Source organism: Vitis vinifera, chromosome 13 (assembly GCF_030704535.1).
Source record: "Vitis vinifera cultivar Pinot Noir 40024 chromosome 13, ASM3070453v1".
Taxonomy (NCBI): domain Eukaryota; kingdom Viridiplantae; phylum Streptophyta; class Magnoliopsida; order Vitales; family Vitaceae; genus Vitis; species Vitis vinifera.
In genome coordinates, this window is record NC_081817.1 from 24,774,429 (window position 1) to 24,846,517 (window position 72,089).

Here is a 72,089-nt window from a genome sequence, read left to right on the forward strand (position 1 = left end):
CAATCTGAAATATTGTTCTCGCACAAGGACCTCCAAAAGCACTACAACCTTAGCCTCAACAGTAGAACCATGTCTAAGAAGTTGCATTTAACTATTCCTTCATTTGGTTGTCAAGGTCAATTTAAATTATGGTGTGTTCCTGTATAGATGTTAGACATCGATCCTTGTCTAACGCCATCTTTTTAGGGTATTGGTGTCACATTTGCATTTTCACAAGTTATTTCCTCAACATAATGATTTTTAAGTGATATTTAATGATTTTAAAAAGTTTTGCTTATGATTGTGTATAGAAGACAAGTATCAATTTTGCAACATATGACCTTTTAAATTGAAAATCATGGGGAAATTATCACGTGTGCAGTCTACACCGGTTATATAATTTCTCAAATTCTCAATTTTTATCCAAAAATGAGAATAGATGACATTGTCGAATTCGGTTTATCTTCAAGTATGTAATCAATTGATACAAAAGTGATACGATAATTTTTTAAAGTATTATTGGGGAACTTTTTTACGTTATTTATGTAATGTAGATGATGCAATCGGTGAAGGAGAAAACAATCAAGCGGGAGTTTGAAGTGAATGAGGAGGACGTCTGATTCGTGCCCAATTGGTGTCTCAGCTGATTCGTGTCCAGCTGGTGCTCCTTGATTGAGGGAGTAATCAACAAAATTTATAACCTATAACACCATATACTAGGGTAGCAAAGACAAAGCTACTATAGTATAGCGGCTCTAGGATCGTTCACTGGGAAGGATTAACAAGCTATCAATGATATCAATTCAAAGTGAATTGGTTTTGTTTCATTTCAAGGTTAGCTTAAGAAATAAAACACAAACTTTGATTGGTGAAGATTTAGACTTAAACTAACTAACACAATAAGTAATGGGAATAACTTAGGAAGAAAAACATTCCTTGGAGAGTTAGGTTCACTGGGGTGGTTCCTCATGCAAAAGACACGGCTCCGGTCAGATGGTTCATTTCCTCGCGTTAGAGATTCAACATATAGTCAATTCTCTAATCGGTGTTGTACAGATACATCCTTCAATTAGATTTCACTTTAATTCTCTCACTGATGCAACTTGCAATGGTTTAAGCCTCTCACTAAGCTTTAACCGTTCAAGGTGATCTTTAACCTTGGATTACCCGTCTCAAGCTCGCAAGAGATAACTAATGGATGTCTCCTTGGAGTCCAAAAGCTTACCAAGTGTTGGTTATTCTAGAAAATCGTACCCTAAAGTCACCTTCCAGAGGCTCGCAAGGGGTAAACTAGTGCATTTCCATGGTTGGAAATCACTTGCCTTACCAAGTGTTGGCCCAGGTGACTCTAAGGTGTTTTAAGTTAACTAAAAACATAGAAATCACTAAAGGATTTCACTTCCTCTTCATTACTAGCTAAAACCACAAAGCTTTGCATTCTTGCACTTGGAACCTTCCCCAGCAACCTTAGCTCCAAGGAACTAGAGGTTTAGTTACTCATTCTCTGGGGAAAACTCCTCAGAGAGTTCATAACTTAGTAATAAATAAAAAATACGAAGTGAGAAGGTAAGGCAGTAGAAAGAACTGAACTTTACTTGCTTACCCAAAACTTTACAAAAGGATCTCCTCCCTGAGAACAGGCTCCCGAGAGGTATATATATGAACATAATATAAAACTAATTATTACATTGATATTTTCTCTTTTTTACTAACTTAAAAGCTAAGGAATCTTGTAATTGGTGGCTTACAAGGAGTATCTTGGGATTTAGACAACAAAAATTTGATGTAAAATATCTCCCAATGTCGGTAGCAAATATCGGGATGCTTCAGGAACCATTTCGCAAGAGAAAATGGTGTTTGCGAGATTTCGCAGACACTCAAGAGGGCTGCGAAATCATTTCGCAACAACATGCTATCTTCGCAGGGCTGCGAAGTTGGCTTCCACCTTGAGGTTCCCAGCTTCCCTCTTGCGGTATATGTCGGGCAACTTCAGAAGGAAATACACCCTACTGTACAAAAAGGCTGCGGAATCACTTCGCAACAAAAGAGTGATTTCGCAGCACTTTACAAAATGCTTCCTTCAGCTCGGAGTAATTGGCTTGCAATGGCTGTAACTTCTTCGTTTCAACTCCGAATTGCGCACCGTTTGAAGCAGTGGATTTTTGACTTCCTGAGCTTTCAAATGGTATATAACATACATCAATTGGACCTCAGAAAGTGCTCCAGAATTGGCTGCTACGACTGTCATCAAAAATATGCTTCATGGCAGATTCTCTTTACTTTTTCTCCTTGTAATCCGGATTTACTCTTGGCAAATGACTTCTAAGCTTTGCCCAAGATTCCTCATAACTCTCCTCAGTCTTGAATTGCTTTGGTGATCAAATTACTAACAAAAACACCAAAACTTACACAAAGTGATTAAAATTGCTTTCAAGGGTCCTTAACATGCCAATTGAGTTAAAAGGCCAAAACTACTACTCAAAAGTGTTTAAAAGGATTAATTATAAGCTATCAAATAGCACTTTTTGAGTAGTAATCACTCCCCCCAACCGACATATTGCTAGTCCCTTAGCAATATAGGAGAGAAAAATGAAAATAAATAGCAAACTAATCTAAAATTTACAACATCATGCTGACAAAAACAATTCTCAAGTGGCATGATGATCTAATTCTCTCATGAAGCATTAAAGAAATACAAATCCAAATTTCAACAAGAGTTATAACAAACTATGCTAAACACTGTCAATCAAGGGAATGCATTATGCAAACTGAAGTTTTAAAATCATTTCAACTTCCAAAGAACCAAACTTTAATCTTTCTCAAAAATCTATGTGTATTGGTTCCTTAGCTTCCGAGAATAATATGCTAAACTAATCTCTCCCCCCAACCTATCTCTTTTCAACACTTAGCAAACTGACCAAAATCAATAAGAAAAGAACACACTTTTTTTTTTTTTTTTTTTTAAGGAGGCTTTATGGGGTACTCTTTCTGAATTGTCCATGTAATGGGGGTCCATCGATGACTCCCAACCAATTAAGGTTTAGGGCATCAAGTTTTAAGGATCTTTCAACCACTAACTCCTCGGATTTTTCCCCGGACTTTTGAGAATGAATTTTAATACCCAAGCACCTACCATATGCTAACTCCACCTATCCACCCTTATAACGAGCATTGAGGTCGGTGACTCCCAACCAATTAAGGTTTAGGGCACCAGGCTTTAAAGATTTTCACCATATACCCTTCAGACCTTCCTCGGGTTTCAAGGCAAGCAAACAACTTTCTTTATTTCAAAGGCTTATTGGCCTTTTGCAAGGTGTTTCCATTTTTATCAAATGAGGTCAAATATACCAAGTCCCAAAATTATCCTAAGTCAAGAGGGAAATAGCTTTTCATCTTATAATCAGAATCTAATGTGCACAATGTGTGAATAGCTTAAAGTGGAAGTACTAAATTCAATTTCAATATAAGCTTCAACAATTGAACCACTTTAGTGAGCATAATCCATACTCTAAGTCAAGTGAAAAACAACAGTTCAATTTCTCCTGGTTCAATTTGAAAATTTTTTCTCAAAATTCATGGAGAATAGAGTAAAAAGAGTAAAAAGCAAAGACTACAACTAATTTACCAAAATAATTGCATTACCAAAAAGACTTAGCATACTTCCTTCCTCATTCCCCCCCAACCGAATTGAGCATTGTCCTCAATGTGATATGAGTGACTGTAATTAAAGGGAGGAAGTGGTACCTCCTGAGTGATATCAAATTCGAATATTGATTGGAGAAACCACATGTTTCAAAAAGAATAGAATATGTGAGAAAAGGAAATAAGAATAACTTAATGCTAACTGTTAACAAAAAATATTAAACTTCTATTACTTTAAATTCAGTTGAGTACAATGCAAAAGAAAAGTAATACAAGCAATCCCAAATATAGTACCAAAATAATGGGATTTCTTTTCAACTAAAAAAAAAACATAAAATAAAAATAGTAGATATATAATAGTTTGATGAGTGGGTGGTGCTGGGGCTAGGCAGATGGGTCTGCCTCTTCAGTAGGTGCTTCAGCTGGGGCTTGAGGCTCTAGAGGATGAGACTCTGAGGGATGAGAGTGTGGCACTGCTGGAGTAAAAGTGGAGGGCTCTACAGTTGGTGGCAGGTCGAAATGAAGCTGAAGCTGCCTTAAGATGGCAGCTTGTTGAGCCTGAGTGGCCAACATCTGCTCTTGGCATGCTCTAATGGCTGCCATCTCTTGAGCAAGGCTGCTCTGAGAAGCTGTGAGAGTGTCCAATGAATGACACAACTCTCTATATTCAGATATAGGAATGGCCATCCTCGGTTCAACTGAAGTGGATGGCTGAGATGAAGCTGGTGCAGCTGGTGGAGCTCTAGGAATGGCAGGAGCAGCAACTGTTATACCCTCAGGTATGTGTCGTGGGGATGCTCTCCTTGCAACAGGCTGAGGCTGCTCAGGCTGATCAACTTTGTAAGCTGTCATGTTGTTCCATTTGTCGAGAGTAAAAAGCTCAAGGCAAATGCGCTTTCTCTCCAGCTGAGGCTCAGAAGGATATCCCAAGTGCTCTAGAATTTGGCATAGCAGCCTTGGAAAGAGGAGAGGAATGCAATCAGCTCTCTGAAGCTTCTTTTTGTGTACCTTCTCTTCGAAATAGAGAAGGGCTGCCAAAATCAGATGATGAGGCCCAAAGAAAAATCCCTTTGAGATCTTGTACAGGGCTTCTAAGAGGACTCCCCTTCTTTGAGTCCAATGCTGCAATGGGTAGAGATTATGAAGCAAAAATGCATCAATCAAAAACATAATTGGAGGAAGCTCCCCCCTCAACAGATGTGATCGATTGGCATCTCCTTTGGAAAGGGTGCGCACCATTTCCAGCTCAGTAGGATTGGTCCAAGCTCTAAAATTATCGAATTGGGTTGGCTCATAGGGAATTTGCAAGGCTTCAGCTATATGGCGTGCTCCCAATATGCCATGCCTCCCATCAATAGTGAAATGAATTAAAGTTGGATCCCTGACCTGTTTGGTTGTCATGGATTGATAGAAATCCATGGCTATCCTGGGGTAGAAAAAGTCTCTCGGAGTCAACAGGTGCTCCATGTGGTATCTCCTCAGCAGGTTGAATGTCTGTGCAAGCTCCGGCTGCACTCTGAATGCGGCTATGTCAAAGCATAGCTCGGAATGGAATGGCCGAGCTCTACAATCCAAATTTCCCTCAATTGGGGGCTGAGTTAGCATTGGCCTCCTAATTATTTCTTCCGGAGCTATTTCGGATGGAATTTGGGGCTCAGGAAGTGGCGGCTGAGGCTCCTGTGCTTTTGATTGCGACGCCGGATATGGTACCGGCGACGGAAGTGGCATGGGAATCGGAGAGGGAACTGGAGTTGGAACCGGTGATGGAATTGGTGAAGGCTCTGGAGATTGCTTCGTCAAGTCGATGGGTTCTGAGCTTTCAACCCTGGGTCTCTTTTGTAGTGGCCGACCTCCTGACCTGGTTAGGTATCGTTTTGCCGGTGGTTTTGGCGGCGCGGGCTTCACCGGAGGAGGAATTGCTTTCGGCTGCGAAGGCTCAGAAACGTGATCCGGAACTGACTCCTTTCGCAGGCTTCTCTTGTGGTTTGAAGAGGAGGAAGACTTGGCCCCTCTGGTTCGCGCCATTTCAGGTTGCCGAAATTTGGCCAGAACGGATGGTCGGAGAAGATGACCGGAGGCTTGCGTGGTGAGGCTTGAGGAAGGAGATGGACGGTCTGCGAGAATGGTGCGCTCTGATTTTGAAACCCTTTTCGCAACTCAAATGACTGGTATAAATAGGAATAACGGAAGACTAAGGGTTAGTTTGAGTTTCGCAACAAAACGCCAATTTCGCAGCAAAATGCCAATTTCGCAGCCACTTCGCAATGCGTTTCGCAGCTGCGAAATTAATGTTACTGTGCTGCGAAGTGGCACACGTGTGCCAAAATCGTTTTCGCAATTGCGAAATACCCTGCGGAATAGGATTTTTGTTGCGAAATCAGGCTTTACCACTTCGCAATGCGTTTCGTAGTTGCCAAATGAGGGCTCCTATGTTGCGAAGTGGCACTCGTGTGCCAAACTCGCCTTCGCAGCTGCGAAAATTCTCGCAGAGAATCCCAAAGTGTTGCGGAATGGTTTGGCAACAAAATGCTCATTTTGCATAAGTTTTCTTCAGCCTGCGAAATCTCGCAGAGCTCAATTTTTCCTCTGTTTTCACTCTGTTTTTTGTTCCAATTTCAATCCGATTTTTTTTCTTTCAATTTCCTTGAAATTTCTTCCACCTGGGATCATTCTAAAAGATTAAAACACACCTAAAAACATGATTTAAGATCAAGAACTAAGATCAAATGTATGAAAAAAACTTGAAAATTTACAAAAATTTTGGACTGTGGTAAACCACGTCCAGCAAACCCTTCTTTGCTTAGGCTTTTTGAGGCTCAAGGAGGTTGATCTCCTCTTTTTCTGGTTTGAATGGCTCCATGAATGGCTTGAGACGATATCCATTGACTTTGAAGGTGTCCTTGCCATTGGAATTCAATAATTCCACCACTCCATTGGGATATACTCGGTGAATAATGAACGGGTCTATCCACCTTGACTTGAGCTTCCCAGGAAAGATATGGAGTCTTGTGTCATACAGTAAAACTCTTAGCCCTTCCTGAAATTCCTTGTTGGAGATGAGTTGATCATGCCACTTCTTCATCCTCTGTTTTGCAACTTTGGAATTGATATAAGCATTATTTCTTAATTCCTCCATCTCATTAAGGTCTAGATATCTCTTTTCTCCTGCCTTGATCAAGTCCATGTTCAGCTTCTTTATTGCCCACCAAGCTTTGTATTCAACTTCCACAGGAAGATGGCATGCTTTGCCATAGACAAGACGATAGGGAGACATGCCAAGAATAGTCTTATAAGCTGTTCTATATGCCCACAACGAATCATGATGCCTAATAGACCAATCCTTTCTGTTGGAATTTACCACTTTCATCAATATGTTCTTTATTTCCCTGTTAGCTAGCTCCACATGTCCGGAAGTCTGAGGATGATAAGGTGTAGCCACCTTATGCTTCACTCCATACTTGGATAACAGAGCTTCAAAAGGTTTGTTGCAAAAATGAGCACCTCCATCACTGATTATGGCTTTGGGCACCCCAAATCTTAAGAAAATGTTCTCTTTAAGAAACTTGAGAACCACCCTGTGATCATTTTGTTCACAGGGGATTGCCTCAACCCATTTAGAAACATAATCCACCCCCACCAAGATGTAAGAATTACCAAAAGACATTGGGAAAGGTCCCATGAAGTCAATGCCCCATACATCAAATAGCTCAACTATTAGAGTGGGGTTCATAGGCATTTGATTTCTTTTTGTTAGCTTTCCAAGCCTTTGGCATCTGTCACAACTTCTACACATGATGTGGGCATCTTTGAAAAGAGATGGCCAAGTAAACCCTGATTACAATACCTTCATGGCTGTTTTCTGAGAGGCAAAGTGGCCTCCACATGCATTCTCATGACAATGAGATAGAATCCCTTGCTGCTCATCTTCAGGGACACATTTCCTAATGATCTGATATGCACAATACTTAAAAAGAAAGGGCTCTTCCCAATAATAAGCATGAATTTTGGCAAAGGAGTGCTTCCTGTCCTGTGCATTCCACTCACTTAGAATTTCACCAGTTACTAAATAATTAGCAATATGAGCATACCAAGGAGTTTTCACTAGGAACATGAGTGATTCTTCAGGAAAATCATCATTGATAGGCAAGGGATGGGAATTATGTGCTATAACTAACCTTGAAAGGTGGTCAGCTACCACATTCTCCACTCCTTTCTTATCTTTGATTTGGAGATCGAATTCTAATTACTACTCAAAAAGTGCTATTTTGTAGCTTGTAATTAATCCTTTTAAACACTTTTGAGTAGTAGTTATTGCCTTTTAACCCAATTAACATGTTAAGGACCCTTGCAATCAATTCTAATCAAATTGTGTTAAGTTTTGGTGTTTTGATAGCTTTTTGATCACCAAAGCAATCCAAGAATGAGGAGAGTTATTTGGAATTCATGGCAAAGATTTTGGAAGCTCAAATTCATGAATAAAAAAGCTTTGGAGCTCCATAACCCTTTGCCAAAGTCGTTCAAAGTATGCAAGGAGAGAAGCAAGGAGAAGAGGAAAACAGAGTGAAGAAAACAGAGGACAGCAGCTGCAGTATTCTTTCGTACTTTTGGAGCACTTCCCGAAGTCCATTTTCTACATTCTATATACCATTTCAAAGCTCAGGAAGTCAAAAATCCAATGCTTCAAACGGTCCGCGATTCGGAGTTGAAACGAAGGAGTTACAGCCATTGCAAGCAGATCACTCCAAAGTGTTGCGAAATCAGCCTTTTGTTGCGAGAATTTCGCAACCTTTTTGTACAGTGCTATGGAATTCCTCCTGAAGCTACCCGATACATGCCGCAAGCTGGAACGCTGAGAACCTCAAGGTGGAAGCCAATTTCGCAGCCCTGCGAGTTTAACTTGTTGTTGCGAAAATATTTCGCAGCCCTCTTGAGTGTCTGCGAAATCTCGCAGACACCATTTTCACCTGCGAAATGTCCTTAGTGCTTCCTGATATTTGTGCACCGACTCTTTTAGATCTTTTCTTCAGATATTTTTGTATAAATTTCCATTCTTCTCCTTGTAAGCCACCAACCATAAGATTTCTTAGCTAGGAAGGTTGGAAAAACTCCTCTATATATATTCCCTTGCATCCAATGTAAAAAAAAATGTAATCCATCGATCAATATATAGAATATACAGAGCCTTGCTCTGTTTTTCCTTCTCTTTCATTTTTCATTTCTTTTTATTTCTAGCCAACCAAACTCTGAGGATTTTTCCTCAGGGGATGAGAGGCTAAGCTTTTTGTCTCTTGGAGTGAGGAAAGCCGGGTAAGTTTCCACATGCATAATTTGGAAGTTTTGTTGTTTTAGTTTTTAATGAAGAGAAAGTGTAACCCGTTAGTGATTTCTATGTTTTTAGTTAACTTAAAACACCTTAGAGTCACCTGGGTCAACACTTGGTAAGGCAAGTGATTTCCAACCATGGAAATGCACTAGTTTACCCCTTGCGAGCCTTTGGGAGGTGACTTGAAGGTAGGATTTTCTAGAATAGCCAACAATTGGTAAGCTTTTGGACTCCAAGGAGACATCCATTAGTTATCTCTTGCGAGCTTTTGACGGGTAATCCAAGGTTAAAGATCACCTTGAATGGCAAGTGCTAGGTGAGAGGTATGAGCCATTGCAAGGTGCATCAGTGAGAGGGATTTAGTGTTTGAACCCATTAATGGGAAGCATCTGTACAACACCGGTTGGAGAAGGAACTATATGTTAATTCTCTAATGCGAGAAAAATAAACAAGTGACCGGAACTCTCCTTTTTGTATGAGGAGCCTGAGCCTAGTGATCTGAACTCCAAGAAACATCTTTTCTTTGTAGTTAAAATCAGTTACTATTTTTGGTTAGCTTAAATCCAAACCTTTTTCATTCAAACATCTTTATGTTTTCTTTTAAAGCTAACCTTGAAATGAAAAGGCACCAATTCAGCTTTGAATTAATATCATTTGCAAAGTGAAAACCCATCCCAGTGAACGATCCTAGAGCCACTATGCTATAGTAGCTTTGTCTTTGCTACCCTAGTATATGGTGTAATAGGTTATAAATTTTGTTGATTAATCCCTCAATCAAGGAGCACAAGCTGTACACGAATCAGCTGAGACACCAATTGGGCACGAATCAAATGGCACCGTTGCCGGGGAACGAACCTCGAATCAAATGGTGCCATTGCCACTACCGCTGCTAGGGACGAATCAAATGGCGCCTTTGCCGGGGATCGAACCCGGGTCACCCGCGTGACAGGCGGGAATAGTGGCAATGACACCATTTGATTCGAGGTTCGTTCCCCGGCAACGGCGCCATTTGATTCGTGCCCAATTGGTGTCTCAGCTGATTCGTGTACAACTGGTGCTCCGTGATTGAGGGATTAATCAACAAAATTTATAACCTATTACACCATATACTAGGGTAGCAAAGACAAAGCTACTATAGCATAGTGGCTCTAGGATCGTTCACTGGGATGGGTTTTCACTTTGCAAATGATATTAATTCAAAGCTGAATTGGTGTCTTTTCATTTCAAGGTTAGCTTTAAAAGAAAACATAAAGATGTTTGAATGAAAAAGGTTTGGATTTAAGCTAACCAAAAATAGTAACTGATTTTAACTACAAAGAAAAGATGTTTCTTGGAGTTCAGATCACTAGGCTCAGGTTCCTCATACAAAAAGGAGAGTTCCGGTCACTTGTTTATTTTTCTCGCATTAGAGAATTAACATATAGTTCCTTCTCCAACCGGTGTTGTACAGATGCTTCCCATTAATGGGTTCAAACACTAAATCCCTCTCACTGATGCACCTTGCAATGGCTCATACCTCTCACCTAGCACTTGCCATTCAAGGTGATCTTTAACCTTGGATTACCTGTCAAAAGCTCGCAAGAGATAACTAATGGATGTCTCCTTGGAGTCCAAAAGCTTACCAATTGTTGGCTATTCTAGAAAATCCTACCTTCAAGTCACCTCCCAAAGGCTCGCAAGGGGTAAACTAGTGCATTTCCATGATTGGAAATCACTTGCCTTACCAAGTGTTGACCCAGGTGACTCTAAGGTGTTTTAAGTTAACTAAAAACATAGAAATCAAATTCTTGTAACAAAAGAATCCATCTAATCAACCTTGCTTTTGCATCTTGCTTTGTCAATAAATACTTCAAGGCTGAATGGTCAGTAAAGACAATGATGAAAGACCCCACTAAATAAGCACGAAATTTGTCCAAAGCAAATACCACAGCTAACAATTCTTTCTCTGTAGTTCTGTAGTTCCTTTGAGCTTCATTCAGTGTTTTACTTGCATAGTAAATCACATAGGGCTTCCCATCTTCCCTTTGGCCAAGAACAACTCCTATAGCAAAGTCACTGGCATCACACATCAGTTCAAAAGGTAATTGCCAGTTAGGGGCTCTCACTATTGGAGTTGTTGTTAAAAATTTCTTCAGTTGATCAAAGCTACTTTGACACCTTTCATCCCATATAAACTTAGCATCCTTAGCTAACAGCTCACAAAGAGGTTTTGAAAGACTTGAAAAACCTTTTATAAACCTCCTATAGAACCCTGCATGGCCAAGGAACTGTCTTACTCCTTTCACAATTGTTGGGGATGGTAATTTGACAATGAGCTCCACCTTTGCTTTATCAACTTCAATGCCTTTTTCAGAGATGATATGGCCAAGGACAATTCCTTGTCGTACCATAAAATGGCATTTCTCCCAGTTGAGCACTAGGTCTTTTTCAATGCATCTGTGAAGAACTGCTTCCAAATTAACTAAGCATTCCTCAAATGTACCTCCATATACGGTGATGTCATCCATGAAAACCTCCATAATTCGCTCCACCATATCACTGAAAATACTCAACATACATCTTTGAAATGTAGCAGGTGCATTGCATAACCCAAAAGGCATTCTCCTGTAAGCATATGTTCCAAATGGACATGTAAAAGTGGTTTTTTCCTGATCTGCCAAATCAATTTCAATCTGAAAATACCCTGAATACCCATCCAAGAAACAATAGAATGGATGTCCAGAGACTCTCTCCAGCACTTGGTCAATAAATGGCAATGGAAAATGATCTTTCCTGGTTATAGCATTCAGCTTTCTATAATCAATACACACCCTCCAACCTGAAGTGAGGCGTGTAGTAATTTCTTCCCCTTTTTCATTCTGAACCATTGTGATCCCTGACTTCTTTGGTACCACTTGAGTAGGACTCACCCAAGGGCTATCAGATATAGGGTAAATGATTCCTGCTTGAAGTAGCTTCAGCACCTCAGCTCGCACCACCTCTTGTAGATGAGGATTCAATCTTCTTTGAAATTGACGAATTGGCTTTGCTTCCTCCTCCATATATATATGATGAGTACAAAGTAAAGGACTAATGCCTTTCAAGTCAAATATTTGCCATCCTATTGCCTTCTTACACCTCTTGAGAACTTCCATTAAACAATTCTCTTGATGACTGGTCAGAGATGAAGATATCACAACAGGACATTGATTATTTTCTTCAAGATATGTATATTTCAGCTCCACAGGTAAAGGCTTCAAATTGAGTTTTGGAATTTCTTTTTCAGCAGCTGCCTCTTCTTCTTTATTGAACAAAGGTAGAATTTCTTCTATCTTTCTCCAACTTTGTAGAGTAGCAAGCCCAATAGGAGATTCAGACAAACCTTCCTCAAAATCCACAAGACTATCATTCAACTTGTCTTACATATTTTGATTACAGTGCTCCTCCACCAAAGTATCAATAATGCACAACTCTTCTGGACCCTCTTCTTCTTCCAGAGTGATTTGCTTTTTAGACATATAGAAAATATTGAGATCAAGTGTCATGTTGCCAAAAGTGAGTTGCATCAACCCATTCCTGCAGTTGATGATTGCATTTGAGGTAGCAAGAAATGGCCTTCCAAGGATGATAGGAACTAAATTAGCTTCCTTTACAGTAGGATCTGTATCAAGAACAATAAAATCTACTGGATAGTAGAAATTATCCACTTAAACCAATACATCCTCAATTACCCCTCTTGGAATTTTCACTGATCTATCTGCTAGAGATAGAGTGATTGCTGTTGGCTTCAACTCCCCAAGTCCCAATTGCTTGTAGACGGAATATGGAAGCAAATTCACACTTGCTCCTAAATCTAACAAGGCTTTCTCCACTACCTTTCCTCCAATCATGACTGAAATGGTAGGACTTCCCGGGTCTTTGTACTTCAAAGGAGACTTACATTGTAAGATTGCACTTACTTGCTCAGTCAAGAAGGCTTTCTTATTTACAGTCAACCCTCTTTTGATAGTACATAAGTCCTTTAGGAATTTTGCATACGTTGGAACTTGTTTAATCATATCCAGCAGTGGAATATTGACTTTCACTTGTCTCAATACTTCAAGGATTTCAGCTGCATTTCTAATCCCTTTTTTCCCATGTAATGTTTGAGGAAAAGGAGGAGAAGTTGATTTCTTCAGCATTTCTTCCTTCATAAGTTCCTTCTTTGGAATTGCATTGATTGTTGAATCATAGTCCTTCTTTTCTTCACTGATCTCACTCTCCTTATCTTCCATTTCCTTCCCTTTCTTTATCTCTTCTTCTTTATCAACATATGGCTTGGGTGTTGGCTGCTCAATTTTTTTACCACTCCTTAGAGTGATCAAGGCTTTGACCTCTTTCGTCTGCGATGATTCTCCCTCCTGGCTTTCCACTTCATGGACACCTTTGGGGTTTTGGTGGGGTTGAGAAGGAAATCTTCCATTTTCTTGCAGTGTATTCAAATTTGTAAGCCTTGAAATTGAATATTGGATGTTATCAAACTTTTGGTTCATATCATTTTGCATTCCATCCATCCTTTTATTCAACATACTCTCCACTCTGTCAATTCTTTGATTGATTTGAGCATTGGTGGCTTCTTGCTTTCCAACAAAATCTCCCACTACCTTGCTGAGATTAGCCATTGCTTGTTCAAGACTTGAATATTGTTGAGATGGTGGATCCGGCTGCTGGTACTGAGTTGCTCTGGCTTTCCATGAGAAATTTGGATGATTCCTCCAACTTGAGTTGTAGGTATTTCCATAAGGCTCATTGTTATTGGGCTTGAATTGTCCAACAACATTTGCTTGATCTCTAAACATTTCCCTTTCAGCTGAAATTGCAGGGCATTCCTCTACCAAATGTTCATATGATTGACAATTAGGACACAACTTCACTTGCACTGGTGGTTCAGCAACAGCTTGCACTTCATGTATTCTTTTCAGCTCTAGCTCCTCCAATCTTCTTGTCATAGCTGCCAACTTTGCTTTCATATCATCATCTTCTTTCAAGGTATACATCCCAGCCTTTGCATTGTAAGCATTCAACTGAGACTTCATCTTTCCCACTTCTCCTTTAGTTGGTTCATCCCATCCCCTTGAAACTTCAGCCACATAGCTCAAGAAATCCATAGCTTCCTCTGGATTTTTGCTCATGAAATCTCCTCCACACATTGTCTCGAGGAGTTGCTTCATTAAGGAGGACATACCATCATAAAAATAGCTCACCAATAGCCAAGTATCAAAGCCATGGTGAGGACAAGCATTTATAGCTTCCATGTATCTTTCCCAACACTCATAGAATTTCTCATTCTCTTTAGCTGAGAAGTTTGAAATTTGCCTTTTCAAGCCATTTGTTCTATGAGTGGGAAAAAATTTCTTGAGGAATTCAGCTTGTAAGTCAGTCCAAGAACGGATACTACTTGGCCTTAAAGAATTAAGCCAAATTTTGGCCTTATCCTTTAAAGTAAAAGAAAATAACTTAAGCCTCATCAAATCAATTGAAGCTCCTCCCTCTTGGGATGTATTACAAACATCTTCAAATTCCTTGATGTGTGCATACGGATTCTCACTCTCCATCCCATGGAAAGTTGGTAGAAGTGGAACAAGATACGGTATGATCACTAGCTGCTCTGTAGGGGGCACTATACATGATGGTGCACTCATACGAGGTGGATGCATACGGTCCCTCATTGATCTGAATTCATTGAGATTATCTTGACGACCTTGGTGACTATGCTGATCTTCAGATGTAGCTTCCATGATATTCAAGCTCAATTCAAATTCTTTTCTCTGAGGTGTATCACACTTAACAAGCCTTCCTCCACTGTCTCGTATCCACTTTGGCATACATAACTAGTATCTATCTGCAACTTAAATGAAAATAAAGGACAACAAGAGAAACAGGGCTACAACAACAAAATTAAACTAGGCTAAATTCTAAAAGATAAACTTAGATTATGAATAAATAAAGGAAAGAATGAGAATTAGTAAAGTGAAAGAAACGTTACCAACTTCTGATGAAAATCACAAGTGCTCAAAAATGGTATCAATATAAACTTGACATCTTCCCCGGCAACGGCGCCATTTGATTCGTGCCCAATTGGTGTCTCAGCTGATTCGTGTCTAGCTGGTGCTCCTTGATTGAGGGAGTAATCAACAAAATTTATAACCTATAACACCATATACTAGGGTAGCAAAGACAAAGCTACTATAGTATAGCGGCTCTAGAATCGTTCACTAGGAAGGATTAACAAGCTATCAATGATATCAATTCAAAGTGAATTGGTTTTGTTTCATTTCAAGGTTAGCTTAAGAAATAAAACACAAACTTTGATTGGTGAAGATTTAGACTTAAACTAACTAACACAATAAGTAATGGGAATAACTTAGGAAGAAAAACATTCCTTGGAGAGTTAGGTTCACTGGGGTGGTTCCTCATGCAAAAGACACGGCTCCGGTCAGATGGTTCATTTCCTCGCGTTAGAGATTCAACATATAGTCAATTCTCTAACCGGTGTTGTACAGATACATCCTTTAATTAGATTTCACTTTAATTCTCTCACTGATGCAACTTGCAATGGTTTAAGCCTCTCACTAAACTTTAACCGTTCAAGGTGATCTTTAACCTTGGATTACCCGTCTCAAGCTCGCAAGAGATAACTAATGGATGTCTCCTTGGAGTCCAAAAGCTTACTAAGTGTTGGCTATTCTAGAAAATCGTACCCTAAAGTCACCTTCCAGAGGCTCGCAAGGGGTAAACTAGTGCATTTCCATGGTTGGAAATCACTTGCCTTACCAAGTGTTGGCCCAGGTGACTCTAAGGTGTTTTAAGTTAACTAAAAACATAGAAATCACTAAAGGATTTCACTTTCTCTTCATTACTAGCTAAAACCACAAAGCTTTGCATTCTTGCACTTGGAACCTTCCCCGGCAACCTTAGCTCCAAGGAACTAGAGGTTTAGTTACTCATTCTCTGGGGAAAACTCCTCAGAGAGTTCATAACTTAGTAATAAATAAAAAATACGAAGTGAGAAGGTAAGGCAGTAGAAAGAACTGAACTTTACTTGCTTACCCAAAACTTTACAAAAGGATCTCCTCCCTGAGAACAGGCTCCCGAGAGGTATATATATGAACATAATATAAAACTAATTATTACATTGATATTTTCTCTTTTTTACTAACTTAAAAGCTAAGGAATCTTGTAATTGGTGGCTTACAAGGAGTATCTTGGGATTTAGACAACAAAAATCTGATGTAAAATATCTCCCAATGTCGGTAGCAAATATCGGGATGCTTCAGGAACCATTTCGCAAGAGAAAATGGTGTTTGCGAGATTTCGCAGACACTCAAGAGGGCTGCGAAATCATTTCGCAACAACATGCTTTCTTCGCAGGGCTGCGAAGTTGGCTTCCACCTTGAGGTTCCCAGCTTCCCTCTCACGGTATATGTCAGGCAACTTCAGAAGGAAATACACCCTACTGTACAAAAAGGCTGTGGAATCACTTCGCAACAAAAGGGTGATTTCGCAGCACTTTACAAAATGCTTCCTTTAGCTCGGAGTGATTGGCTTGCAATGGCTGCAACTTCTTCGTTTCAACTCCGAATTGCATACCGTTTGAAGCAGTGGATTGTTGACTTCCTGAGCTTTCAAATGGTATATAGCATGCATCAATTGGACCTCAGAAAGTGCTCCAGAATTGGCTACTACGACTGTCATCAAGAATATGCTTCATGGCAGATTCTCTTTACTTTTTCTCCTTGCAATCCGGATTTACTCTTGGCAAATGACTTCTAAGCTTTGCCCAAGATTCCTCATAACTCTCCTCAGTCTTGAATTGCTTTGGTGATCAAATTACTAACAAAAACACCAAAACTTACACAAAGTGATTAAAATTGCTTTCAAGGGTCCTTAACATGCCAATTGAGTTAAAAGGCCAAAACTACTACTCAAAAGTGTTTAAAAGGATTAATTATAAGCTATCAAATAGCACTTTTTGAGTAGTAATCAACGTCTTCAATGACGATGCATATATCGGTGGCACTTACCACCTGGGTGGAAACGGTTTGAAAGAGAAGGCGTTGAAGGGTATTTCAAATGAAGAAGTCTACAAATTGCAATTTGATTGCATAGATGAGGCTGAAACATTTTACAACATGTTAGCAAAAGTAGCCAAATTTAGTATTCGAAAAGATGATTTGAAGTGAGACAAGAATGGAGATATAATATCTCGAAAGTGGGTATGTTCTAGAGAAGGACAACGAGCGACAAAGTTTATTGAAAATGACAAGCGACAGCGTGAGCCACGATCATTGAGTAGAGTTGGATGTGAAGCTACATTTCATGTAGGCTTGAACAGGAAAGATGGAAAGTGGATTGTAAAGGAATTTATAGGAGATCATAATCATAATTTGGTCGATGCTATCAACACACAATTCTTTCGGTCTCATTGAACAATAAGTAATCCAGATAAGGCATAAGTTGATGTTTTGCGTAACGTAGGTGTTAAAACCACACAAATTATGGACTATATGGTCAAACAATCAGGGGGACATGAGCACGTCGGTTTCACGCAAAAAGATATATACAATCACGTTGATGCAATGCGTAGAAGTGAAATTAAAGACGGTGATGCAGAAGCGGCATTGGCTTATTTGTGTGGAAAGGCAGAAATGGATTCTTCATTTTTTTATAAATTCAACATTGATGAAGAAAGTCGACTAGTAAATTTGTTTTGGGCTGATTCAACTGCTCGAATGGATTATGCGTGTTTTGGAGATGTCCTAGCATTTGACACAACCTATAGGACAAATGCCTATAAAAAGCCTCTAGTAGTGTTGGTCGGTGTTAATCATCACCACCAAACTGTTGTATTTCGTTGTGCGTTATTGATAGATGAAAGTGTTGGGACATATGAATGGGTGTTGGAGACATTTCTTGATGCAATGATGAATAAGAAACCCATATCTGTTGTAACCGATGGGGATAAAGCTATGTGTAAGGCAATTAAAAAAGTATTACCCGATACGTGTCATCGATTGTGTTCATGGCATTTGCAACGAAATGCATTCACGAATGGGCATATTAAGGACTTCTCAAGCATATTTGCAAGGTGCATGTTCATGCGTGGGAATGAAGAAGAATTTGAAAAGGTTTGGCATGAAATGGTTGCAAATTTGGGACTTAATGAGAATCGTTGGGTGACCGAGATATATGGGAAACGTAAAAGATGGGCAGAGGCGTATTTACGTGGAAATTTCTTTGGAGGGATGAGAACCACACAAAGGTGTGAGAGTATGAATGCATGTCTAAATAGATTCTTAAAAATTCGCTTGTGACTGTATGAGTTTGTACAACAATTTGATAGAGCCATTGATTCATACCCAATTGGTGTCTCAGCTGATTCGTGTCCAGCTGGTGCTCCTTGGATGAGGGAGTGATCAACAAAATTTATACCTATAACACCATACACTAGGGTAGCAAATAAAAAGCTACTATAGTATAGTGGCTCTAGGATCGTTCACTGGGAATGATTAACAAGTAATCAAGGATACCAATTCCAAGTGAATTGGCCTTGTTTCATTTCATGGTTAGCTTAAGAAGTAAAACACAAATTTTGATTGGTAAAGGTTTAGACTTAAACTAACTAACTTAACAGAAGTTTGGAATAATTTAGGAAGAAAAGCATTCCTTGGAGATTTAGGTTCACTGGGGTAGTTTCTCATGCAAAAGACATAGCTCCGGTCAGATGGTTCATTTCCTCGCATTAGAGATTCAACTTAGAGTCAATTCTCTAACCGGTGATGTACAGAGACTCCTTCAATTAGATTTCACTTTAATTATCTCACTGATGCAACTTGCAATGGTTTAAGCCTCTCACTAAGCCTTAACCATTCAAGGTGGTCTTTAACCTTGGATTACCCGTCAAAAGCTCGCAAGAGATAACTAATGGATGTCTCCTAGGAGTCCAAAAGCTTATCAAGTGTTGGCTATTCTAGAAAATCCTACCCTGAAGTCACCTCCCAGAGGCTCGCAAGGGGTAAACTAGTGCATTTCCATGGTTGGAAATCACTTGCCTTACCAAGTGTTGGCCCAGGTGACTCCAAGGTGTTTTAAGTTAACTAAAAACATTGAAATCACTAAAGGATTTCACTTCCTCTTCATTACTAGCTAAAACCATAGAGCTTTGCATTCTTGCACTTGGAACCTTCCCCGACAACCTTAGCTCCAAGGAATTAGAAGTTTAGTTACTCATTCTCTGGGGAAAATTCCTCAGAGAATTCATAACTTAGAAATAAAATGAAAATACAAAGTGAGAAGGTAAGACAGTAGAAAGAAAAGACCTTTACTTGCTTACCCAAAACGTTTACAGAAGGAACTCCTCTCCGAGAACAGGCTCCCGAGAGGTATATATATCAAACTAATTGTTACAAAGATATTTAGTCTTTTTACTAACTTAAAAACTAAGGAATCATGTAATTGGTGGTTTACAAGGAGTATTTTGGGATTTAGACAACAAAAATCTAATGGAAAATATCTCCCAATGTCGGTAGCAAGCTTCGGAAGGCTTCAGGAACCATTTCGCAGGAGAAAAATGGTGTCTGCGAAATTTCGCAGACACCCAAGAGGGCTGCGAAATTATTTCGCAACACCGAGCTATCTTCACAGGGCTGCGAAGTTGGCTTCCACCTTGAGGTTCCCAGCTCCCTTCTCGCGGCATGGTTCGTGTATCGTCAGAAGGAGAAACACCTTACTGTACAAAAGTGCTGCGAAATCACTTCGCAACAAAAGGGTGATTTCGCAACACTTCGCAAAATGCTTCCTTCAGCTCGGAGTGACTGACTTGTAATGGCTGCAACTTCTTCGTTTCAACTCCGAATTGCACACCGTTTGAAGCATTGGATTGTTGACTTCCTGAGCTTTGAAATGGTATATAGCATACATCATTTGAACTTCAGAAAGTGCTCCAAAAGTGGCTGCTACGACTGTCATCAAGAATAAGCTTCATGGCAGATTCTCTTTGCTTTTTCTCCTTGCAATCCGGATTCACTCTTGGCAGATGAATTCTAAACTTTGCCCAAGATTCCTCATAGCTCTCCTCATTCTTGACTTGCTTTGGTGATCAATATACTATCAAAAACACCAAAACTTACACAAAGTGATCAAAATTGCTTTAAAAGATCCTTAACATGCCAATTGAGTTAAAAGGCCTAAACTACTACTCAAAAGTGTTTAAAAGGATTAATTATAGGCTATCAAATAGCACTTTTTGAGTAGTAATCACTCCCCCCAACCGACATATTGCTAGTCCCTTAGCAATATAGGAGAGAAAAAATGAAAATAAATAGCAACTAATCTAAAATTTACAACATCATGCTAAAAGAAAATAATTCTCAAGTGGCATGATGATCTATTTCTCACATGAATCATTAAAGAAATACAAACCCAAATCTCAACAAGAGTCATAACACCTATGCTAAACACTGTCAATCAAGGGAGTGCATTATGCAAACTGAAGTTTTAAAATCATTTCCACTTTCAAAGAACTAAACTTCAATCTTCCACAAAAATCTATGTGTATTGGTTCCTTAGGTTCCGAGAATAATATGCTAAACTAGTCTCTCCCCCCAACCTATCTCTTTTCAACACTTTAGCAAACTGACCAAAATCAATAAGAAAAGAACACACTTTCATCATCTTTTTTTTTTTTTTTTTTTTTTTTCAAGGTAGCTTTATGGGGTACTCTTTCTGACTTTTCCATGTAATGGGGGTCCATCGATGACTCCCAACCAATTAAGGTTTAGGGCACCAAGTTTTAAGGATCTTTCAACCACTAACTCCTCGAATTTTTCCCCGGACTTTTAAGAATAAGTTTCTAATACCCAAGCATCTACCATATGCTAACTCTACCTATTCACCCTTATAACGAGCATTGAGGTCGGTGTCTCCCAACCAATTAAGGCTTAGGGCACCAGGCTTAAAAGATTTTCACCATATACCCCTCAGACCTTGCTCGGGTTTCAAGGCAAGCAAACAACTTTCTTTATTTCAAAGGCTCATTGGCCTTTTGTAGGGTGTTTCAATTTTTATCAAATGAGGTCAAGTATACCAAGTCCCAAAATTATCCTAATTCAAGCGGGAAATAGCTTTTCATCTTATAATCGGAAACTAATGTGCACAGTGTGTGGATAGCTTAAAGTGGAAGAACTAAATTCAATTTCAATAGAAGCTTCAACAATTGAACCACTCTAGTAAGCATAATCCATACTCTAAGTCAAGTGAAAAGGCAACAGTTCAATTTCTCTTGGTTTAATTTGAAAAGTTTTCCTCAAAATTCATGGAGAATAGAGTAACAAGAGTAAAAAGTAAAAACTACAACTAATTAACCAATATAATTGCAATACCAAAAAGATTTAGCATACTTCCTTCCTCATACCCCCCAACCGAATTGAGCATTGTCCTCAATGTGATTTGAGTGACTGTAATAAAAGGGAGGAAGTGGTACCTCCTTGCTGATATCAAATTCGAATATTGATTGGGGAAAACCACATGTTTCAAAAAGAATAGAATATGTGAGAAAAGGAAATAAGGAGAACTTAATGCTAACTTTTAACAAGAAATATTCAACTTGTATTACTTTGAGTTCATTTGATTACAATGCTAAGGACAAGTAACACAAGGAATCCCATATATAGTACCAAAAAACTGGGACTTCATTTCAACTAAAAAAAACAAACATGCATAAAAACATAAACAGCAAATATATATAATGTCTGATTAATGGGGTGGTGGTGCTAGGCAGAAGGATGTGCCTCCTCAGTAGGTGGATCAACTGGGGCTTCGGGCTCTGGAGGATGAGACTCTAAAGGCTGAGAGTGTGGCTCTAGTGGAGTATCAGTGGAGGGCTCTACAGCTTGTGGCAGATCGAAATGGACTTGGAGCTGCCTTAGGATGGCAGCTTGTTGAGCCTGAGAGGCTAACATCTGCTCCTGGCATGCTTTAATGGCTGCCAACTCCTGAGCAAGATTGCTCTGAGAAGCTGTAAGAGTCTCCAATGCACGGCACAGCTCTCGATATTCAGATATAGGGATGGCCATCCTCGGCTCAGCTGATGTGGATGGCTGTGATGAAGTAGGTGCAGCTGGTGGGGCTCTAGGGATGGCAGGAGTGGCAACTGTTATATCTTCAGGTCTATGTCTTGGGGAGGCTCTCCTTGCACCTGGCTGAGGCTGACCAGGCTGATCAACTTTGTATGCCGTCATATTATTCCATTTATCAAGAGTGAATGGCTCACGGCATATTCGCTTTCTCTCCAGCTGAGGCTCGGAGGGGTATCCCAGATGCTCCAAAATTTGGCATAGCAGCCTTGGAAAGAGGAGTGGAATGCAATCTGCTCTTTGAAGCTTCTTCTTGTGAACCTTCTCCTCAAAATAGAGAAGGGCTGCCATGATCAGATGATGAGGCCCAAAGAAGAATCCTTTTGACATCTTGTACAGGGCTTCCAGGAGAACTCCCCTTCTTTGGGTCCAATGCTGCAGGGGATAGATATTATGCCTCAAAAAGGCATCAATCAAAAACATAACTGGAGGTAGGTCCCCCCTCAGCAGATGTGATCGATTTGCAGCTCCTCTGGAAAGGGTGCTCACCATCTCTAGCTTAGTAGGATTTGCCCAAGTTTTAAAGTTATCGAATTGGGTTGGCTCAAAAGGAATTTGCAGGGCTTCAGCAATATGTCGTGCTCCCAAAATACCATGTCTCCCATCAATAATAAAATGAATCAAGGTTGGGTTCCTGACCTCTTTGGTTGTCATGGATTGGTAGAAATCCGTGACTACCCGGGGATAGAAAAAATCTCTTGGAGCTAGAAGATGCTCCATATGGTACCTCCTCAGCAGCTGGAATGATTGGGCAAGCTCCGGTCTCACTATGAATGCTGCTTAGTCGAAGCAAAGCTCGGAATGGAATGCCCGAGTTCGACAATCCAAGTTCCCCTCAATCGGGGGCTGAGGTAACATTGGCCTTCGGATTACTTCTTCCAGAGGTGTTTCCACTTGAATTTGGGGCCCTGGAATTGGCGCTTGAGGCTCCTGAGCTTTTTCTTGCGGCACCGGAGATGGTACCAGCGATGGAACTGGCAGGGGACTCGGCGAGGGTACTGGAGTTGCAACTGGAGAAGGATTTGGTGAGGATACCGGAGTTTGAACCGGTGACTGCTCTGGGGATTGCTCAGGGGATTGCTCAGTCAAATCGATGGGTTCTGAGCTCTCAACCCTTGGCTTCTTTTGTAATGGTCGGCCTCCGGACCTGGTTAAATATCGTCTTGCCGGCGGCTTTGGTGGCGCCGGCTTCACTGGAGGAGGATTTGGTCTCGACGGCGAAGCCTCTGGAGCAGAACCCGGACTTGGCTCCTTTCGCAGCGTCTTTTTGCGGTTCGAAGGAGATGAAGATTTAGCTCCTCGCGTTCGCGCCATTTTGGGATACTGAAACTTTGGCCGACGTTGATGATTTGAGAGGATGACCGGAGGCTCGGACGGCGTGGCTCACTGAAAAAGACGAACAGGCTGCGAGAATGGTGCTCTGATTTTTGAAACCCTTTTCGCAGCACAAATGACCGGTATAAATAGGAAAAACGGAAGCCTAAGGGTCAGTTAAGGTTTCGCAACAAAACGCCAATTTCGCAGCAAAATGCCATTTTCGCAGCAACTTCGCAGTGAGTTTCGCAGCTGCGAAATTGATGTTACTGTGCTGCGAAGTGGCACTCGTGTGCCAAAACCACTGTCGCAATTGCGAAATACCCTGCGGAATGGGACTTTTGGTGCAAAATCATGCTTTTCCACTTCGCAAAGGGTTTCGCAGCTGCCAAATGGGTGCTACTGTACTGCGAAGTGGCACTCGTGTGCCAAATTCACTTTCGCAACTGTGAAATACACTCGCAGAGACTTCTACAGTGTTGCGGAATGGTTTGGCAACAAAATGCTCATTTCATAGAAGTTTCCTTCACCCTGCGAAATTTCGCAGAGCTTTGTTTTTCCCCTGTTTTGGCTCCGATTTCGACCCGGTTTTTTTTTCTTTCAATCTCCTTGAAATTTCTTCCACCTGGGATCATTTAAAACGATTAAAACACACCTAAAAACATGATTTAAGATCAAAAACTAAGATCAAAAGTATGAAAACAACTTGAAAATTTACAAAATTTACAAAAATTTTGGACTGTGGTAAAACCACGTCCAGCAAACCTTTTTTCCTTAGGCTTTTTGAGGCTCAAGGAGGTTGATTGCCTCCTTTTCTGATTTGAATGACTCCATGAACGGCTTAAGACAATATCCATTGACTCTAAAGCTGTCCTTGCCATTGGAATTCACTAAGTCCACCACTCCATTGGAATATACTCGGTGAATAACAAATGAACCAATCCATTGGAGTCTTGTGTCATACATCAAAACTTTTTGCCCTTCCTGAAATTCCTTGTTGGAGATGAGTTGATCATGCCACTTCTTCATCCTCTGTTTTGCAACTTTGGAGTTGGTATAAGCATTATTTCTTAATTCCTCCATCTCATTAAGGTCTAGAAATCTCTTTTCTCCGGCCTTGATCAAATCCATGTTCAGCTTCTTTATGGCCCACCAAGCTTTGTATTCAACTTCCACAGGGAGATGGCATGCTTTACCATAAACAAGACGATAAGGAGACATCCCAAGAATAGTCTTATAAGCTGTTCTATATGCCCACAATGAATCATGAAGCCTAATAGACCAATCTTTTCTGTTGGAATTCACCACTTTCATCAAGATGTTCTTTATTTCCCTGTTAGCTAGCTCAACTTGCCCGGAAGTCTGAGGATGATAAGGTGTGGCCACCTTATGCTTCACTCCATACTTGGATAACAGGGCTTCAAAAGGTTTGTTGCAAAAATGAGCACCTCCATCACTGATTATAGCTTTGGGCACCCCAAATCTTGAGAAAATGTTCTCTTTAAGAAACTTGAGAACCACCCTGTGATCATTTTGCTTACAGGGGATTGCCTCAACCCATTTAGAAACATAATCCACCCCCACCAAGATGTAAGAATTACCAAAAGACATTGGGAAAGGTCCCATGAAGCCAATGCCCCATACATCAAATATCTCAACTATCAGAATGGGGTTCATAGGCATTTGATTTCTTTTTGTTAGCTTTCCAAGCCTTTGGCATCTATCACAACTCCTACACATGATGTGGGCATCTTTGAAAAGAGATGGCCAAGTAAACCCTGATTGCAATACCTTCATGGCTGTTTTCTGAGAGGCAAAGTGGCCTCCACATGCATTCTCATGACAATGAGATAGAATCCCTTGCTGCTCATCTTCAGGGACACACTTCCTAATAATCTGATCTGCACAATACTTAAAGAGAAAGGGCTCTTCCCAATAATAAGAATGAATTTTGGCGAAGAAGTGCTTCCTGTCCTGTGCATTCCACTCACTTGGAATTTCACCAGTCACTAAATAATTAGCAATATGAGCATACCAAGGAGTTTTCACTAGGAACATGAGTGATTCTTCAGGAAAATCATCATTGATAGGTAAGAGATGGGAATTATGTGCTATAACTAACCTTGACAAGTGGTCAGCTACTACATTCTCCACTCATTTCTTATCTTTGATTTGAAGATCGAATTCTTGTAACAAAAGAATCCATCTAATCAACCTTGCTTTTGCATCTTGCTTTGTCAATAAATACTTTAGGGCTGAATGGTCAGTGAAGACAATAATGAAAGACCCCACTAAATAAGCTCGAAATTTGTCTAAAGCAAATACCACAGCTAACAATTCTTTCTCTGTAGTTGTGTAGTTCCTCTGAGCTTCATTTAGTGTTTTACTTGCATAGTAAATCACATAGGGCTTCCCATCTTCTCTTTGGCCAAGCACAGCTCCTATAGCAAAGTCACTGGCATCACACATCAGTTCAAAAGGTAATTGCCAGTTAGGGGCTCTAACTATTGGAGTTGTTGTTAAAAATTTCTTCAGTTGATCAAAGCTATGCTGACACCTTTCATCCCATATAAACTTAGTATCCTTAGCTAACAGCTCACAAAGAGGTTTTGAAAGACTTGAAAAACCTTTTATAAACCTCCTATAGAACCCTGCATGGCCAAGGAACTGCCTTACTCCTTTTACAGTTGTTGGAGATGGTAATTTGGCAATAAGCTCCACCTTTGCTTTATCAACTTCAATGCCTTTTTCAGAGATGATATGGCCAAGGACAATTCCTTGACGTACCATAAAATGGCATTTTTCCCAATTCAACACTAGATCTTTTCCAATGCATCTATGAAGAACTGCTTCCAAATTAACCAAGCACTCCTCGAATGTACCTCCATATACGGTGATGTCATCCATGAAAACCTCCATAATTCTCTCCACCATATCACTGAAAATACTCAACATACATCTTTGAAATGTAGCAGGTGCATTGCATAAACCAAAAGGCATTCTTCTATAAGGAAATGTTCCAAATGGACATGTAAAAGTGGTTTTTTCCTGATCTGCCAAATCAATTTCAATCTGAAAATACCCTGAATACCCATCCAAGAAACAATAAAATGGATGTCCAGAGACTCTCTCCAACACTTGGTCAATAAATGGCAATGGAAAATGATCTTTCCTGGTGACAGCATTCAGCTTTCTATAATCAATACACACCCTCCAACCTGAAGTGAGGCGTGTAGTAATTTCTTCCCCTTTTTCATTTTGAATCACTATGATCCCTGACTTCTTTGGTACCACTTGAGTAGGACTCACCCAAGGGCTATCAGATATAGGGTAAATGATTCCTGCTTGAAGTAGCTTTAGCACCTCAGTTCGCACCACCTCTTGTAGATGAGGATTCAACCTTCTTTGAAATTGACGAATTGGCTTTGCTTCCTCCTCCATATATATATGATGAGTACAAACTAAAGGACTAATGCCTTTCAAATCAGATATTTGCCATCCTATTGCCTTCTTACACCTCCTGAGAACTTCCATTAAACAATTTTCTTGATGACTGGTCAGAGATGAGGATATCACAACAGGACATTGATTATTTGCTTCAAGATATGTATATTTCAGCTCCACAGGTAAAGGCTTCAGATTGAGTTTTGGAATTTCTTTTTCAATAGATGTCTCCTCTTCTTCATTGAACAAAGGTAGAATTCCTTCTATCTTTTTCCAACTTTGTAGAGTAGCAAGCCCAATAGGAGATTCAGAAAAACCTTCCTTATTATCCTCAAGACTTTCATTTAACTTTTCTTGCATATGTTGATTGCAGTGCTCCTCCACCAAAGTATTAATTATACATAACTCTTCTGGACCTTCTCTTCCTCCGGAGTGATTTTCTTTTTAGACATATAGAAAATATTTAGATCCAGTGTCATATTACCAAAAGTGAGTTGCATAACCCCATTTCTATAGTTGATGATTGCATTTGAAGTTGCAAGAAATGGCCTTCCAAGGATGATAGGAACTAAATTAGCTTCCTTTATAGTAGGATCTGTATCAAGAACAATAAAATCTACTGGATAGTAGAAATTATCCACTTGAACCAATACATCCTCAATTACCCCTCTTGGAATTTTCACTGATCTATCTGCTAGAGATAAAGTGATTGCTGTTGGCTTCAACTCTCCAAGTCCCAATTGCTTGTAGACTGAGTATGGAAGCAAATTCACACTTGCTCCCAAGTCTAGCAAGGCTTTCTCCACTACCTTTCCTCCAATCATGACTGAAATGGTAGGACTTCCAGGGTCTTTGTACTTCAAAGGAGACTTACATTGTAAGATTGCACTTACTTGCTCAGTCAAGAAGGCTTTCTTGTTTACAGTCAACCCTCTTTTGATAGTACACAAGTCCTTTAGGAATTTTGCATACGTTGGAACTTTTTGATCATATCCAGCAGTGGAATATTAACTTTCACTTGTCTAAAGACTTCAAGGATTTCAGCTGCATTTCTAACCCCCTTTTCCCCCTGTAATGCTTGAGGAAAAGGTGGAGAAGTTGATTTCTTCAGCATTTCTTCCTTCAGAAGCTCCTTCTCTGGAATTACTTTCATTGTTGAATCAGAGTCCTTCTTTTCTTCACTGATCTCACTCTCTTCATCTTCCATTTCCTTCCCTTTCTTCATCTCTTCTTCTTTCTCAACATGTGGCTTGGGTGTTGGATGCTCAATTTTTTTACCACTCCTTAGAGTGATCAAGGCCTTGACATCTTTCACTTGTGATGATTCTCCCTCATGGCTTTCCACTTCATGGACACCTTTGGGATTTTGGTTAGGTTGAGAAGGAAATCTTCCTTTTTCTTGCAGTGTGTTCAAATTTGTAAGCCTAGAGATTGAATACTGGATGTTATCAAATTTTTTATTTATATCATTTTGCATTCCATCCATCCTTTGATCAAGTCGAGCATTGGTGGCTTCTTGCTTTCCAATAAAATCTCCCACTACCTTGCTGAGATTGGCTATTATTTGTTCAATACTTGAAGATTGCTGAGATGGTGGATCCGGCTGTTGGTATTGAGTTGCTCTGGCCTTCCATGAGAAATTTGGATGATTCCTCCAACTTGAGTTGTAGGTATTTCCATATGGTGCATTGTTATTGGGCCTGAATTGTCCAACAACATTTGCTTGATCTCTATACATTTCCCTTTCAGCTGAAATTGCAGGACATTCCTCTACCAAATGTTCATATGACTGACAATTGGGACACAGCTTCACTTGCACTGGTGCTTCAGCAACAGCTTGCACTTCATGTATTCTTTTCAGCTCCAACTCCTCCAATCTTCTTGTCATAGCTGCCAACTTTGCCTTCATGTCATCATCCTCTTTTAAATTATACATCCCAGCCTTTGCATTGTAAGCATTCAACTGAGACTTCATCTTTCCCACTTCTCCTTTAGTTGGTTCATCCCATCCCCTTGAAACATCAGCTACATAGCTCAAGAAATCCATAGCTTCCTCTGGATTTTTGCTCATGAAATCTCCTCCACACATTGTCTCGAGGAGTTGCTTCATTGAGGAGGACATACCATCATAAAAATAGCTCACCAATAACCAAGTATCAAAGCCATGGTGAGGGCAAGCATTTATAGCTTCCATGTATCTTTCCCAACACTCATAGAATTTCTCATTCTCTTTAGCTGAGAAATTTGAAATTTGCCTTTTCAAGCCATTTGTTCTATGAGTAGGAAAAAATTTCTTGAGGAATTCAGCTTGTAAATCAGTCCAAGAGCGGATACTCCTTGGCCTTAAAGAATTAAGCCAAATTTTGGCCTTATCCTTTAAAGTAAAAGGAAATAACTTAAGCCTCATCAAATCAATTGAAGCTCCTCCCTCTTTGAATGTATTACAAACATCTTCAAATTCCTTGATGTGTGCATACGGATTCTCAGTTTCCATCCCATGGAAAGTTGGTAGAAGTGGAACAAGATACGGTCTGATCACTAGCTGCTCTGTAGGGGGCACTATACATGATGGTGCACTCATACGAGGTGGATGCATACAGTCCCTCATTGATCTGAATTCATTGAGATTGTCTTGACGACCTTGGTGACTATGTTGATCTTCAAGTGCAGCCTCCATGATATTCAAGATTACTTCAAATTCTCCTCTCTGAGGTGTATCACACTTAACAAGCCTACCTCCACTATCTCGTATCCACTTGGGCATACACAACTAGTATCTATCTGCAACTAAAAATGAAAACAAAAGACAACAAGAAAAACAGGGCTACAACAACAAAATTAAACTAGACTAAATTTTAAAAGATAAACTTAGATTGTAAATAAACAAAGAAAGAATGAAAATTAGTAAAGTGAAAGAAACTTTACCAACTTGTGATGAAAATCACAAGTGCTCAAAAATGGTATCACAATGAACTTGACACTCATTCCCCGGCAACGGCGCCATTTGATTCATGCCCAATTGGTGTCTCAGCTAATTCGTGTCCAGCTGGTGCTCCTTGGATGAGGGAGTGATCAACAAAATTTATACCTATAACACCATACACTAGGGTAGCAAATAAAAAGCTACTATAGTATAGTGGCTCTAGGATCGTTCACTGGGAATGATTAACAAGCAATCAAGGATACCAATTCCAAGTGAATTGGCCTTGTTTCATTTCATGGTTAGCTTAAGAAGTAAAACACAGATTTTGATTGGTAAAGGTTTAGACTTAAACTAACTAACTTAACAGAAGTTTGGAATAATTTAGGAAGAAAAGCATTCCTTGGAGATTTAGGTTCACTGGGGTGGTTCCTCATGCAAAAGACATAGCTCCGGTCAGATGGTTCATTTCCTCGCATTAGAGATTCAACTTAGAGTCAATTCTCTAACCGGTGATGTACAGAGACTCCTTCAATTAGATTTCACTTTAATTCTCTCACTGATGCAACTTGCAATGGTTTAAGCCTCTCACTAAGCCTTAACCATTCAAGGTGATCTTTAACCTTGGATTACCCGTCAAAAGCTCGCAAGAGATAACTAATGGATGTCTCCTAGGAGTCCAAAAGCTTATCAAGTGTTGGCTATTCTAGAAAATCCTACCCTGAAGTCACCTCCCAGAGGCTCGCAAGGGGTAAACTAGTGCATTTCCATGGTTGGAAATCACTTGCCTTACCAAGTGTTGGCCCAGGTGACTCCAAGGTGTTTTAAGTTAACTAAAAACATTGAAATCACTAAAGGATTTCACTTCCTCTTCATTACTAGCTAAAACCATAGAGCTTTGCATTCTTGCACTTGGAACCTTCCCCGGCAACCTTAGCTCCAAGGAATTAGAAGTTTAGTTACTCATTCTCTGGGGAAAATTCCTCAGAGAATTCATAACTTAGAAATAAAATGAAAATACAAAGTGAGAAGGTAAGGCAGTAGAAAGAAAAGACCTTTACTTGCTTACCCAAAACGTTTACAGAAGGAACTCCTCTCCTAGAACAGGCTCCCGAGAGGTATATATATCAAACCAATATAAAACTAATTGTTACAAAGATATTTAGTCTTTTTACTAACTTAAAAACTAAGGAATCATGTAATTGGTGGTTTACAAGGAGTATTTTGGGATTTAGACAACAAAAATCTAATGGAAAATATCTCCCAATGTCGGTAGCAAGCTTCGAAAGGCTTCAGGAACCATTTCGCAGGAGAAAAATGGTGTCTGCGAAATTTCGCAGACACCCAAGAGGGCTGCGAAATTATTTCGCAACACCGAGCTATCTTCACAGGGCTGCGAAGTTGGCTTCCACCTTGAGGTTCCCAGCTCCCTTCTTGCAGCATGGTTCGTGTATCGTCAGAAGGAGAAACACCTTATTGTACAAAAGTGCTGCGAAATCACTTCGCAACAAAAGGGTGATTTCGCAACACTTTGCAAAATGCTTCCTTCAGCTCGGAGTGACTGGCTTGTAATGGCTGCAACTTCTTCGTTTCAACTCCGAATTGCACACCATTTGAAGTATTGGATTGTTGACTTCCTGAGCTTTGAAATGGTATATAGCATACATCATTTGAACTTCATAAAGTGCTCCAAAAGTGGCTGCTACGACTGTCATCAAGAATAAGCTTCATGACAGATTCTCTTTGCTTTTTCTCCTTGCAATCCAGATTCACTCTTGGCAAATGAATTCTAAACTTTGCCCAAGATTCCTCATAGCTCTCCTCATTCTTGACTTGCTTTGGTGATCAATATACTATCAAAAACACCAAAACTTACACAAAGTGATCAAAATTGCTTTAAAGGATCCTTAACATGCCAATTGAGTTAAAAGGCCTAAACTACTACTCAAAAGTGTTTAAAAGGATTAATTATAGGCTATCAAATAGCACTTTTTGAGTAGTAATCAGCCATACTGATAATACGACAAAACGAGGTAAAGGCAGAGTTCGAGTCGAACAATTCTTCACTCGTGCTTTCAACCAAACTATCCATACTTGAAAATCATGCTGCGACGGTATACACAAAAGAATCTTTCCTTAAATTTCGTGAGAAGATGAAAAATGCAGAGTTATTCTTTGTGGTAGGTCTTGTAAGTGATCATTCAATGCGGGCATACACATTATTTAAGTTTAGACACCCGAACTTAAATTGGGAAGTACACTTTTGCCCGGATATTGTAACATTAAAATGCTCATGCATGATGTTTGAGTCAATTGGCATCCCATGTTGCCACATGGTGGTGGTTATGAAGGTGGAGCATTTGGAAAAGATTCCTCAGTCATGTATTATGAAGAGGTGGACAAAGTTAGCAAAGGTGTATACAAGATCAGTACCAGTGAATGAGACGAATAACGACATGGATCGGTTTGTATGATATGGTTCATTGAGTTCGATGTGCAACAAGCTCTCCTACTTTGCGTCAGATATGTCATCTTCATTTATAGAGGCCAAAAATGAAATACAAAATTTGACGGCGAGAATGGAGGAACTCTATAACTATAATTTGAAAGGGAAGAAAATAGCAGCAGATGGAGCGACAGGTACTAACCAAGTTCATGATCCAAATATTATGAAGACTAAAGGGAATCCAGGCAAAGTGGCAATGAATGTTCAAAAGGGAAGATGATGCAGTCATTGTAAAAGAGTGGGTCACACAATTCGAAAGTGTCCAGAAGCTACAATCCCTCAAAATGCTCAGCCGGGTTATATGGTATGCCATATTCAATAAAAAATTGCCCCTAAGATTAATTTTTGTAGTTGTACTTACATAAATGACTAACATAATTGTTTTGATGGCATTATGAGTACGTAGGAGGAAACTAATTTGTCTTCCCAATGTGACATTCAAATGGAAATGATGCCTTCAAAAAATTCATTAGTTGACATTTTTGCAACCATACATGTATGTACAATAGGCTTGTTATATAATTTCCAAACATTGATAACATCTAATTCAATAATAATTGACAACACTTAATTATTGAAAAATGCAGGGAATGTTAGGGGAGCATTTGTCGAATGACCGATCTGACATGTACATAGATTGTGGTGAACTTAATAATGTAAGATCGGGAATAAAGAAACACTTTTGACATGAATTTCAGCTATGCATTATTTAATGATTAGGTTTAATTAATTGGAATGGAATTGGACAATTGAAAAAAACAATGGAATGTGCATGTGCAGATAGCATGATTTCAGCAACATGAACAAAATATGTCAACACCATGTGAAGGTGGGGATCCAAACAAATATCCAAATGAAAAGGATATGCAACCTTTTTTTTATTCCTTAACGGAGTAAGGGATGGTAGGTATTAAATCAGTATTTATATTAGTTGACGTTATCACTTCCACTAATGTGTACTTTTAACTTAACTATTTAATGAAAAGTTTGAATTTTGATCAAGAGTCAAGTTGATTGATAGAATGCAATATCCTCTACATTTATAATTTAATTGATAACAAGTGATAAAATGATTGGTAAATGGAGAAACCAATTCATTTATATCATGTCAAAAAAAAATGGTTAATTATGCAGATTTAATTAAATTCAATTGTGGTTAAAGTTTGACAATTAGGTGGTTATGAGTTAACTATAGGAAAGTAATCAATATGATGTAATTCATATGAAATAGGTAAATTTAGTGATTTTACTCAAAATGGGTAAATCGTAGTTAGGTAATTTGTAATGCTAGTTTCCATCAATTTCAAACCTTATAATTGAACTTAATGGTACCTTGTCGAATGTTTACGTAGTGAAAAGTTATTGGTACAACTCATACCCTTTTTGTGGACGGTAGTCGTACTCCTAAATTGCACAATAGCATTGCAGGAGGCAACCGGTTGAGGAATTATTAACCAGTGGCTACCAATTGAGGAATTTTCTCAACCGGTTGAGAAATTTTCTCAACCTGGTCAATAATTCCTCAACCGGTTGATACAGGCAGTCGACCGACCGGTTGCTACAAGCGGTCGACCGGTTGCATCTGGTTAAAAATATCCGCAACCGGTTGACCAAATTCCTCAACCGGTTGATACCCATCTTCACCCGGTTGCCACTGGTTAAAAAACCATCAACCGATTGAGAAAATTCCTCAACCAGTTTGCTATATTTGTCAACCGGTTCCCACTGGTCAAATCATTCGTCAACCGGTTGAGACAATTTCTTCATTGATCAACCGCTTTCCACAACTCAAAAAATTGCTCACTCCCTTTAGAAAAATCTTCAATCACTCAATTGAATGCCGACACCGGGTGATTCTGCATCCAAAATTGTTTGAGGTGGTTGGGACAAATCCTCAACGAGTTCACACTGCATCCATAGGGTCATTATCCATATGAGGAATGTTCTCAACCGGTACGAATAATGTGTATGCCTATGAAAAGTGGACATAGCTAAATCGTTGGACTGGTTCTTACCGGCTGAACGTCATTCGTCAACCAGTCTACTAATGTACTAACTATATATTGTTAACATAGATAAATGAATATTTACAAATCAAATTAGGTTAAAGATCGTACAAAATCACACATGTCGAACATGAATGATACCAATATATTACAATTTCATTTTGCCTACCATATTGAAAGAAGAGTATTTGGATATTCAAATAAAATGGACTTAATCATTAATAATGTATGGTCATCGAATCTCACAACTTCCCAATAAACATGACGATATGTGGAGATGGAAATGATAAATATTAGAAAAATAACAAATATCATAATAATAATTTTTTCATTGCTCATGTCGACGTCTTTGTACAAACAATAGCCACAATGGTTTGTTTTTCTCTATTTCCCTCGTGTAAAACTAAATCACATACTATTTCTTGACGTATTTGAATAGAATTACAAAAGTCGAAGCTCGTCATCGAATCACCATTTTTGAATCTCTGCATATGTCTAATGACATGCACTCCACAGTCCCACCTAAGAAAGAGAAAATAAAAGCAAAACAACTTATTGAATGGTTGTCTAATTATACCTCAGAAAAAGAATAGTAATGTGAGTTATGTATTCATACTAACCCATTCTCTTGGGTCGGAATCGAAGGAGCCCAATCAATGGAGAATTGGAAGACGTCTTTCCCTATGTCATACAGTTTGAAGAACGTTTGACAAAATTCAACCTAATTTATTATGAAAGTGTTAATAAATATGGAAGAGAAAAAAAAAATAGAACAGAAGAAAAATATAAACATGAAAGCATACCACTGTTTTGACACTCTGAAACCGGAACTTGTCTCGATTCTTCGATCGTAATGAATCCAAAATTTGGATATGAGAGTTTTTGAAGTCAATGACACACAGATACCAATGACCAGGGCATTCGTCATGCATTGGAATAAATAGCTGTAAAGTTAGAAAAACAATATATATGAGTTGGGGCACAAAAAATCTACTATATTATAGGTGAAAACAATATCTATTCTAAATTTCATATATGCAATTAAACATTAGAAATAATTACTAACCTTCTCGCAATCATCCAATTCGCTAATGTAGTTACTCACGATGGATGTTTTTCTATCAAAAAAAGGATGAGGACTCCCGCACAAAATCATTTGCTAATAAGAAAACATAATACGAACATTAGTATATTGTACTTAATATGTAAGTAAACAACAAGAGAAATATGAGCTTACTGAAAATGTCGTGGGAAGATAGCATCTTATACTTTGTATGCCTATGAATTGTCTTTCAAAATAATTTAGCTTTGAGGCTTCTAGATTTATTACCTGTTGTTGAACAATAACTTCAATAAATTTATTTAACTAATATAGCATGCATTTGATATAAATGAAGTAGGTACTTACAACATCCATCCAATTTTGTCTAGGACGTAAGCATGCAAAAACTCCACGAACTCCATGTTCATGACCAAAGTCAACAAGAAGCTCACTAAAATAATAATATGTTCAAACAAACTTGAGTAAATTGGAAGCATATGAAGGCTAAAATTGTAACAACACATCTATGAATGTTCTAGACGCGACAAACCTTTTTGACAATGCTTTATTGAAAACATAATCAGCGACAAGAGATTGAAGTACATTGAATGATTGAGTATCCACCATGTCTTCACGAATGGACATGGGGATTGACTAATTTGAAAACAAGACATAATTATTAACTATATATGTTAAGTATCAAAAATAAGAACAATGATATTAAACTATTTGTATTATACCTCTGATGCTTCACGTTTTACCATCTTCCTTAATTTGTGTACAAACGGGGAGACCTTGAATTTACTTGGTTTCCTCTCCCTTGATGAACGTGTTTTCATGACATGATTAGGATAACCACATAGTGCTCGTAATGGTTCCTAATATGGAAAATGCCATTAATATACATCTATTTACTATGTAATGGTTAAGTAGTTGTAAAGAAAATAATTTTTTCTTTTACATGATACATACCTTTCCATAATCTCTTCTACTCCTTTTGATTGGAAGTGGTAAAATATTTTGATTTTCGTCTGGAATGATATGCACTTCAATTGATGTAGCACATGCATCTTCATTCTTTTCATTCAAGTCCTCGGTGCATAACTTCTCATTTGACAAAGTGTGAAGATAATGTTCATTCACATTCATATTGTTTGTATCTTCCAAACTTCTCTCGCATGAGAGCATGTCATTCTTCGTTCCTTCCTCGTGCATTCTCAAAGGTTTTCCGCTTGACCTAAGGAAGAGACCTTTCACTGTAGTATAATTCTCCTCAAATTTAGCCAAAATTTGATCACAACTACTACTACTTGCACCATAAGCCATATCAATTAGATGTGTCTTTAATTGTTGAAAGGTTTTATCCATCTCCATTAAGTTCCCACCATCAACCTAGTGATAAATACGAACGTGATTAATAACATCATAATACAAAGGTTCAATGCTAATATAGATAGTCACGATGAATATTGTAAAACACTTACTCGTTTAATAACATCTTTGTTTAGATTGATTACAAATTTCTCATCGTCCTCATTCTCACTCGCCATTGTCGTTGCATTTCCATCAACGCAATCCCTTATCTCATTTTCTATCACCCACATTTTAAGCTACAATATATTCATCAAAATATAATACATATCAGATTTTAAATCACTAAAAACTTAAATCAATAGTAAACGACTTTCAAAACTATAACTTACATTCTCATTTGCATATCCACCAAGTTTTTTCAATCTTCGTTTCCTGTCCAATACTTCATCATCTCCCCAAGCAGTAATCCGAGGAGAAGGTCGAGTATATAGCGATAGAAATTTCTCTTCAAACGATATATGCTTGTGGTAGAATAACTACGAGTATATTTGACATAGATATATAGTTAGTTCATAAATTATATTAAAACAAAATCATATTTCACTATAATGTAAATTAATTACCATTAAAAACAATAAGCAACCGCAAACCCCACTTTATTGTTTCTTCTTAAACTCTTCAATCCTGTGCACAAGATAGGACAACACAAATTCTGCCCAATTCATCTTCTTTATTGAATCGATGTCTTCCACAAGATGTAAGAAAGAACGATTCACAAAAAGCTTCATTGTTGGGCACAATAATGCACCCAACACAAATAATACAAAACGAACTTTAAAATCGTTTCCACCCTCTTTATCCTCCCTAATTTGATTTTCTAACATCACTAATGGCAATCGCCCTTTTTTATCACAATATTTTTTACATAAATCATTCTTATGACCAACATCTTTGTTCATGCCAATCTTGAACCCTCTTGCCCTCAATCCCATAATAAATTCAACATCAATGGGGGATAGTTTGATACAAGTATTATACAACTGTAACATATAAGTGTTCGGATTAAAACTATTTATCAACCAAAGACATAACCCATGATCAATTTTCCTACATCGAAGTTGCAAGAGGCTACCAAATCCTATTTCTTCTATGGCTGCCTTTTGCTTTGGTTCTAATTTTTCAATCACTCTAATCACTCACTCGGGGGAGCATCGAGTCTGAAGATATAACTGAAAAGATACACAAACATCAAACATGTTTACATTAATATAATTTCCAACAAATACATAAGTAAAGAAATTAAATATTCATTACAAAAAAAAAATTACCTTTGGAACCACACCCTTTTGAAGTGAATATTGTTTTGAACTTTCTTTGGACTTTGCCATGAAATTTTCTTTTTCTACTTTTGAAAGTGCATTCCACTTCTTGCCCAATTTTTTCCTCAACTACATTAATTGGTCACATAATTTAAATTCTAATTTTAAAATGTAATTATATTAGACATAGCAATATTACTCCATACATCATCATTTATCTTCACTCCTTTATCCTTCTCTTTCATCATGGCTAATTGATCATTACTACAAAACAATTTCAAACAAATTTAACAATAAAAACCACAAAAAATACATTAAAAAACATATTATTTTACATATTTCTATTTTCCCTTACTAGTAATGTATCCAAGCGCCGATAGGCCTCTTTGGATTTCTAACAACTTCAAGACCATCGCGTTCGCTCCTAAAAATTAAATCAAATCATTTAAGTCAATTTTTATAATATGATTTCGGATATAATAAATCAAACATACTTTCACCACCACATTATCTCAACATAAGTTTTTTTTCACATTTCAATAAATTTTATTTTTATATCTTACTACAATCAATCAAATGCCAATTAAAATTCAAATACCATTACAACTACAACATCCTCCCTAAATATCTTTACATTTAAAATGATGACAAAATTAACATATAAATTTTTTTCAATGTTCAATAATCTAACCACACTCTTTTTATATAATGTAATCAATCCATAAATCTAACAAAAAACATGAAATATAATGGACACAATATTGTAAAACACATAATTACTACTCACATTTTTTTCCCTTTATATAGAACTCGCCAAATAATTAGGATACAAGCGCTTTTTGAGTAACAAACAATTGTGTCCTTCTCAGCTTTCTTTTTCCTTAGTACTACACGTCCTCTTCTTCTTCTTTCAGCTACATCTTCAATTCGGGTTTTTAAACCATTAAATTTAGAACCTGAAAACACCCCCTTACATCTCTTAAACAAAATATAAAATATGAAGAAAACACAAGGGTTATGAAGATTCCACTAAAATTCTCCGTGTGAAAGAACCAAAATTCTCCGTGTGACAAAATGCAAGGGTAGGGGGGAGAGAAAGCAAAAATTCAGAAAATTTACATAAAATCTTCGAGAAGAAGAATCTAGCAGAAAAAATAGTTGACCTGGACATCGGGAGAAATGAAGTCTAAGACTCGGATCTTGGCACCGACCTCGCCCACAATCCTGAGCTCGTGGTCCTTGAGGGAGACTTCTTTGATGAGGTCAAGACGTCGGCTTGGAGGAGGTTGGCCCGGTTCACGGCGATGGTGGTATCCACCCACCTGTGAAGACGTCTTTGATCCCGGTTGACGGCGAAGGTGGTCTCCACCTAGCTGTGGAGACATCTTTGATAAGGTCTGCGATGTCGGCCTCGAAGAGGTTGGCCCGGTTGAAGCCGACCGTGGTCTTCACCCAGCTGTGGAGAATCAGTGGAGAGAAAAACGGGAAAAGGGAGAGAAAACAAAGATGAGAGCGGGAAATGGGTGAGCTATGGAGGAAGTCGGCTATGGAGGATGCGTGAGACAGCCAGCTATGGAGGGGAAGAGAGCAAATTAGGGGGGGAAACGGGGAAAAAGAGGAGAGATGGGGGAGAAAACGGGAGGGGGAGGTACCCGGTTGAAAATTTTTTTTTTTCCTTTTCATTTGGATGGCTGAGATTTAATCATTTTCATCCAATGGATGAAAAAAAATGGAGGCATGGTACCGAAGGAGGTATTGTAGAATTTCCCTTCTAATGGATATATAGAAAGTTTGGTAGATGCAAATATAATTTTTCTTTTAGCGCTTCAAAACAATCCAATAAATTGGTGCTAACATGAGTGAGAAAAGACATAAATTTTAGTGGGTTCGAGTCACACATAATCACGTTTTTGTTGTAATCGTATCAACTCATATAACTCATTCAATTAGTCATGTTTATGAGAAAAGGCATTTATGATTTGTTTAACCCAATTTATTAATTTTAAATATTTAAAAATTCTAAAATTTTAAAATACCTTTTAATTATGAATAATATCATATAGTTAAAAAAAAAACTTAAAGAACTAAAGTATAATTTTATTAAATATTAAAAATATTTTATAATTTAATAAATAAATAAAATTATAAATAGTATATAATTAAAATTTTAATTTAATTTTTATGTTATAAATGTATTATAACTTAAAATAAATAATTAAATTAATTAAAAGTTATAAAATTAAACTTAAAAGTTAAGAACAACTAAAAAAAATTTAAATTAATATTCTTATAAAATTAAAATTTTAAAAAGGTTAATTAAAATACAATCATATTAATGAGTTTAATGAATTAAAATTATATTAATCAATTTAACAGGTTATAATCATGTTAATAGCTAGGTTTCATGAGAATTAGTCTCACCCATTTACTTTGAAATTCTCCAATAACATGCAGTACAATTTGATTTGGGAAAAAAAAATAAAAAAATAAAACATATCATTGTATGATAAGAGTATTATTTTCCATGCAAAAGTTATGCTCATATACCTTGAATGTCTTCTAAGTGGCACTATCTCTCTTCCATTTGATGTCTTAAATTTGGAAGTCAACATTCTCAATTGATAGGTCAAAGAGAGATTGACAAGCTTTTCTAGGCTTTGTGCATGTGATCCCGATGAGCAAGCCATATGATTGTCGACCCATGCATGGTCATAGCTTCTCATGTCAAATGAGCATCCCTTTCCCAAGTATGCGTGGTCCATTGCACCAAAGCATTCAAACCATGATAAACTCAAATCACCATAAGATCGCAAAAAGCAACTATCATTCTCATTAACATCTTATCACATCCTAATATGAATGTCATTTTTTTTAGAAGAGTTGTGCAGTTCTCTCACTAAAGTATAAATACTCTGAATCCCATTTTCCAAATATCATTGCCATCCATTTCTCATCAACTTCAAATCCTATAAAAGCAAATTAAAGGGGTTTCAATATCTAAAAATAATAATTAATATAGGAATTAAATTAACTATGATTGGATCAAGAACTTTCTCTCTCTTGCTGCTTATGATGAAAGCTATTAGAGAATTGCAAAATGAGGGGAATGAGGAGATCTATGACATGCCAAAACCTAGAGGTGGGCACTTGTAGGAATCTTCCCTGCATATAGGAATGGCAACGGGGTGGGTTCGGGACGGGTCGCCCCCATTCCAACCCCGTCTCATTTATTCAAAACAATTCCCATCCCCGTCCCATTTAAAAAATTAAACGGGGCGGGGTGGGGTGGGGTAGGGGCGGGACGGGTATGATAAATTCCAATACTCACCTCGCCTCGCCCCGCTTAATTTTTTTTGTGAATTTTATTTTTATTTTTTAAATTTACTTTTAAAATTTTTAATTACATTAAAATAAATATATTTTATAAATAATTAAATTATCATATTTTTTTAACTTATTTTATTAAAAATATTTTTTTATTATCTATATATTAAAAATAGTAAAATAAAATTTTAAAGTAAATTAATTTTAAAATTTAAATTAAATTTAATTTTAAAATTAATTTTATATATAATCGGGGCGGGGCGGGATGGGGCAATACCCGAACCCGCCCTAGGTTTTCAAAAAAAATCTCATACCTGTTTCAAACCCGTTTATTAAAATTTAACCTCGTCCCATTAGGGGCGGGGTAGGTACCCCAAAAAACCCACCCCATTGCCATTCCTACCTGCATACGCATTGTGAGCAGAGAGGGTGTGGGGGCCATTTTGAAAGAAAATAGAGGGAAACTCTATTGAAATTTTCCTAGTCGGACATTGTTTTAACATTTAAGTTCAATTAAACTTTGGTTATTAATTTCCTTTTTTAGAGGATGTTTGGTAAATCAATTTGGTGAATTAATATGAATGAATGATTTAATGACTTAATTTAAGTCATTAAGTAGATTGAGTATATTTGGTAAAATAACTTAATATCAAAATTTAAAGTAAAAAATGACTTTAAGTTTTAATTCAAAATAATGAATTTATTTTTAATCTCAAATATCTTTTATCACATTTATCCATGTTTACTAAGAGTATATTTTACAATTATGGCTCTACATTCATAACTCATCTTTTGTAGTAAATATTTTTATAATTAATTTATATATCTACAATATTTTAAATATTGATGTTTAACAAATAAATTTATTATTTAAAATTAGTAAAAATATAAATATTAATTAAAATTAATGAGGGTAAATATGTCAATTTGATGATTTAGAATCAATTTTAAATTAACTTTATCAAACAACCTTAATACTTAATGTAAAAAATAGGTGATAAGTTTTAAATTAATAATTTATGGATAATTTAACTTAAAGTCAACTTAAGTCATTATTAAGTAATAAGTATTAAGTTTTTACCAAACACCCACTTACTAAGTTACTTCAATTAAAAGATATTGGAGTCATCATAATTTGTCTTCTTTGGTTCTTGGAATCTAGTAAGAGAATGAGAGTAAGAATGGGAGAGAATGCATTGGGTAAGAATAAGCATTGTAGAAGTTTGGTTACAATAGGAAACAAATCGAAGAGTAATGACTTGGGAAATGAAAGGGAATAAGATATAGGATTGATAATGCACGGGAAAATGGGTAAATAGTAGGGATATGTACAAAAAAGTGGATTCTATGCTTTTCATTTTTTTTTTCAATTTGTTATAACCATTTTTAAATTGGATTAGATATACTAAATGCATACCTAATTGTTAAGATTTTAGCTAGCTCAACCTCAAGTAATCATTGTAGAGAAAGGGGGAGGGTGAATGGGTGAAGGTCACTTTTTGCAAATTTAAGCTATGTAAGGCAAGTGACAATTATATGCAAATGTATAACAAATATAATGGAAATTTATTGCATATAAAATAGAGAAAGGAAGAGAAATTGTAAACACGGGATTTAATGGTAGTTTAACACAACTTGACTTATGTCCACTCTTCTCAAGCTCCTAATTGAATGAGAGTTCCACTAATCCAAGACTTCCAACACAAGTATTCAAGATATATAATTGGATTTTTCCACTCTAATGGGCACTACAAATTTCTTTAAGAGATGTCTCACTTTTGAATTCCTCAAGTGATATCCCATATTTGGCAAACACTAAGTGATATCTTATACTTAAAATTTTCTGTTAAGTGATTCCCCACACTTGAGATTTCTTTGCAAAGGTTACAAATTGATAGGAAATATAATCTCACAAGATCCTAGTACAAATTTAAGCTAAGCTCAAATAATATGAAGAAAAACTAGGATTGAGGTGCATTAAATGGATATGCAAGTTCTGAAATAAGGTGTACTAAATGGATATGTAAGCTTTGAAATAAGGTGCATTAAAAAAACACTCCCCCAAGGTTTAAATATAATCAAGAAAGATTTTGGAATGTTAAACCCTTTTAAACAATGAAGAATGAAACCGTTTTATAAGAGATGGAAGCCCAAACTAGCCATAGGCATAGTTTGGGGGTTGATTGGTTGAGCATCGACTTGACCATTTCACTATCCATTGTGCATTAATTGCATAAGCAATTGACCATTGGGGTTCAAGGCTTCGACTGGGCCTTGATCGAAACTCGGCTAGTCCTCGATTGGTCTTAACTTGTTGAATACATGCTACTAGAAATCAAGGGTGCACAAAATGTCCCTCGATTGATAAAGCCCAACTGGCTCAACCAATTCCCTAAACCCTTGACTTGTCGCATTGTGAAGTGCTCAAATAATCTGGTTTTGAGGTTTGGAACCTCTAACAACTTGTGTAAAGCAACTTAAAACCTTTAAAGCAAGTTTATAAAGCATTTGACTTAAGGTTTTGATTAAAAACATAAAATCGTCCAAATATAAAATATTTTAAGGCAATTTAACTCTTAGATGATTGTGGGTGCATCAATAAAAATACAACTTATAATCCTAATGTATCTACAACCTTACAAAAAGATCCTAAGGAATGAGTTTTCATTGATTTTCTCTTTGAGGTCTTCATTTTCTTTTTGAATTTTTTCCGACTTATTTTATCTTTATGATTATCACTTTATAAATCTTCTCGCCTAAACATTTAAGATAAAATATTAGTTTCAAGCTTTATTTTATTATCATCAAAATGGAGATTAACCAAATCTTGGTTTAACAATCTCCACTTCTTCTTTTTTTTATGATGACAAAATCAAGGTTGCTAAAATGCCCCTCCTCAATATATGATCCTTGATTTTTAGAAAATATTTAAGTTTAATAACTTTAAGTAGTATATTTAAAATGTTAAAAAATAAATATACCCAAATATAAATAACATAAAGAGCAATTAAGAATATGACAAAATATAGACATTAAATATGATGCATGCATATTTGACCAATTATGCACATAACATCAACAATTAAGATTACGAAATACAAGATTGTCATTTTAGTACAATGACAACCTAATACTAATATTTCATTGTAATTACATCCACTCATAACTGGGGAAAAAAAATCAATCATAATACCAACTCTTAAAATTAGCAACCCTTTTTTTTTTTTAATTATTAAGATAAGACATTTTGCTCCTATTTTTCTCTATATGCTTGTGGGTGTTTAAAGCTATCTCAGATATATTTGTGGATAGTAGAGAAGAAATTCATTAAGCAAAATACAAGGAAAGTAAAAACAACTATTGAAATAGAGAGCTCCAAAAGTATTGTTTTTAATTAATATGATGTTAATTTTCCTTTTTATTTTTTTATTTTATGGCATAGAGTTTAGGTGTAAATAAAATATTTTGAATTAAAAAGATTGCATTTTTTACCCTATCCAATTCTTGCCATGAGATACTGGTGATATCTTTACCATGATAATCAATTATATAAGAGGGTTAATGCTTTAATATATACTATAGCACAATGAAATTGGACTTGAGAATAACCAATTTATTTAATTGTACAAATATATAGGTCCTCGGTACAAACAAATAAGAGCATGATACAAAAGCAATAGAACTTTGGTACAAATCTAAAGGAATAATGGTTCAATTGTATTGGTCCAAATGCATAAAGAAATGGGTCCAAAATAAAAGGTAATAAGATCAAAGATACAAAGCAATGGGACCATAGTACATACTAATTGAACAAATGATTTATAATTCTATCATTGAGAGTGAAATTAGGGATAATAGAAGATGAGTGACTAATTTAAGGGAGGAATGATCAATTTCTAAATTGGAATGACTAATTTCATGAAGACAATTAATAATTAAAGGAGCACAATGTGCCTCAAAAGAGGGTGAAGGGAGGAGGCAATAGAGTTTTTCATGTACCATTGCTTTCCATTGATGGTGGAGTGATTTTTCTCTCTAAATTAGTGTGTCTAATATCATTCAATAATGTAAGTGTGGTACCTCTTGCATATAGTTGTTAAAAAAATAATTTTTTTTTAAATTTAATGTTGTTGTATAAGCTAGTGTTGAATTTTAAAATTAAGAACAAACTAGGGACATGGTAGGACAAATAAAAAAAGAGTCTTCACACTGTGTGATTTGTTAGGGAACATGAGAAATAAAGCTGAAACTTGAAACTCAAGTCACTTGCTTCACTATGAATAATGAACTAATGGAGCTATTAATTGAAGATTCCTTTAACACATGAAAGCAAGATGCTTAGCTGTTGTTGGTTCATTTTCAGGACGAAGACAAGGGTTGATTTTGGGAAACAACACATTAAAGGGGGTTTCCACGGTTCTAAAATTCTCCATTTTAAGTCAGAAAATTAAGCTTTCTTTGTTGGCTTGGAGGATAGAGCATTTTTAGATGGATAAAGTTAACTATTAATTTGGTGTTATCATTTTATGTATTTTTACTTCAATAAAAATTGAAATTGAAGTCAATATCACAATATCCAAAGAACAATGTTGATATATATTATGAAAGTTCACACTAAACAAAGCATTTGCTTGCATAAATCAAAAAACGGTTTTTCCTAAAATCAATATAGTTGGAAAGCATGATATTATCAGCTCAAATTCTATAAACTTAAACTTTTAGAAAATATGATTGTCCAATATGATATCACAATCTCATTTGAGAAGAGATCATGTATTCAAACATTACTACAAGGACATTTATTTGACCGTACTTAAGAGGTGTTAAAGACTATAATTTACATTATAGATGTAATGTAAATTATTCTCATTCAAAGAAATTTATATTCTTAGAGGTTACCTAATTTAGGTTTTACTAAGGATTGAAATTTCGGATTTTATCGGCGATATTTCGTAGATATATCGAATATTAGATGACCTTGAAACGATTTTGAGCATCGTTTATCAAATGAGAGGAATTTCGAGAAAATGTTGGAAATATTGTCGAAATATCGGTTTGGGACTGATAATCAACAATTAAATTAGTCGTGGAGTGAAGCGCGGAGCAACGAGGAGAAATAAAAAAAATTGTTGATATATTGTTAATTTTTTTAGGCCTTTTTTTTTTTTTGAAAAATTTGAAAATTCATCCAACGGTCAGATTTGAATTTTTGATTATCCGATGGCCTAGATTTCACTCGTGTTTTTTTAAAGGCATCCAATTGTCAGATTTGTGATCCAATGGTGGAAAATCAATCTTGACTTGATCCAACGACTACGAAATGTTTCCAAGGGTTATATGAAGATCTAATGGCCAATTTTGAACCAGAGTTTGATCCAACGGTCAAAATTAATCTATAATAGCTATTTGACCATCCAACAACTAGTTCGACTAAAAAAAATCCTATAAATACCCACAATCCATTCCATTTCATACATAAAAATTTGATCTTGTTCTATTGCTCTGAATTTTTATTTTATTTTATTTTTTTATCTCTAGCAAAATTTTTAAATTTTGAAAATTTGGTGGTGAAGGGGATTAACTCTAAGTCAAGGCTAATTAAGGTATATTTTACCTTTCACAAAATTTATTTTTATTATGCATAATTCAATTTTATTTTTTATGTATAGTTTAATTGATATTATCTAATTTTAAAATTTGTCATATTAACATTATATTTCATATGGAATGAAAATTGATTTGACATCTATGCATATTTAGTTTCATTTTTTAAATAATTTTAAAATTAAATTTAATTCATATGGAAATTTAATTGTAATGTTTATCTATTTCATGCATAATTCAATTTGAATTTTAATTTTTATTAGTAATGATTCTTATCAATTTCATGAATATGGAAATTTTATTTAATTTAGTTTAATTTAAATTAAATTAAATTAAATTCATATGGAAATTTAATTGTAATGTTTACCTATTTCATATATGCATAATTCAATTTTAATTTCAATTTTTATTAGTAATAATTCTTATCAATTTCATGAATAATATTAATATTACATTTCTTAGATGTTTTATCTTTAATAATTTTAAATTTGATATTAGTTTTGTATAGGAATTTAAAATACATGTTTAGAAAATGGCTAGTAGAAGTGGAAGTGGTGTCATGGGTCGAGATCCATTGTTGGAAATATTGTACACCTATGGAAGGGAACAAAAATGGAAAAGTATGCAATTACTGTGGGTTGACAATAAATAGTAGTGAGACTACTCGTTTTACATTTTACTTATCGCATATAGACCCTCATTCAAATACAAAAAGAGTGTCCTAACGTGCCTCCATAAGTGAAACAAGAAATAGGACGACTTCTAAAAGAAAAAAATAAGGCAAAAGCGAAGAAAACTACATATATAGAAGAGATCCAAGTTGAAGTAAGACACAATAGGAGGAATACATAGACATGTAACTGATAAAAATGATAAGAAGAACCTTGATGATGATGATGACAAAGATGATGATGATCTGGTTGACATGCACCTTGATGAGAGGCATGCTTATAGAGCAACGGTTTGAGCATCAAAAGTTATTGAATGGAATCGATAACAAAAAGAACATTTTGTAAGAGGCAAAAGAAAAACAAGTATAATATTAATTTGAATTATTACTATTTCTTATCCACTTTATCAATAATATTAAATTAGCATATATGTTTAATTTTAATAATTATAATAGGTGAGTCTTCACATCCAACTAATCCAACAAGACATATACAAAGATCACAAAGTGTTCGATATTTAGATCCATCACCGCTTAGTGCACCCTCATTGTACAAATCTTCAGTAGCAAGACAGAAAAATGTGAAAAATCTTTTCAAAGGTGGTGCCATCAAGGAAACCATGGGACGTTTGATCAGCAAGTTCTTCATATATGAGAGTGTTGCGCCCAATAAAGTAGACTCTCACCACTTCAAGAACCTGATTGTTGGTGCACAACAAGCAGATAATTACTATAATTTTAAAAGTTGTATTCATTTTAACAATATCATTATTATTTATGAAGTATGATTGCCATAAATGTTCTTATATGCTTTAATTATATATGGATGGTAGTTATATGTATAGAACCGTTGTCTCCTTATGAAATCAAACACAAGTACTTGGATATAGAGTACAAAGACATGGAAGCTTATGTTAATATTCAAAAAGAAAAATGGAAGACTTATGGATGCACGATTATGTGTGATGGATGGACTGGGCCCACGAAATTAATCATAATTAATTTAATGGTATATTCAAAAGGTAGCACAATCTTCCTCAAATATGTTGATGCATCAAATTATATAAAGGACAACAAATACATATATGGTTTGTTGAAGGATGTGATCAAGGAATTTGACAAACAAAATGTGGTACAAATAGTTATGGATAATGGGTTGGCATTCGTGAAGGTGGGGAAGCTGTTAATGAAGAAATACAATCTTAATTAGTCTTCATGTGTAGCACATTACATCGACTTGATGTTCGAAGACACCAATAAAAGTTCGAGTATTGCAGATGTGATTATAAAGGCTTGAAAGATAACCAACTTCATCTATAACCATAGTTGGTTGTTTGTGCAAAAGCGCAAGGTGTGTGGTGGAGACGTAGTTCGCCTTGGAGCAACAAGATTTGCAACCAATTATATTGCCCTTGACAGTCTTTTGAAAAAGAAAGTGGACTTGAAGAAAGTGTTTATCATTGATGAATAGGCACAACACAAGTTAAGTCGCACATTAATCGGCAAAGAGGTTGAAAAACTTATGTTTGACCATGCGCACTAGGAGAGAGTGGGAAAAGTAGTGTCAATCTATGAGGTGCTATACATAGTTCTTCGCATTGTTGATTTTAGAAGTTGTTCCTACAATGCCATTTGTGTACGAATTGATTCGAGTTATGAAAGAGAACCGCATTTGACTTAATGCTAAAGAATGGGTGTTAGAAATAATTGTAGATCATTGGGATAGGACTCTTAAACATCCTCTTCATGCAGCAGGTAACTAAGTATTATCCATCTTTGAAAGTTATTGGTATTTAATATGTTTCTTTCATAACATTCTAATTCTACATATCTATTTTACTATTGTAGCATTCTTTCTTAATCCAAGGTTTCAATATAAATGTACCGATCCTGATCTACTTCAAGTTGTTCATGAAGTCTTTGCGAAATTAGATCCTGCAACAAAAGGTCTTAGTCAATTTAGAAATTAGGTAAATTATTAGAGTTATAATATAACTTAAAATTTTGAATTTCATGTACTCAATTTTTGACTTTCAATTATTTAATATATGTCTTATACTATTCTGAGATGCAAAAAGAGAATTCAGTGATCGAGCAACGATTGCTTCGAGGTTAGAAATGGTTCCTAGTGAGTATTATTTGTGAATTAATAATACATTTCATTAGCGTATTATTGTAGCTTTCCAATATAAGTATTGATATCATTTATTTGGTTGTAGCTGAATGGTGGTTCATGTATGGAAACCACACTCCTACATTAAGAAGGTTAGCCATCAAGGTTTTATTGTAAACTACGTCATCTTCAACTTGTGAGAGATATTGAAGCACATTTGCCTTAATTCATACAAAGCAAAGAAATCAACTTGCTTACCCGAGGTTCCAACTATTAGTTTTTTGTTATTATAACATGAAACTAAAGACCCGTGATATGAAGACAAAAAATGACAAAGTTACAGTGAAAGATTACCTCGATTTACTTGACATTATAGCTAAGGTTGGTGAAGAAGAAGATAACCAATTGTTTCAATGGGTTAGACCTTTTCATTTAGATGATGAAGATGGAAATCCCGACCTATGAATTGTCGCACATGTCTGAGAAGCAGGTGTTGATGTTGAACGGGTGTTATTCGAAGAAGTTCATACTAATAGTTTCATCCAAGACATGAGAGATTCATTTCTACAAGGAACTTCTCAGTCAATAGTCACTTTTCAGCCTTTTTTTGACTCTATGAGGATTGAACATAGTAGCAGAACTAGTGTTGTTGGTGCTTCCGCTTCCGGTTATGATGGTTCAAGAGGAGAGGGGACCAATAATGGTAGTGACCCTGGAAATGATGGAGGGGATGTTAGACAACAACAACAAAGTGGACAACCATTGGCATTTACTTGTGAAGATGATTTCACACATTGTACTCAAGATGAAGACCACGACTCTAGAAGAGCTAGTCCAAGTGTTGGAGCCATTGGAAAACCATATAGAGGAAGACAATGAAGGATGACGCCATTCAGTGAGGAATCATTGTTGGCCAATTTTGAGTCAATGAGTATAGAGACTCAATTCAATGACTCGTCAAATGAAGCCAACATTTATGCCCTTTATGCAATGATTTATGGTCAACCTCTTCCAAATCTTTCAAATTCCACTAATGAAGAGTGTGAAAGGTATAACTATCCTTTTTCCACACAAATATCGTACTACCTTCCATATCAGATGCAACAACAAGGATTTCAAATGAGCACATGGGAAAACCCTAGATTTCCTATCCATGGACAGGTTGTGGGTAGGACTCAACCTGTCTATTCACTATGAGTTGTAGGGAATCCATTCATATTAAAGTATAATTAAATATTAAAGTTATATGTTATCTTCATTGTGCTATTGATAAGAATGAACACAATTGCATTTTCCATTTGAACTAGGAAAAATATATGGGGACACTTAGAAATTACTCATGAAGTAACTAAAGTGAAAAAAAAAAGGGTTTGAAATCAATCTCCTTGTGTATAATTATAAATTATTTTCTATGGAGGATTTTTAATTGATTGTTGAAATATTCACTAGATTTATGAATATTATCAATGGACTTCAAGCCTTAGAAATTGAAGTATCTACCAAAGAAATAGGGGGCAAAGGTAATGACAAATCAAGATCTCATTAAGCTCTTTCTTAAAGAATTCATTAGGTCAATTATGACTCATGAGATAAACATGAACAATCATCAATAATCAATAAGTTAAAGAAAAGAAGAAGAATAACATTGCATTCAAAGCTTTAAAAAGAGGGTTTTATAGTTTCATATATATTAAAAACACATGTCAATTTATATATATATTTTATTTACAAAAGAGTATCAATCCTTTTGTTAGGAAAAATATTTTTATTAGTATAAAAGATTTTTTTTATAATATTTACTTTAGAGAAAAAAAAATTGTAAATTCATTTACATAAATATTTCAATCCTTTTTTTTGTATATATTTCATTAAAAACGATTTTTATTTGATTTTATTATAATAGATTTATTGAAAATTGATTTTATCTTTATTTAGTTTAAGAAGAAGTCTCCCAAGTTTGTTACAAAGATTCTTGCAATTTAGTTCTAAAAAGGTTATTTCTACTTTATAAAAAATAAAAAATAAAAACTTCAAATTTATTATTTTAAAAAAAGGCTTCAAATTTATTTCAAGAAAACATTAGGAAAAATTTTGTCCTTATTTTATTTTTAAAAAAATCTAGTTTATTTAAAAGATCATATCTCACTTTTTTTAAAAGCAAAATGATTTTTAAATTTATTTCTTTTAAAAGGTTTCATAATTTTATTTTTATTTTTTAAAAAATGTTCAAATTTTTTTTAAGAGAAAAAGGGTTCATATTTATTTATTTATTTATTTTTAAAAAGGTTTGAGATTTATTTTTGAAAAGAAAGAAGGGGTTTCATATCTTATTTTATTTACTTACTTAGTGACTCAAAAATAAAAACAACTAAAACTATGCAATATACAAAACTAAATAAAATATATAGAATAGATAAATATAAAGGGAAAAAAAACAATAAACTATAACCATTTAAATGAAGTATATTTAAAAAAATGAGATCGATTCTTTCAAATATAGAAACTCATATTCTGTCATGCATTTTATCATCATAAAAGGTTTTTAATCTTAAGCTTTCAAATGGAACCAATATGAGCTATTAAAGGTCACTTCTGCATCAAGTTCCAATGTTTATTGTATGTTTGATTTGTGGTTGACTAAAGTGGTCAACCAATTGACCTAAATAGTTGATCGATTTAGGGGAATTTTCTTAAATAATTGGCAAAAAGCTTTCAATTGAAGGAGAGCCTTGATCGGTCAAACCAGAGACTTGATCCATTGACTCAATGCTACATTAATTATCATCTTCTACTGCCCAATAGCTTGTAAACATTGGTTGAGCCTTATTGTGTTTAATAGTTAGGTTGAGCTTCTATCTCCTATATAAAGTTCTATTCTTCATGTTCAATTATCTATAGAGCCTTAGAAAAGAATTGAGTGTGCTAAGTTTAAACTTGAATTTCATTCTTAGTATACCTTATCAATCATACTTTATACTATATCCAATGAGCAAAATTATAAATAATGAGTTTTAAGCTTTGTAAACTCAATCTTGTAACCTTGTGAGGGTAGACTCAAATGTGTGGTATCACTTATGGGAAAATTCAAGTATGAGACATCACTTGATAGTTTTCCAAGTGTGGGGTATCACGTGGAGAGTCCAAGAGTGAGACACCTCTTGATAATTGTTGAACATCACTTGAAACCAAGAATCTAAATTTTCAAATATATGATGTTTGGTTTGAAGCTTTAAATATAGTGAAATCTGAGTTTGGAATTGAAATGAGAGGATAGTGGATGTAGATTGGGTTGAGTTCGAGGTCGAATCATTACAAAAATCTTGTGCTAGTATTCCCTTCTTTATATATATATATTAGTGTCCAGATAATTGCTCATAACAATTTAATTTGTTATTTGCATTCATTTTGTAAAAATGGTTAAATTAATAGAAATAAAAATGATAAATGTTTATTGTATTTTTATTTGCAATAAGTTGTTTCATCTATTATTATTAAACAATAATTAATGTGTAATAATTAGTATTTTATTTTTTAATGAATCAATATTTTATAGATAATTATAATTATTTCATTAATAATGGTTCAAACTCAATATTGTATTTATAATAGTGAAAATATTAGTCATAATCCAAATGTTTCCATTTATAGCATTTATTTATTTTTTCAATTTTTTTTTAATTTTAAATTTCAAAGCATTCTTTGAAGTTTATATGAAGGATAGTTTAAAATTTTCAAATAATTTCTCAATAGTACTTTAATATTAAAATGAGACATTAAATTAAAAAAAAAAAAAAAGGGTTGTGCCCAACAACAATCCCATGCATGAAAATTCTTAAGATTCCAAATAAGAAAAGGGGGAGGGGAAACATGAACAGGGAATAACACAACTCCACTGGGGATCAAACCCAGAATCTCTGGTTCCGTAGACTAACGCCTCATCCATTCGGCCATGGAGTCTTGATATTTAATAGAGAGGTTAGGCATAATACACATTCTCACTCTAATTGAATTTTTTTTTCCTTCAGCCACATATGGCTTATTTGAAAGACATCCTTCATTTTCTTTCTTTTCTATTTCTATTTTTGTTTGAGTAGTTGACAACTTTAATTTATTAACGTTCATCTTTTTAATTTCATGTGTTTATAAATAAATTGAGATGGATCATTTTTATTAACTTCTTGTAATGTAAAAATGGGTTGGTTGTTGCTTATTTTCATATTTGTATTTTCTTTTCATTTTTGGACACTCAAGAGGAATTTTATATTGCTCTTTTATTTGAAATTAATTTAATACATAGGAAAAAAGTTGGGTTATGTTTTAAGATTCGAGTTCAAATATATATTGATTAGTCGTCGAATCATATTTAATTATTATATAATAAAATAATTAAATTGCAAGATGTGATTGGATTAATATGTGCATGGATAAAAAAGTGATTAATTTTTACATAATTATAAGCTTTTACTAGAAAGATGGAAAGAATATATAAATATATGGGTTGTTTAGAGGGATGACAATGGGTAGGCTTTTCTTTGAGTACTTGTAATGACCAGTACCCAACCGTGTAAATATTGTCTACTCTAGACCCAAAGAGGCCCTCACGGCTTTAAAACGCGTCTATAGGTTAAGGGGAATTCATACTTATATAGCGTCAAAAACTTTTCCCCTATTCGATGTGGGATGTCACAAACTTCCCCCATGCAGATATAACGTTTTTGTTGTATCTTACGAGATTGTGGGGCCAAATAGCCAAACACCCTTTACGGGGTCAAGCAAACCCTTACACTAGGGTCAGGGATTGGTTTCGATACCATTCTATAATGACCCATACCCAACCATGTAGATATTGTTCTATCTGGACCCAAAAGGGCCCTTACGACTTCAAAATGCGTTTACAGGGTTAAGAGAAGTTCATACTTATATAGTGCTAGAAACTTTTCCCCTATTTGATGTGGGATGTCACAGTACCCACCTCATCGAGAACGTAATAGGATAGGTATGGGAGGACTGAGGAGCATAAATTGGTCACAAGTAGGTTTTGAAAATTTTTAAAAAACCTTAGGTAAGGTTTGGGGCAAGTTCAACTATTGCTTAACCCATCCTACCGTAATTATGAATATAATTGAATAAAAATTATTTAATTTAATTTATTTTTAATTTTCTTTTTTATACCTACAAAATAACAAATTAATTTTTTTTAAATAAAATTTCATAATATTTATTTATTTATAAATTATATTTATCATTAATATATTTATTTTTTTTTAGAAAATAAGCAATTGAATATATATATATATATATATATATATATATATATATCAAATAAGGAGGGGAGGGTATGAGAAATTCCCTTACCCATTTAAATTGTTTTTTTTTTGGATGGTTATAAGAATAAGCGTAAATAGTTGACCTAGAGTCAAGACAGAAGTGACCTATCCCAAACTCATTTTATTGTCATCCTTGGTTGCAAACTTTTTTTCTCAACATGGTAAAGAGTGGGGATAAGATTTATTTATTTGTTTTAACAAAAGTCTACTTATATTACTCTTAAATCTTCAAATAATCATACAAATCACTTATGGTATTTTAAAACAGGGTAACACCCTTTCATATTTATTTTTCTAAAACCTTTTCTTCTATACAATACTGTAAAAATTTAACTTAAAATATTATTATGTCCACATACAATTATTTAATGATGAATTATCAAGAGAAAGTTCATTAGTGATACTAATAAATCAAAGAAAAAAAAAATGAAACATGTGTTTACTTTTCTCCTTTCTTTTATTGGATGGAAGAAATACTTGTAATATTTTATAGAAAATGAGTTAGAAGAAGGAGAACATAGATTGCTCAAAGAAAAATATTGTCTTATTTCACTAGCGCTAGTTAAATTTTTTCAATATCTATTTGCCCATTTATCCTATTCCACAACTTCTTTGCTGAACTAAAAACTATCCCAACGAAGAATTACACTTAGGGGTTGAGAGGCGGGATTGGGGGGGAGGGGGCGAGGAGGTTTCGGTGAATAGGTGATTTAATACAAATTCAAAAGGTCCCATTTCCCTTTGAATCCTCACAATTTATATTCCTTTTTTCCCACAACCATTCAACAAAGGATAAAAATCACAAGCAAGCATGAATACAATAATACTTGCCTAATAATTTATAGATGCAAGTCACATGCAAATGCTTCAACACTCTCCAATTACATTAATTCATAAGAATAATTATTTCCCTAATACATTTCGAATTACCCCTCGATATCATTAACAATATGAACAAAAAAATTATTGAAGAATATCCAAAAGGTAATTACACCAATTTTAGTTCATATTTTATCATTTCAACATACATGCTCAAGTAACAAATAATATCTAACACTAGAAATAAATCAAAGAGTAGAATGAGAGCAAAAGAGATAATGACATCAAATTTTCCATGAAAAATCTCCTTAGAGATCAAAACTATGAAACTACCAATGATAAAAAATTCCTTTATGACAAACAACCAATTTGTACAAGGTTTTACTTAATTTAAGCTTTCTAATCCTTCACAGACTACATAACCAATACCTTCTCACTTCAGCTGCATGCCTTTATCTTCCAGAATATACTTGGAGTCCTTACCAAGTTTGATCTTGACCTCTTCTTGAAGTTCAATAAAGAAGAAAATGAGTTTTCACCCAAAACCTAAATAGATAAGAAATTGAAAGATGAATGGAATAGAAGAATCAACCCATTTTTTTAAGGAAATCTATTGGAATATAGTTTGGAAATCAAGATGAAAAAGGGAATTTTCTTAACAACCAAACACCCTTAATTAAATAAGGATAGAGAGAGCTCACGAGAGAAGGAGAATGGCTACATGTGTCTCTTCCCCAAAATAGGAAGCAATTTTAGGTTTTAAAAGGAAAGAAGCCCTTGATCCCATGGTTAAGAAAAAAAAAACAACTTGAATTGATTTGACCAAAACCTGGATCGATCTTGGAACATGACATTTAAACACTTAGACAAAAAAACTTGTCCTAGCTTTCTCAACTCTTTTTAGAAACAAATAGTTCTAGAAGAAACACTTTGAAAAACTTTGGTTGATTCCATCTCATCCATCTGCAACCTCAACTATATACCTTGGTCTCTTAGTAAATTCAATATCTTGATCTTCATTAGGCTAGTAGTTCGAGGAAGGATTTGGAAAAATTGAGTTAGGAAATACTTAGGAAATTTTTCTAGAATTTCTGATCTAGCTAAACACTCATAAAAACATAAATACTGTATTACTTTATCATAAAGTTTCCCTTATTGTTTTTGAGTCTTTACAAAATCATCAAACAATTTCCAGCTGGGTGTGAACAATGTGTAGCTGGATGTTGTCAATGCCAATGCAGTTGTACTTGTAGAGACAAGTCTCAAGTAGAGAAGAAGTATTGCTAAAGAACAAGTGATAACAATGTGCTCTCTATATGTCTTTTAAGTGAGTGTGTGTGTGTGTGTGTTTTATCTTTAAATATTTTCTCTGAAAAACATAGTTTTGAGAAGACATAAAACAACCATGTTTTTTAAGTCACCATTTGCCAAACACGTTTTTAAGTATTTTTTTTTATTCTATCGAACAGAAACCACAATTCCCTGCAAAGCCTTTATATTCCTCACAATGCTCTCCATGGATAGTTTATGCTATTATGAAGAAATAATTCAGATATTGATGAGTACAAGAAGCAACACATAGCTTATCACAACTTTTAACCTCCACAAAGATGAACATGATGCTTCCATCACTAAGGTACAGATGATAGTAATCACTTCATCTTCTTTAACTGAATCACAATTTTTTTGGTAGTTGAGTGTGAATTTATAGTAGGGTTTTTGCATTGAAGCAACTTCAAGGAAGCATTAGTAGATCTTTAATTAGATTTACAAAAGTAGTACTTGTATGCAACATTCCAACTAGTCCTTTCTACACATTGTTAATGAGTAAAAAAATGCATGCAATTCATATTTGAGTCTTTATCTATTTTTAGGGAAACTTGAGGAACTTCCAATCTATAGGCACTTGATGCCTGCATTGCATGAAACCTTTTGTTGCATCAAAAACCCTAAAAAAATACTTTGCAAATGTGAAATTTCCATAGCTAGTACTAGTATAAACTAATGATTTCAAGAACCCGATTGAATTATGTTATTTTCATATTTCACAACAAAAAGAGCAAATTTGATTAAGATATACTTACTTTGTGTGATTGCTATGAGACTTGAGAAGGACTAGAAAGTGATCAAAGAGCTATTCTACAAGAGGAACAATGTCTCTCTTGATGATGTGGTAGTCAAGACACTTCAAGCATTACAAGGATGGTATAAATATGTTTTTTTTTTTCACATGCTTGTTAATGTATGGATTGAAGCAATTTAGGCTAGATTAGTTGGATTGACATCAACTTTAGAGCTTGAGTTGATTTGAAATATCACTCAATTAGATTAATTAATGTACAACCTAAACTTAAAGTAGGGTTAAAAGTTTATGATTTGGTTCCCGGAAGAAGTCGGCCAATTAACCTAATGCCCTAAAGGCCATTATGCTATGAAGATAGGTTTTTTGAAATTAAATGATACTGTCACACAGTCTCCTGAATCCATGATTCAAAACAATATGTTTTTCCTTATAATTTGTATGTTCATAATTTTACATGTTAAACTATTAGCAAAATATATATTTCATTTTAATTACTTCTTAGAATGTATTTGGTATGTGAAAATAGAATAAAAATAAAGATAAATCATAACATCATGTAAAAGAGAAAGATCAAAATCCTAAAAAAAAAGAAGAAGAAAGAATTTTGCATCCACAAGATTGAAATTTTAATTTCATTCCTATATTTAATAAGTAATTTGGACTTAGAAATGAATAGGAAATGGAATAGGTTCCTATTCCCATTTTCTATTCTAGTGTTTCAAATATTACCTAATTCTTTTTAACTCTTTTGAAGTGAAAAAGTGATAAAAGTAGAGGAAAATGGAAGAGAAGGAAATACAAGAAAGAGGGAAAAGAAACAAAGAAAGAGAAAAGAAGAACACAAGATAACAAAGAAGGATAACAAATACTAACTTTTAAGTCTAATACTAATTAACTTTCATTTTTTTTTCTTTTGTCACTTTATTCATTTATTAATGTATAAGTAAAGAATAAAAAGTGCCTTTGATATGCAGGAATTGAAATATGATAGGAATGTTGGATGACATGTATTATGTAAAAAAAAAAAAAAATCATTTTTTTTGGTAATAATTTTTTTTATTATTGTTATTTTTTTATTTTTAAGAAAAAGTGTGTTTTTCATGCATTCACTCATGTAAAAATAAGGAAAAAGTGTGTTTTCATATACTTGTGTAAAAATAATTACAAAATAGGAACTTTGTAAAAATAATTCAAGTTTTATGTACTCATCCAGTCAAAGGTAGTACCTAGAATGGTCAAAGGTAGCATTTATATAATTAAAATGTAGTATTTGAATTATCAAAGATGTAATTTGACCAAAAAGTGCATGAAATGCTAATTATTTTTAGATAACTACTTGAAATTTGTATTTTATAAACTAGAGTTCCTATTTTGTGGTTTTTTCATATAAATGTATGGAAACATGTTTTTTTTTTTTTTTTTTACTTCCTATTTCCATTTTTGAAATAAATCAAATGTAATAATGATTGGAAAATAGAATGGATTTCCTATTCCTATTTCATATTTTAATGTTTCAAACAGACCCTAAGAATTAACAAATATAATATCATGATTATGTTATACCTCTTCAATGTTCTTGTTAAAAGTCTCCTTGTAACATTTGAAGACAACCTTGAGATGAGGCTTGCTTCTTGTTGCTAGAATCCTTACAGTCTCTTCATCTTTGAATAGCTTCTTCTTTTCACCATGTCTATTAATGGTTATACCAAGTTTTATAGCCTCTGATCTAACTGCCACATCATTAATTCGTGATCCTTCATATCTATACGTACTTACAAGTGCTACCAAAAGCTGTTGATACAAGAAGCAATTTTTCATTACATTATTTCATGTTGATAATAATATTTGTTGCATGGTTTCTTTATGTGGTCATGAGTGTTTAGTTATCATTATAGATAATGTGTTTGATTAAAGCTCTCCAAAATCAAAGATGTGGGAGGGAAAGAACTATGTTTGGTTGGTGGGCAAAATGGGCTTTCAAGTTTCAAATTGCGATATACAATGGGGTAGGTTTGGCAAGAAGAAGACTTAGAGGGTGTTTGTCTTTTTAGTTTTTGGATAAAAATAATTTGCTTTCAGACTTTAAGTTGTTTGTTTTTCTAGTTTTCGGCACTTATTATAAATTTTTGGCTGAATAGAAAAAGCCAAAATACTTGGCTTTTCTAAATCGAAAAAGTACTATATTGTTTTTCTTTAATTTTTAATACTTAATAGAAATAAAATATTACAAAAACAAACAATCTAAGACTTAATAATATTAAGCATTATTTAGTTTTAATCTATATTTAAAATTAAGCTAAAAAAACAAAAAACACCTTATGCCTTTTGGTCCATAAATGAACTTCAAATTGGATCCAACATATGATAAAGCTTGAAGTCCAATTTACTATGGTTGGGCTTAGGGGTTGTGATACAGGTTCTTGGATGGAGTTTTTGAAGTGTTGGACCAAACTAAAATGAAATCTCAACTATTGAGTTGATATTTGATGATATTGATTTTGACAATAGTTGTAGGAAGTGCTTTTAGCCTAAAAAGTGTTTTTGAAAAAAAAATTGGATGATTGGTAAAATTTAGGAAACACTTCTAAAAATATGAAAAATCACTTGTAGTATTGAAAAGTCACTTATAATATTTTTTAGAGAAACACTTGATAAATGATTTTTGTAAAAATGCTTCCAAAGAAAACACTTCCACTAAAAATACTGAGTAAAAACACTGTCAAACATACTTTAAGAGCGTATTTAATAGTGTTTCTTCTTGAAGTGTTTTTAGTAAAAGTGTTTTGTTTACAAGTGTTTTTAGGTGACTTTTTAATTTTTTGAAGTGTTTTCTAAATTTTTTCAAACAATTGATTTTTTTTCAAAAAAAGTTTTCTTTTTTCTTTCTATACTAAAAGTGCTTTATAGAAACATTATCAAATGAACTCTTAAGTTACCTTTCAAATATGACCAAGTTGCTTTCTAAATATAATCATCTTGCATAATTATGATCATGTAATTATTGATTGGTTCATTAACATGACTATATATATTACCTCTCACAATATACTAACCAACACTGCACCATATAAAACTCCATTATTGAGAAAAAGATACAATTATAGGACTTTCTAAGAGTCTAACTAATGGGGATAAAAAAAAAGTTCGACACTCCAATTGTAGAAGAGTAGGCTCAAAAGATCATTTGCAATTGCATATCGTTAGGCCCAACCATCATTTATGGAGAAAATATATTTAGAAAGAAAGACAAATGCCATCTTTTTAAGAAATAATTAGTCAAAATGCTTCTATAAATTAATAAGATAGCAATGCTCTTTACTTGATAAAAAATTGCATGATATCTCACTAATCTAAGTCAATTTTTATTTTCAAATAAAACAACTAAAAATAATGCTCATATACTTCAAATATAGTTTGATGCAAAAAAGAAATAAAAAAAGAAAACAAACGTTACTAAAAGTAGTACTAACCTGGCGTTCGATGCCTTCAACTCAGGAAGCAATGTCTTCCTCGATGGATTCACCGTAGAGGGACTGGTATGCTTTCCTAGCTCCCAAGAGCTCATCTGATGATCTGGTGCATGCAAGTTCAATGAGTAAGCCATATGCTTGAGGGCGTCCGTCCAAAGCCTTCCTCGCCATGCGAGCATCTCTTTCCCAAGGATGCATAGTCCATTGCACCTAAACATCCTGACCACAAAAATGTTAAAAAACTAATCATATTATTGCAAAAACCAATATTTAAGTCATCGTTAGTCTCTTCATCTTTTGTAATTCGCTTGTAATTTTTGTTTTCTCATGAGATTTTTTTTAATGATAAAATAATATATAAATATTTTTAATTTTATGTTTCGCATAAATACCTAATTTTACATTAGACATATAGATACCTGAAAACGCAAAAATTCCTTTACTAGAAATGCAATATGATAATCTTGCCATATCTCAAACAAGAAGTATTTATCCTTAAGAAAGATGGAAGAATTTTCATTCCTAAAAGTTGTCAAGTCTTCTGGATGCCATTTTACTAAGATCTCCATCATTGATTTCTCATCAACTCCAAGTATTCCTAGAAATGTAAATCAAGATTATTTCAACCTTCTAATCAATATTAATAATGAAAGAACAAAGAAACAATTTGAAATCATATGGGACGTGAGATCATATGAAATCATCCATATTGTCACAAATTTTCACTAGAATTATTAAGAAACTAACATGCCACAATAATTACAACTAGAGTAAACAATTTGAATGTAAAAGAATGCAGTTGTTTGTGATTTAGAAAAATAAAGTCAAGGGAAAAGGAGAAAGAACCAGAGAAAGCCTTTTCGAGAGTGCGACTCTCATTTGGCAAAGACATAATTTTTCTCCCTTCTTCGTTTGTTTTCTTTTTCCTTCTTTTGATGGAGGCAACAACAATGGTGGCCTTCTTTACCTCCATCATGGCATTAATTTTATAGGGTAAGTAAGAAGACTAAAAAATGGAATGACTTGTGGGAGGAGGGAAATGTCTTAATTGCATGTCAACATCATAGTGTACTTGCTTAAGTTATTTTTGAAGTTTTATCAATTTTTAAGATTTGAATATTTTCAATTTGATTTTGAGTCTTGAGAGTGGTTTTAGCTACTACAACTATTTTTATAGAGAATTATTGAGTGTCTATGTAATAAAAAAAGCAGCAATTTTGATAGTATTCCTAGTAATATCAATTTTTTGGAAGACATTTACTAATACGACTAGTTTAAGAATCATTTCAAGAGATTCTTAAAAAAATTTAAAGTAATTTTTAAAATTTTATCAAATGCCTAATTTTAATAAAATTTCCAAAATCATTCATTTTTTTCCATTAAATAAAATGATTTTAAAATTTATTAAATATCTTTTTTTTTTTTTTCCAAAATCACTCTTAAACACCCTCTCATAATCAATTTTCTAACACCTTTTCTTCTACACATTATTGTAAAAATTTAACTTAAAATATTATTATGGCCCCATATAATTATTTAATGAGGATTTATCAAGAGAAAGGTCATTAATGACATTAATAAATCATAGAAAAAAGATGAAACATATGTTTGATTTTCTACTTTCTTTTAATGGATGGAAAAAATACTCAAAATATTTTATAGAAGGGGAGTTGGAAAAAGGAGAACATGGAATGCACAAAGAAAAATATTATTTTATTTTATCAACATTAGTCCATTTTGTCTATTTCACGACTTTTTTGTTGAATTAAAAATCGAAGGTGAATCTTAATGATGAACTACACCTCTACAGAGAAAGGGGAAGGGGGGTGGGTGAGTAGGTGATTTTATAAATACCTTTTGAATCTATATAAAATCACTTATTTGCCCCTCCTAAGTCCCCCGATCCCCTAACATATATTATCATTCCCTTTGAATCGTCACAATTAATATTCCTTTCTTTTAACAACTATTTATTTATATTCCTTTATTTTAACAGCTATTCAACAAAGGATAAAGAATATCACAAGCAAGAATGAATGCAATAATACCCTCCCAATAGTTTATAAATACAAGTCACATGCAAATGCTTTAACACTCCCTAATTACATTAATTCATAAGAACAATTATCTTCCTAATATATTTCCAATTACCTCTTGATATTATTAAAAATATGAATAAAAAATTATTCAAGAATATCCAAAAGGTAATTACACCCATTTCAACTCATATTTCATCCTTTCAACATACATGCTTAAGTAACAAATGATATCTAACATTGGAAAGGAATCAAATAGTAGAATGAGAGCAAAAGAGACAATGACACAAGATTTTATGTGGAAAATCTCCTTAGATATTAAAAAAACTATGAATCTACCAATGATAAAAAAATTCCACTATCAAGAGTAACCAATGCATAGAAGGTTTTACTTAACTCAAGTTTGCTAATATTTCACGGATTGTTTAACCAACACCTTTTCACTTCAGCTACATGCCTTCATCTGTTGGAACATTCTTGAAGTCCTCACCAAGCTTGAGCTCGACTTCTTCTTGAAGTTCAATCAAGAAGAAAATGAATTTTCATCCAAAACCTAAATAAATAGTAATTGAAAGATGAATAGAATAGAAGAAGAAAATGAGTTTTCAGCCAAAACCTAAATAAATAGGAAATTGAAAGATGAATGGAATAGAAGAATCAACCCATTTTTTAAGAAAATCTGATGGAAAACAATTTGGAAATCAAGATCAAAAAGAGAATTTTCTTAACAACTAAACACGCTTAATTAGATAAGGATAGAGAGAGCTCAAGAGGGAAGGAGAACGGCTGCAGGTATCTCCTCCCAAAATAGGAATCAATTTTAGGTTTTAAATGGAATGAAACCCTTGATCCAACGGTTAAGAAAACATAAAGAAAAAAGCAACCTGAATCGACCTAACCAAAATCTAAATTGATATTGAAACAAGGCGTTTAAACACTTAGACAAGAAAAGTTGTCCTGACCTCCTCAACTCTTTTAAGAAATAAATAGTTCTAGAATAACTAATTTGAAAAACTTGGTTGATTCATTTCATCCATCTACAACCTCAACTACATCTTTTGGTCCCTTAGCAAATTCAGCATTTTGATTTTCATTAGGCAAGTAGTCCAAAGAAGGATTTGGAAAAATTGAGTTAAGAGACACTTAGGAAATTTGTCCAAAATTATCAACCTAACTAAACACTCACAAAAACATAAATACTTGTATTACTTTATCATAAAGTTTCCCCTATTGTTTTTGGGTCTAGAAAAATCATCAAACAATTTCTGGACAAGGTGTCACTAGATGTTGCTGATGCCAACGGAGTTGTGCTTGTAGAGATGAGTCTCAAGTAGAGAAGGAGCATTGCTAAAGAACAAGTGAGAATGATGTGCTCTCCATATGTCTTCTAAGTGTTTTTTATCTTTAAATATGTTCTTTGAAAACACAGTTTTGAGAAGACATAGAACAACATTGTTTTTTAAGTCACCATTTATCAAACATGTTTTTAAGTGTTTTTTATTCTAAAGAATGGAAATCACACTTTCCAACATAGCCTTTATATTCCTCAATGCTTTCCATGGATAGTTTATGCTATCATGAAGAAATAATTTGGATATTGATGAGTACAAGAAGCGACACATCGCTTATCACAACTTCCAACCTCTACAAAGATCAACATAGCGCTGCCATCACTAAGGTGCAGATAATGGAAATCACTCCATCTTCTTTAATTGAACCACAATTTTTTATTTTTTTTTGGTAGCTGAGTTAGAATTTCTAGTAGGGTTTTTGCATTGAAGCAACTTCAAGGAAGTAATAGATCTTTAATTAGATTCATGGAAGTAGTACTTGTGCGCAAGATTCCAACTAGTCCTTTCTACACATTGTTAATGAGTAAAAAGTGAATACAATTCATACATGACTCTTTACCTATTTTCAGGAACTTGATCAGGGACTTCCAATCTATAGGCACTTGATACCTACATTGCATGCAACCATTTGGTGCATCAAAAACACTAAAAAATAATTTGCAAAGGTGAAGTTTCCATAGCCAGTACTTGTAGAAACTAGATTGTCTTGATTACTAGTAAAATTCTAATGATTTCAAGAGCACCCAATCCAATTGTGTTATTTGAGTATTGCATAACAAAAAGAGAAAATTTGATTTAGTTATACTTTGTGTGATTGTTTTGAGACTTGAAGGTGATCAAAAAGCCATTTTCTGATTAATTAGAATTTTGTGGTTAAAAATAATTGCTCATAGACTCAGAGCAACAAACTCACCAAAATAATAATAATAATAATAATAATAAGAATAAAATAAAATTTGTGGAAAAAAAAATCTTCTGTCACAAGATACTAATTTTTAATCACAAATTAGTTTGTGGCAAAACCTCATATTTGTTGTAGTGGCAACTAAGGTTAAATTAGTTGGATCAACATCAACCTTAGAGCTTGAGTTGATTTAAAATATCACTTAATTAGATTGATTAATGTACAATCCAAACTTAAAGTAGGGTTCATAGTTTATGATTTGGTTCAAAGAAGAAGTTGGTCAATTAACCTAATGCCCAAAAGGCCATTTTTTTTAAAAAATAATAGAAAAAAATATGCTATGAAGCTATGTTTTTTGAAATTATTTGTTATTGTCACACACTATCCTTAATCCAAATAGAATATTATTATATAACCATGCTTCAATCAATTAAAACACATGCTTTGGAACTCAATCATACTAGAATTAATAATTTATTAAAGTTTCACTTCATAGGAACGCCGCACTTTTTATTAGTACAATTGCTCTTGCAAACATAGGAAAATAAAGCATAAGTAGAGTTTGATTCAAAGAAAAAGAACAAGTTCATTAAGAGAGGCATTTTTATTCACTTCCTTTAGCTAGAGCTCTTTGGACCAACGTGACTAAGAAATCTTTATAATTTCCAAGAGCTACATCTTCAATCTTCTTGGCTAGAGGAGTTCCATATTGCTTATTATATTCCTCAGCAATGTCCTTCATATCAACATCAGTTCGGGTTACAATAACTCGAGTTAGGGCTTCTTTTTCATTCTTGGTTGCATTAGCTTTCATTGCTGAATCTAAAATCTAAGATTAAAAAGAAAAAAAAATAGTTCAAGAAATGCTTTAACAAATAAAAATAAAAAGATCATTTTTGTAATGTGTTATAGTGAATTTATCTCACCTTACTGAAATACACTGGAGGAGCACACAAGCAATAAATTGTGTCCTTCAAACTTGATTCCTCACTGAGATCCTAAATAAATTAAATAAGGAGGAATTATATTAAAATGAATATTTTTGAAAGCTAATTCGAGGAAAAATGACTTCTAATAAATATTACAATGAAAAGAATTGTTCAAAGCAACATGAGAACGAGAACTGCTGTCCTACTTATTTATTTATTTTTTCTAAAAAGAGAATTTATAAAACAAAAAAAAAGAATAAAAATAGAGGAAAAAAACTGCATAAATAATGTTCCATGGTTCGAAATAATATGTTTTTCCTTATAATTTGTATGTTCATAAATTTATGTATTAAACTATTAGCAGAGTATATATTTCAATCTAATTACTTCTTAGAATGTATTTGGTATGTGAAAATAAGAAAAAAAAAATCATAACATCATGTAAAAGAGAAAAATCAAAATTCGAAAAAGATAGAATTTTGCATCCACAAGATCGGAAATTTAATTTTATTCCTATATTTAATAAATAATTTGGAGTTATAAATGAATAGAAAATGGAATGGGTTTTTTTTGTTCCTATTCTAGTGTGTGAAAAGCTAATAATAGTATAGGAAAAATGATGAGAAGGAAATATAAAAAAGAGGAAAAAAGAATAAAGAAAGATTAAAAAAAAGATACGGTAACAAAGAAGGATAAAAGATACTAACTTTAAGTCTAATATTGATTAACCTTCACATTTTTCTTTTCACTTTATTCATTTGTTAATGTTTAAGTAAAGAATAAAAAGTGCCTTTGATAAGCAAGAATTAAAAAAAAGAAAATAAAAAAAATTTTGGTATTTTTTTTTATCTCTATTTTTGAAATAAAATAATAAATGAACTGTGGAATAGATTTCCTGTTCCCATTCATATTCTAATATTTCAAACATGCCCTAAGAATTTACAAATATAATATCATGACTATGTTATACCTCTACAATGTCCTTGTCGAAATCATCATAGTAACATTTGAAGACCTCCACGAGATGAGGCTTGCTTCTTGTTGTTAGAATCCTTACAATCTCTTCATCTTTGATTAGCATCGTCTTATCACCATTTCTAATGGCTTTATTAAGTTTTTGAGCATCCGATTCAATTGCCACATCATTCTTTTGTGATCCTTCATATCTGTATGAACTTACAAGTGCTACCAAAAACTGTTGAGATAAATAAGGATTAAAATATCGGTAATCATGGATATATCGATACTTAGATTTTATAGATATATCAAATATATCGGGGACATATCAGTGAATATTTTATAGTAAAAATATAATGAAAAACTAAAAAATGATAAAAAAATAATAATAATACATATATTGAAGTTATTTTAATGATATATATATATTATTTAAAAATGTTAATAATTTATTTATAAATTTATATTTTTATTATATTTAATTACTATAATTAAATTTAACTTATTTGCAATAATTTTATTTTCATTAATTTATAATACATATATACTAATAAATTTTATTTTATAAACTAATAAATATGTAATATGCATCTTATGAAACCAAGACCAATACAACTTTATTGGCAAGTGACTTAAATTCCATGCAGAATACAGGGTTCAAGTCTTGGTGGTGTGCTTTGGGTGAATAATTTTTCTAATGTTTGTGGAAAGGATGCTCCCATCTTATGCATGAGGTGTGGATTGGGTTACAACAAGAATGCATGCTTTTGAAGGATGGATGGATGGTGTGGGCTGCAGCAAGTTGGGTGGGATGCTTTTGAGGCCCATTTCAAAGCTTTAAATAAAAGGAAAAAATAAATAAATATTTGATAAAATTTAAGAAACACTTTCAAAATTTTGAAAAATCACTTGTAGTACTTTTAGAGAAATACTTGATAGAATATTTTTTTAAAAACACTTTCAAAGAAAATACTTTCACTAAAAATATTTTGAATTAAAATATTGTTAAATGCATTTTTTAACAATGTATTTACAATATTTTTACTTAAAGTGTTTATAGTAAAAGTATGTTATTTACAAGTGTTTTTAGATGATTTTCTAATTTTAAAAAATTTAAAAAAAAAAATTTAAATGATTAATTTTTCTTTAAGAACCATTTTTTTTATATACTAAAAGTACTTTCTAGAAATAATATTAAACACTCTAAGTTACCTTTCAAATATGACCAAGTTACTTTCTAAATATGATCATCTTACCTAATTTTGATCACATTAATTCTCGATTGGTTCCTTAATATGACTATATATATTACTTCTCATAGTACCCTAACTAAGACTGCACCACATAAAACTCCTTTATTGAGAAAAGACACAATTATAGGACTTTCTAAGAGTCCAACTAATGGGGTTTTAAGGCTCAAAATAGGTGGCTTGAACCCAAAAAAAGTTCCAAACTCCAATAGTAGAAGAGTAGGCTCAAAAGATTATTTGCAATTGCATATCCTTATGCCCAACCATCATTTATGGAAAAAATATATGTTAGAAAGGAAGACGAATGCATTTTTCTTAAGAAATAATTGGTCAAAATGCTTCAATAAATTTATAAGATAGAAATTCTCTCCACTTTATAAAAAATTGCATAACATCTCACTAATCCAAGTCAAAGTTTATTTTCAAATATAATAACTAAAAATATGATCATATACTTCAAATATCGTTTGATGCATTTTTTTCTTTTCTATACTAAAAGTGGTACTAACCTGGCGTTGGATGCCTTCAACTCGGCAAGCAACGTCTTCCTCGATGGATTCACTGTAGAGGGATTGGTATGCTCTCCTAGCTCCCAAGAGCTCGTCTGATGATCTGGTGCATGCAAGTTCAATGAGTAGGCCATATGCTTGACTGCCTCTTTTCAAAGCCTTCCTTGCCATGCGAGCATCTCTTTCCCAAGGATGCATGGTCCATTGCACCACAGCATCCTGACCACAAAAATGTTAAAAAAACTGATCATATTATTGCAAAAACCAATCTTAAGTAATCTTTAGTCTCCCTGTCTTTTGTACTTCCATTGTAATATTTGTTTTTTTGTAAGAATTAATTTTTTTATGATAAATAATATATAAATATCTTTAATTTTATATTAACATAAATATCTAATTTTGTATTCGATATATAGATACCTTAAAACGCTTAAATTCCCTTTTTAGAAATTTAAGAAGAATTTCTTCACATTTCTCAAACGGGAAGCGTTCATCCTTCAAAAAGATGCTAGAAGTTTCATTCCTAAAAGTTGACAAGTGTTCTGGTTGCCATTTTACTAAGATCTCCAGCATTGATTTCTCGTCAACTCCAAATATTCCTGGAAATGTAAATCAAGATTATTTCAACCTTCTAATAAATATCAATAATGATGAAAGAACAAACAAACAAACTGAAAAATGTTTGAATATGGGAATTATGTAACATTTGCTCTCTAGATCTGATATTGTATCTAAATTCAAAATTGTTATATTAATTTGTAGATTGTATTCATTAACCAGTGGGGAGAAAAAACTATAGTGTAAATTGCAAAAAAGGAAAAAAAGAAAAGAAAAAAGTTTCATATGGGACATGAGATCATATGTAATCATCCTTACTGTCACAAATTTTCACTAGAATTATTAAGAAAATAATAGATGAATGAGTAGAAAGTATATTGTAAAAGAAGGTAGTTGTTTGTGATTTAGAAAAAAACAAAGTTAAGAGAGAAGGAGAAATTACCAGAGTGAGAAACAGAGAAAGACTTTGCGAGAGCATCTGACGAAGACATAATTGTTTTCCCTTCTTTGTTTGTTTGTTTTTTCCTTCTTTTGATGGAGGCAACAAGAATGGTGTCTTTCTTTACCTCCACCATAGCATTAATTTTAAAAATAAGCTAAAGGGGTATATAGGGTAAGCAGGACCATGAGACTAAAAGATAGAATGACTTGTGGGAGGGGGGAAAGGTCTTAATTGTTTGTCGTCATCATAGTGTATTGCATTCATTTATGGGATTCTTAAGTTATTTTTGAAGTTTTATCCACTTTTAAGACTTGAATCTTTTTAATTTGAATTTGAGCCAGACTTGAGGGTGGTTTTAGCTTATGAAAAATGTTAAAAATATTAGGGCTCCTTTGAATTTGACAAGGAGGCTTTTGGTCTATAGCATTTTTTATAATAGTACTTCTAACTACTACACATATTTTTATAGAGAATTATTTAGTGTCTATGTAAATTAAAAAACAGTAATTTTTATAGTATTTTTAGTAATATCGATTTTTTAGAAGAAGCATTTATCGATAGTACTAATTTAAGAATCGTTTCAAGTGATTCTTCAAAAATTTTAGAATAGAAAATAAAGGATTTTTATTCCCCAACAATAATGGAAATACTATGTATTGCTAATTTAGATTATGAAATAGCAAGAGAAATTTTGACACTCATAAATGTTGACTTCTCTAAATGCATTCATGAAAGTTAAAGTTCAGAATAGACAATATTTATATATAGAATTCTCAAATTAGAAGGATAATTTTTTTTTTAATTATTAAAAAATAGAAAATATATGCATAAGATAACAATGAGATATATACTCCAACAAAGAATCTTGTAAAGAGGTTTCAAAATTTTGAATTATTTGTTTATTAAAGGAGCTCCTTACGAGGAATATCCAAAAGAGGTTCCAAATTTTAAGACTTTTAACATGTTCAAGAAATCTATATTTATGCCAAACTTGCTCTTGGAGAAGGGCACATTATCTAGCTTGGTTAATTAGAAGTGATAAGAGGTTCCAAAGTTTAGAATTCTTCTCATATTATAGAAACCATATTTTATTTTATTTTATAATTTCTTCGAGAAACATTTCCATCGAAAGGTGCAAGAAAGTATTTGACAGAAGTGTCTTTGCACAACTTTTTTTTTTTTTTTAAATAAAGATTCGAGAAAAATGCAAATGTATTGTTTACATGTAATCATTTTTTTGACATAAAAAAGTAGAACAACCTTCAAAATTAAGTAATTTCATTATCAAAACACTAATGAAACTATTGTAGATTCCATTTAAGGGACTAGAGGTTTAGAGTATTTTTGGAACATTGAAATAGAAATTAAGAATGAAAATTCATTTTATTTTCTATTTACTACTGTATTTGGATTACTACTTGTTCTCATTGAAACTAAAATCCATTCTAGCCAGGATTTTAATTCCCTTTATTCTACATAGTATTTTAATTTTTCTTTATCCCCATTCTTATTCCCATTCCTATGTAACTAACTTACCCTTACTTTTCTTAAATAGTAAGAGAAGGTTGATTTTTTTAAAAAAATATTCTCATTTCAAAGTCAATAGGCTAACTACTCTTTGTTTCTTGGCTGGGAGGAAAGAAATCTTTTGAGTTACATATTATGTATCCTTAACCATTTTTCTTTCTTGTGAAGCAACTATATAGCTTTGACAAAGACTTCCATTCAATGGTGGAGAAAAGAAATGTGCTTCTATGTTCATGAAAAAGGATACCCACTTGT

The 72,089-nt window shown here is 34.3% G+C and overlaps 3 protein-coding genes and 1 long non-coding RNA gene across 4 annotated transcripts; 1 reads left to right on the forward strand and 3 right to left on the reverse strand.

Moving 5' to 3' along the window:
• Positions 1 to 17,460: 17,460 nt before the first annotated feature.
• On the forward strand, positions 17,461 to 18,276 carry LOC104878029 (protein FAR-RED IMPAIRED RESPONSE 1-like). The gene has a single exon (XM_010647708.1). The coding sequence runs from the start codon at positions 17,461 to 17,463 to the stop codon at positions 18,274 to 18,276; it is 816 nt and encodes a 271-aa protein (XP_010646010.1).
• A 5,110-nt stretch (positions 18,277 to 23,386) lies between these two features.
• Positions 23,387 to 36,921, reverse strand: LOC104878028 (transposon Tf2-1 polyprotein). The gene is given in 7 exon segments (XM_019217959.2): positions 23,387 to 23,481; positions 24,606 to 25,141; positions 25,277 to 26,144; positions 26,244 to 26,982; positions 36,068 to 36,205; positions 36,300 to 36,719; positions 36,812 to 36,921. Coding segments are annotated over 7 exon segments (2,862 nt in total). The 5' UTR covers positions 36,878 to 36,921.
• A 748-nt stretch (positions 36,922 to 37,669) lies between these two features.
• Positions 37,670 to 38,497, reverse strand: LOC104878014 (uncharacterized). The gene is made up of 4 exons (XR_784943.3): positions 38,316 to 38,497; positions 38,167 to 38,224; positions 37,970 to 38,089; positions 37,670 to 37,870 (listed from the first exon to the last, which is right to left on the reverse strand). It is a non-coding gene; the product is annotated as an uncharacterized LOC104878014 (long non-coding RNA).
• A 27,623-nt stretch (positions 38,498 to 66,120) lies between these two features.
• Positions 66,121 to 70,422, reverse strand: LOC100852701 (annexin D4). The gene is made up of 6 exons (XM_003634913.4): positions 70,308 to 70,422; positions 69,728 to 69,906; positions 69,308 to 69,526; positions 67,562 to 67,786; positions 66,589 to 66,660; positions 66,121 to 66,491 (listed from the first exon to the last, which is right to left on the reverse strand). Exons 1-6 carry the CDS (start codon positions 70,354 to 70,356, stop codon positions 66,267 to 66,269), a joined length of 969 nt encoding a protein of 322 aa, XP_003634961.1. The 5' UTR covers positions 70,357 to 70,422; the 3' UTR covers positions 66,121 to 66,266.
• Between the last annotated feature and the right edge of the window lie 1,667 nt (positions 70,423 to 72,089).

What these genes read in the sequence shown, in the direction of transcription:
- LOC100852701 (XM_003634913.4), bottom strand. Translation starts at nt 70,356, where the DNA reads ATGTCTTCGTCAGATGCTCTCGCAAAGTCTTTCTCTGTTTCTCACTCT. An exon ending in GGGAATTTAAGCGTTTTAAG is followed by an intron (nt 69,527 to 69,727) that starts GTATCTATATAT and finishes TTTTGTGGTCAG; the next exon opens with GATGCTGTGGTGCAATGGAC. An exon ending in TCGACAAGGACATTGTAGAG is followed by an intron (nt 66,661 to 67,561) that starts GTATAACATAGT and finishes TAATTTATTTAG; the next exon opens with GATCTCAGTGAGGAATCAAG.
- LOC104878029 (XM_010647708.1), top strand. Translation starts at nt 17,461, where the DNA reads ATGGACTATATGGTCAAACAATCAGGGGGACATGAGCACGTCGGTTTC.